At 35.7% G+C, this 63,030-nt stretch overlaps 2 protein-coding genes across 3 annotated transcripts in view; both read left to right on the forward strand.

Annotated features, from left to right (window-relative positions):
• LOC149771346 (cadherin-99C-like) overlaps positions 1-3,348 on the forward strand; it is a 23,288-nt gene extending 19,940 nt beyond the window's left edge. For both annotated transcript variants that reach the window (XM_089948567.1, XM_089948566.1), the window contains one exon: positions 1-3,348. This exon is cut by the window's left edge and continues 2,096 nt beyond it. The gene's annotated coding sequence lies outside the window, so the exon portion shown is untranslated.
• A 3,344-nt stretch (positions 3,349-6,692) lies between these two features.
• LOC149771347 (uncharacterized) lies at positions 6,693-60,460 on the forward strand. The gene is made up of 9 exons (XM_089948562.1): positions 6,693-6,838; positions 8,699-8,997; positions 13,805-13,837; positions 17,783-17,912; positions 21,904-22,477; positions 28,304-28,462; positions 33,715-34,147; positions 41,927-42,061; positions 45,037-60,460. Exons 5-9 carry the CDS (start codon positions 21,956-21,958, stop codon positions 50,265-50,267), a joined length of 6,480 nt encoding a protein of 2,159 aa, XP_089804688.1. The 5' UTR covers positions 6,693-6,838; positions 8,699-8,997; positions 13,805-13,837; positions 17,783-17,912; positions 21,904-21,955; the 3' UTR covers positions 50,268-60,460.
• Positions 60,461-63,030: the final 2,570 nt, after the last annotated feature.

Below are 63,030 nucleotides of genomic sequence, written 5' to 3' on the forward strand. Positions count from 1 at the left end.
CGGGAGGTCGCGAGTTCGAACCTCGACCGAGTAATACCAAAAACTTATAAAAATGATACTAACAGCTGCCTCACTAGGCGCTCAGCAATAAGAGATTAGTGTTAGGACTGGTCGGCCTGGTGTCAGGATAATGTGACTGGGTGGGACATCATGCTACAAGTCTGCGGCATGATGTCCCAGTGCTAGACATCACTATATACTGCCACACTGCAGACATAGTAGCGATATGACTGAAAAATTGTTAAAGCTACGTTAAAAATCTAAATCTCTCTCTCTTTCTTTATCTCTCCCTCTCTCTCGCACACACACACACACACACACACACACACACACACAGAGGTTAATTCCTTAAATATGACAGTCAGGTGAGTTGCTTAGCCTTTGAATCCAGGGAGTATGTGTTCGCGTATATGCGCCCCCAAATTGCGAACAATCTAGACTCATATTTACTATTGTATATTGCATAAATAGATCCGGATTTACTGAGTTCTTTGTGCTTCGGATTTCAAGCGAACAACTTAAAGCAAAACTGGTTTCCTGTCGTTCTTGTAGATGGGTCGGTGACAAGGCTGTACTCAGACTCAGCGTTCATCTGCGGGAGCATTTTACTGTGACAGGTTTGGGTTTACACTGTTCGCAATCCGGTGCGATTTTTGTACACGGATAACGTCTGGTGCAATTTATACAAGGATATATACGATATTCCTTTGCCAGATATAATAATAATAATAATAATAATAAATAGAATATTGATTTACTATACTGAACTTAATAGCGATAATGGAGTTACAATTTTCCAGATTGCCGATTTTCTGCTCATTCATACCACCTGCCATATATTAACAAATCAACGAGCGGAAATGTCAAGTCGAAACCATTAGTACAAAAGGCAGGCTGATCTGAAAAGTCATAGACTAGCAAAGTCAGGACCACGCCTAGCGATAATATTCCAAAATTCTTGGTTATGGGAATAACTACACGTAATAGTATCTATTTTTCTTTTCTAAATTATATACAGTTATGGACCAAGACATATGTGCCTGACGTGTGCCATCTTAGCTAGCCAAGGTTCTAATGTGATAACTCTATCTACACCCTGGCGTATCGAGCAGATGTTTCTGAGCTTCGGATCTGTGAATTTCATTGGATGAGACGGCAAGCCACCTCTTGCAATCAAAATTAAGTTTTTCTTCGAACGCTGTTCCTACACGATCGAGACAAGGGGAGCACACAACTTGAATGGACTGATAAATAAACACTGTTCCACTGCTGGTCCGTGTTTGCACAAATACATGTCACTCAAATAGATCTGTAATGGCTTTCATCTGATACATAGTCATAATTCGATGTTAAACTTACAAAGTAGGCCATATTCTTTTCAGGTTAATTACCTCCATCATTTTCGGCCGATGAACAATGCACTACGCTAGTGGTTAGTTGGCATTATATATTAAGGGGACAACTCATGAAATTCAATAGATGTCGAATGGACAAAGCACGAATATATATGTTTTATCTGCCAAGGTGTAGATAGGTTGTTGATAGGGTTATCACATCGGAACCTTGGCTAGCGAAGATGAATTTGTATATTACAATGTTACTGTGCTGTACAGCGAACGTGAGGATAAATCCTATGATAGCGCATTCAATAACTCTTTTGTCACCCTGATTAGAATAAAGAGAATGAGTAGATCAAAGAGGATCACTGTGATTAAATACCTTTTGATTGATCCAAACAAGGAGTGAAAGTGACCTCATCAAAAGCGTGACCAATACATGTGTCAGCTAAAGGAATACTTTCCTGATCAACACCATTCTCAAGAGCTTTCTTTGCCATAGTAGCTGCACTAGCTGGGTATAAATCAGGGAATTCCTTTGCAATAGGATCGAATTTCTGATCCAAACAAGGCTTGTCAGTTACAAGTGGATTGACCACAACCTTGTCTCCAGCTAGGTAGTTGCCTCATAATAAATGAATGCCTTCAACGAGTAAAACATACACAGTTCCGACTGTCACGGGTCCTGAGACTAAGTCTGATGAGAAATTTACACACTGGAGAGGAACATTAACAACGCCGCAGTCTACTTCCTGAATAAGAACAATTTCATTAGAAGAAGACTTCTCAGAATAAAGGCAAAGTACCTGACACTAAAAGACTCCGAGAAGCTCATGTGTCCCATAAATTTTAATAGGGATGGGATTGGCCGATTCAACCAAGAGTGATATAGAACCCTTCGACACGAATGGTTCATAATTCTCCATAATAAAATCTGACTGGGGTTTAATAAACCCAACAAATGTATTGCTTTCAATACATGACTGTGGACTTGACCTCTTAGAAATAAGAGCATTTGGAATAGGTCTGTCTTAATTCTGATGCTTATTTTTTTTCAATTTGTAGCAATCAGAAATAAGGTGTCCTTTCTTCCTGCAATAGGTACACGTAGGAAGAGACAACGATCTTGGATTTTTAAAAGCTGTGCCAACTTAGTTTTAGAAGGGCTTGTATTAGGCTGAAATACTTTTCTGCCAGAAGACTGTTAAGTGAAAGACTTGCCTACAAAATAAACTTTATGAGCTTAGGAATACTAGCCAGCAGCACGAGCAGCAGTTTCTATAGTTTCGACGTTATGCTCATCAAGATAAATACTAATGTGACTGTAGACACATTTCTTGAACTCGTCAACTAATATGAATTGTCTGAGACTTTCGTAATCTTTATTAACCTTTCTAGAAGAGTACCACCTATCAAATTGTCGTGCTTTTTCCCATGCAAATTTGACATAGGTCTGATCAGTTGATTTTCTAGAATTCCTAAAACTTTGTCGATAAGCCTCAGGGACTAACTCATAACCCTTCAAGATATAGTCCTTAACTACATCATAGTTAGCAATCTGCTCTAGTGACAGTGAAATGTAAATATCACTAGTTTTTCCAGTAAATACACGTTGTAGTAATTGAGTCCAGTGGTCACATGGTCATTTAAAATTTTCCGCTATTCCTTCAAAAACGAGGAAATTACTTGTCTACTTCTTTTGTTCTAAAGGGGACACTAACCTAATATTCTTTGTATCATCAAAACTTGAATTTGTACCTAAAGTGGGAATGTGCTTTTCACTTGCCAGCTCTATTTCTTTTATTCTAATTTGATATTCCCTCTCTTTCTTCTCTCTTTGCAGCTGTATGTCTTTCTCTTTTTCTTCCTTATCTAATTGCATTTGTTTTTCATCTTTATCATTCTGAAACTGCATTCGTTTATCCCTTTCCTGTAACCTAATTTGTTCTTTTTGTAACTGCATTTGTATTTTTTTCTCCTCTTTCTCCGATTATAAATGCATTTGCTCTTTCATTAGTAGCATTTGTTCTTTCTCTGTCTCTAATTTAATTTGTACTTTCTCCAACTGCTGTGTTCTTTCTCTTTCTCCAATTGCAACTGTATTTGTTTTTCTTCTTTATCTTTCCGAATTTCCAGCTTCCTTAACTCTATAATTCCATCTTGTATTCTAATTTTAATTCGTTTACTTTTATGTCAGTCTGATACCAAATCACTCATATCCAAAACACTCTTTTCAACCAAATACTGGACCAACCTATTTTTTATTTCTTCTTCGTTAAAAAAAACTTTTGCCTCAGAAAGATCATTTTTTTCTGGAAAAAGGTCTGTTTGTCCCTAGGTAGGATTTGAAAAAAAGATTTCCATTTTTGATGACATTGTAAAAAAGCTTGCTGATTTCACAAAAGAGTTCAAAATTGTAAAATAATACTTGGAATTTTAAAAATGTCAAAAACTAGAAGAAAACAAATTATATTAAAAAAAAAACAACAACAAAGTTTTCTGAAATATTTCAGTCAAAATTCATATATCCCAAGGACAAGCGCCCAATTTTCTTTGTTACGTGTTAAGCTCTTTTAAACAGTAACAAGTAAAACGTGAAGACAACAAGCTTTGTAAAATTTAACAAATAATTTATTTCCCTAGAAAAACAAGATAAAAATGAGAAAAGGAACTTACAGTTTTACGAATCAAATCCCCCCAAAATAATCCAAGAATTAAAACATATAACTCCTTGTAATAAAATGTTCAAATGAAACGGAGTTCGAATCCAGATGAAATCCAAAATGGAGGGCGATGACGTATGACGTGGTCAGTTTCGTACTGATGTGTCAACAGTTCTTAGTTGAATCACAGAATATAATATTCCAGTGTTTGAATTCTGTAAACTTAGATAACTGTCCCTGTCCAAGAATTAATTTAAGCACAAGTATTTGTACCGAAAAATAATCTCTTAGAATCCAAATAATTTTGAAGAAATATTTTAAAAAAATCAGCTCAAACTGGTCACAAAACACACCTTGACGTCTCAAGTGTTAAGGCAAGAATAATCTTTCTTTTTCTTCTCAATACATCAATAATAAATCTAGCTACGGCGCAAAACAGATGCCCAATTGTGTGTCAGTCCACTTTGAAACCCTAATTGATACGTTATTTGTAACGCATTCCAAGTATGGCCTCCAATTCACCTTATGAATCTTTACTGTAAGAAAGATTACAACACAAAAAAAAAAAAAACTTAGAAAAACTTTGTTTACTTCAACTTACTATGCTTTCTAAATCAAGGTCAGGAACTAGGTCAGCTTTAGTTTCAAAATTTATATTATTAGTATTGACGAAAAACTTAACTGAATTTCAAGAAAATGAATTTCTGGAAAATGTCACATCCAGTAAATAAAATTACATTACCATAGCATGTAATGGAATCATTTTTATATAAAAAAAACTAACAAACAAACAATTATATTAAATCAAATATACATAACAGGTGATTACAGGGTCGAGCAAGGATGTTGAATGAGTGGTTACTCTGGTATGTTCGTGTATCAATTTAAAAAGAAATGTCAAGTATAATAACTCCCATGGGGATAGCCCTTTTAGATAACCAGGAAGGATTGGATTTGGTTTGGATTTTTTTTTAAAACGTAGCTTTAACAATTTTTCAGTCGTATCGCTACGATGTCTGCAGTGTGGCAGTTTATAGTCATGTCTAGCACTGGGGCATCATGCTGCAGACATGTAGCATGATGTCCCACCCAGTCACATTATTCTGACACCAGGTCGACCAGTCCTAACACTAACCTCTTAATGCTGAGAGCCAAGCGAGGTAGCTGTTAGTACCATTTTTGTAAGTCTTTGGTATGACTCGGCCGGGGATAGAACCCACGACCTCCCGCATCCGAGGCGGACGCTCTAACCACTAGGCCACCGGAGCGGTAACCAGGAAGGAGTATGTTTTCAGAATAATGAAGGTTCGTGCAGTGCAAATATTGAAGGAATCCCCCAAAAAATATCTATCTAACTGAGAGCTATACACAGTTGCTAGTAAATAGCGGCTATTGTTTTCATAAATTTTAATGCGAATTACTTAATTAGTGTATAAAGGTACTTCTGTCATATGCTTGAATACTTGATTTTCTGCTATATAAACCGTAACTCCACAGTTTTGTTCCTCAGTTTCCTGGACACTGTTGCATGTATGCAAATTTTACCAAACTGTATATAACTCATATCAGGCCTACCTTGGAATATGCCAGTGTAGTGTGGGACGGGTACACGGTAATCGATTCAGAAAAATGGGAAAAACTACAGCAAGACGCGGCAAGAATAGTTACATGACTTCCAAAATACACTAGATAACAATCTTTCTATTTGAAAAAGGGTGGGAAAATCTGCAGTCCAGAAAAGTAAGATCCCCCCCCCCCTACACTCTACAACATTAAAAACAGCCGAACTCTAGACTATATCGTTGAATTATTCCCTCCCCGTGTCCGAACAAAAAATTATAACCTTCGACGTTCAAATAATATAGTCATTTGCAGTTTCAGTCTAAATTGTACCAACTCATCTTTGTGGAACAATCTCGAACAGGATACTCAATGCAGTATGTCTTACAGTGCTTTGAAAAAGTGATTTTATGTATATAAAAAATGTATCTAGCACAATGCCAAGTTTTATTAACCGAACACTGGATATTATCTATACTAAATTACTACACATTATAAGCTGATCTTTACTGTGTTCAACTTGCTGACACTCTTTTTTGTTCATGCGTTGAGAATGAAACCACCGTGCACTTTTTCATGTTCTGTCCCAAATAGAGTAGACAATGAGCTGAGTTGATGAGAAATTTACTTTCAATGTTTTGGGGAAAGGGCGATGCGAATGAAAAATATAGAATTTTGCATCATGTATGCAAATATATGACCACTACTGGACGATTTGAATAACTTAGATCGTGATTACTGTCATTGTGCCTCTCTCTCTCTGTCTCTCTCTCTCTCTCCAACCAATTATTTTTACTGCAAAACTGCAACTCTCGCTGGCACGTGCTTGCACATTTGGTATAGGCACAAGGCAGTAACAGTTACTGTTCTTGCAGTTACTGGTGACAGATTACAGTAAGATATGAAAATGGGATCAAAACACAATTTGTTTCGTGAAAAATTAAATGTTTGTACAGAGTGATTATATAAATCTAATGTTTTATTTATACTAAAATTGTCACAATGTTTTAAAATAATTTTTGTAATATTTTCGCGGTTTAACATAGACTGATCTTCTGTCGCATTTAAAGATATGGGTGGTAGCTATCTACATGTCTGGAACTAGACTTCAAGTTATAAAGGTAATCTATTTTTAGCAATCCTTTCGGTTTTCACAATGATCTATGTTTAGGCACTTAACTGTCTCAAATAAAATCCGTCTCCATTTGTAGTTTGAAACGTGCAAATTTATATGAATATGTTCTGTATGTACAAACCAGCCGAATTTGAAGCTTTCAAGTAAGTCACGAGTTTTATTTTATGTTTATTTTAACACTGCTTTAGCTACGTCCTTACTGAAAAGGGAGACTCAGAATCCAGCACTCCTTGGCTTTGAAGCACCCTTTGCGCAATACATTTATTTTATTCTGATACCTGTCATTAATTTTGGTTATGTCTGCAAAGTGTAGATTAAAATGACAACTATATATTCACGAATAATATCTTAGTATCTATGCACAAGGTATTTTGAAAAATGCATTTTTTTTAAGGAATAATATCTCTTTGGGATTTACTGGGGTCTCGTTATTACACACACACGGGTCTCACTAAACACCCCAAGACCTTTCAAGAACACATTAAGACTTTACAAAATACCTAATTTAAATTCCAAAAACAAACAAACAAACAAAAAGTGGAATATATAAAATTATTATATTCCGTCAAGCTCACTAACTTCATACAGTTCTTGAATTTCGTTATATTTAGAACATAATGTAAATAATTAAATATCGAATAAGTCAACGATTAGCAAAAAAACTCTTACTAATTTCGATATTTCATACTGACTCCAAAATTGATTGTAGTAAATGTTTGACTTTAAATACTGATATATCCTGTTCTGTAGTTTTAAAGATATTTTATTTCTAAATTAATTATTACAGAGCATGAAGCTAGTAGCGAAATCTTCTTTACAATAAATCAATGCTACAAGTACAGATACATATAAATTCTTAATAATATTTAACTTTCCAGAATACAGTGTATATTTTATGATTAGTAGTATATAATAAAAAGAATAAAAAATGTTTTAAATGCTTCGACATAGAATTATGTATGGCTGTATTTAAGAAACAATCACAATCTTTATTAGAATGATACAAACGCTGAAAAGTTTATGTATTAGGGCTTGCGTGTGTTGTGGTTTCCAGTTAATGGAGAGTTATATAACATAATTGATGGACTCTGTATTGTCAGTAGTCAAATTCATGCGTTCAGTATTTGTGTGGCTAGGTAAGAAAAAATATTTATATAGTCTTGGTTTCAAGTTATTTGTAAAGTATGATGCAAATGTTGGATGTTATTCATTGATGATTGTTTCCAGATATTCCAGTCAACTTCAAAATATATTGTAGTATTTGCATCTGTGATGACACCAGTACCAAATATTTGAGCCATTATTGTATCACGTTCACCCGTTTCCACCCGACTTTTATTCTGAAGGTAGTGCCTGATATTACCCTTCAGATGTTTAGTGCAAAGATAGCGTGTAGCCGAGGGGAATACAGGCTCCAATGGCTTGGTTATACTCTTCTCATCATCACTTCCAAATTTCATCATTTCAGACACTCTTACTTCCAAGGACTCATCATCTATATCTAGCTCTGTAGCAATTATGCTCCAGAAAGCTATCGTAAGTTCTGTAAAAAGCATCTGTGTGCAAAAGGACAGTACCAATAAAAATCGCATGTTTGTTTGTACTGTTTCGGACAACTCTCATGCGTTGTACTATCATTTTACTCGTCATTAACTCTTTATGCAATTTGTTTTGTAAATATAATGCGAAGAAAGCATGATTTGCTAGAGAACTAAATAATCAATAAATTCGCATTACTGTTTGACAGTGTTGATAATGGCCTGATTTATGACAAGTTAAAATTATATATTCTTTATTGAAACATTGGAAAGTTATTTTGGTAAAAATAAATGTAAATGCGATAGCTCATATCTTTCATTCTGATTTCAGCTAGAAACTTACTATTTCATGTAAATTTAAAATGATGAAAATCTACCTTCTATATTCTCTTAATATGCTTGCAAAACATTAATAACTTCTTTAAAAAATGCGTGTTTCATAGTTTTTCTTCTTCTTTAAATCAGTCTGTAATTTGGCATGGTCCCAATCAGCCATCATCTAAATCAGCCTGATACCTAGAGCGGCAGAATTGAGGAGGGGAGGAATACAGAAATGTCACTTTTGATACTAACAGCGACGGTACTAATACAGACTAATACCCTGCATTACTTAAGACATCCTTAGATAAAGAGACAAATGCCCTTTCCGTCAATGTAGACTATCACCTTTTAAAAACCCTTTTAAATAATTGCGATCTGTATCATGTGATTTTGTAATCAACATATTTGCCGAAAAGAAGACAAGGCTAATTCAGTTGTAAGAGGTGAGTTTATTTAATATATATATATATATATATATATATATATATATATATATATATATATATATATATATATATATATATATATATTGTTGTAAGAGTTTTACTCAACTTAGATTTGAAAACAATAAAAATGGATGACAAAGAAATACGATGTACACAATTGTTACTGTACACACATATAATATAATATATCAAAACATTACATAGTGAGGGAGGTGCAAATAAAAACAACTTTATTTTTGCATATATGTCATGAAGTACTACGTGTTACTAATTGTCTCGGTGCTTTGTCCGAAAACAATATGGTGGCAGCCGGGCACAGTGACATCATGGTCTATTTTTAGCACAAGGTAGATTTCAGTACAAGTGCCATTTCCGATAACCTACTCAAAATAAATCTTTTGCATCAGATTTTCTTCATTTACAAAAACAACAAATATTTCATCATTAAATGGCAGTGTATTGTACTTCCCTCATTTAGTATGCAATAACCTATTTATATACATATTTTCATTTCAAGTTGTGCATCTAAATTTTTGAAAGAGACGTTCAAATCACATAACTAATGATTGTTACAAACAGGAAGGGGAGTGATTTATATATTAGTTCATGTAGCAGAAGATCAGTACAATATCCATGCTTTATTCCATCCATGCTTTATTCCCATGCTTTATTCCATCCATGCTTTATTCCCATGCTTTATTCCATCCATGCTTTATTCCCATGCTTTATTCCATCCATGCTTTATTCCATCCATGCTTTATTCCCATGCTTTATTCCCTTGCTTTATTCCATCCATGCTTTATTCCCATGCTTTATTCCATCCATGCTTTATTCCCATGCTTTATTCCATCCATGCTTTATTCCATCCATGCTTTATTCCCATGCTTTATTCCATCCATGCTTTATTCCCATGCTTTATTCCATCCATGCTTTATTCCATCCATGCTTTATTCCCATGCTTTATTCCATCCATGCTTTATTCCCATGCTTTATTCCATCCATGCTTTAGCATCATCTGTATTGATGCTCTTCAGGTGAATTGATTTCAAGCGCAAAAGCACTTGAAGGAATAAAGCACGGATATTTTTCTGATCTTCTGTTACATTAATTAATTATTATCCAACACATGGATGGACTAGTTTTTTTCAAATGTGTGTGTGTGTGTGAATGTGTTGAAACCAATAATGCTCATTTATATCTACTTTGTTTCTGTTTCAGTTAATTTTTGTGCGCAAAATTTGTATCATTTGAAGGGTGGCTTTGGTCATTATGGACAGCAGTTTTTGTACTGCTGATTCCATCAATACATGTATATGATTATATTTCCTGACACAATGTAATTGTATATATCTTTTAATTAAGGAAATGTATTATCCATGTAGCATATTTATAATCAACCATTACCGCTCTATTCAACACCACAACTCTAATGAACAGAATGCATTCCTGTATGTTCTAAACTGTCATTCAAAATTATGATTTGGTTGTACATCAGACACTGAAACAAAAATAAATTGTCTCTCCTATTTTCTTAACTTTGTTAGCGATTAACACATCAGAATCAGAAATGGGTAATACAATCACTAATGCATAATACAGGTACAACCCCCCCACCAAAAAAAAACAAACAAAAAAAACAAAAACAAAAACAAAACAACAAACAAACAAAAACAAACATTGATACATTTGTTTTTTAAGATATAGAATATATATGCAACATTTTTCAATTTTACACGTATAACATCACATCAATTAAGCAGAATGTAATAATTTTCTAAGCAAAGTATACGAAATATTCACTTTCTTACAAACATCCCTCTCTATTTATATATTAAACCATTAATCACATATAAGAATACTTAATTGAAATTATTCAATGGTGTGTGTGTGTGTGGGGGGGCAGTTCCCTTGGAATTTTCATGTCAAAATGTTCAGGATACATGTATTGGTGATGAAATGCCAGCAATTTGTGTATTATACTGTTCTAGAAAAATTCATCAGATTTGATTATATGAATTTATACAGTCGACAGGCTGTAACTAAATATTGGAATGCACATTTATATTCAGATGAACAAATTTAGCGCTTGGTACATGGTTTTCAGTAAGAACAATAACACGAAAAAGATAACTGAATGCCACTAATGCTGGTTCGCTTTGTCCGAATGGCTATTTTTAGAAACTGATATCACTGCGTGTGACGTTTTACAGATGTAAAAAGTTCAAGCGCATTAGGACGATCAACCAAAACTATCCGCCATTAATAGTATCAATGCCCATGTATGTGTTTGCTTTTTTTCGCTTCTTGGTACGTTTTTAATTGCTTTGGTGTGAATATATGTTACTATTGGGGGTGTTCTTGATGTGCCATGGAATGTTTAGTGAGACCACACAGAAACACACATACACACCACGTGAGTCTGACGTGTTATTGATAATACGTCAGACTCCTGTGCGCACGCGCACACACACACACACACAGACATAATCCCATATTGCCTACCATATCATGCCAGGAGCTGACAAAAAGTTCAATCTACAAATAAGATGTTGGGAAATTGTCTAACATTCGAAGATCAGCAATTTTCTGATCAACTAAAGAAATTTGCAAGCATGTCAAAAGCTCCGACCATTTTTAAAAGATAATACCTTTCACAAAAGGTCTTAAAATAAATAATCATATTCATACATTTATACAAGTGAATAAAAAGGTGATGAAACATTTAACTCTTTTCTTTTTCTATTTGCTAATGCAAATAGAAAAATGATAGGTATATTTTTCTAAGAATTGTCACATGTTAACCTTTTCACTCTTATATATTGGTTTATATTGGTTTTTGTCTATCTGGTTATCTGCTTATAGATTTTTGATATTTTCTGCATGTTTTTGGACAATATAACTTTTGTAAAAAAAATAATACATGTATTTAAATGCCTAACAATTTTAAAATGTTACTAAGTGACTATGATTTTTTCTTTTACGAATATGGAACACAATCTAAAATGATCTGTGCTTGCTGGTTAACAGAGACAAAGTTTGCTTCATTTGATCTTCAAAAAATATTTAATGAGATCATGAACTTCCATGAACTAAAATAACTTCAAATCCTCTGTGTGAGTCATGAAAAAGTTATTGGTATTTCATTTAAATTTTCAGTAGTATGGAGTATATTGAAGGATGCACAGTTTACTAATTCTGAAACATAACACTTCTTTTAAGCTCAAACTTTATTTCTTTGTTAAGTAATATAAAAAATTCCCAGTATGGGAATTTAGATACATGTACGATAGTGAATGGAAAATAAATTTAGATTTCATTTGATTTGTTATATCATGTACTCTGGTCTGTTTGTCCCATCTATAACTAATCAATGCAAGAGTTTTCAGGCCAAAAAACTGTTAAACTTTTCAAATAAAATGCCAGAACCTAGCTTGTTATCTATGTGATACTTGGTTTTACTCTGTATTAATGAAGTAGACATAGTTCCATTGACTTGTGAAAAAAAATACACAAATATGCAGTGATATTTTACAAAAATCCAAAAATATTATTATATCTTAAAATACCACCACTAGCATCATAGTTAATATATCTCAAGTTAATGTAAATTCCCATGCTGACATTCTAGGATATGTGATTACAGGATTCTTGCTAATTTCGAAATTAAATCATGCCAAAAATCAGTGGAATGTGAGAAAATCATGCATTATATTTGAAGCCCAACCCTTTATTTCATGTAAAATTCCTTCAGTATTCAGAAAGGAGAGGGGTTGTTGTTGTTCTAGGGTTTAACGCCATTTTTCAGCACAAGATAGGCTATACATGGCAGCCAGTATAACTGGTGGAGGAAGAATCCTGGAAAACCCAGGGAATAACCACTGACCTACGAGAAGCTACTGGCATTCTTTCCCATGTACCCGAAAAGAGAGTGAAGAATTTTTCCTGAAATTATCAGGTCTAGGATAGACCCAGATCTTAATCTTGAAGGTTTTATGAATTACAGGCCAGTGTTGAAACTATGTATGTATGTATGTATGTATGTATGTATGTATGTATGTATGTATGTATGTATGTATGTATGTATGTATGTATGTATGTATGTATGTATGTATGTCTGTATGTGTGTCAGTGAGTGAGTGTGCATATGTATGTATGTATGTATGTCTCTATGTATGTATGTATGGATGTGTGTGTGTGTCAGTGAGTGAGTGTGTGTGTGTATGTGTGTGTATAAGTATGTATGTATGTATGTATGTATGCATGCATGTATATATATATATATACGTATTCAGTTTCCTTTTTGATCCTCAGATGCTTATCCATAGTTTCTACAGGATCCTCAGCTAAAAATTCCTCAAATATTATTTCATTGTCATTTTTATAATCAGTAGATTAATAGATATTAACCCATACACAATAAAACACAATATCAAAGAACAAAAAGAACTAATGATTTAAAGCTGTAATATATTTAGATATATTTGCTTATCTGTAGTTTTGTTTAGATCCTCAGGCAAAAATTCCTAAACTTTTGTTTCATTGTGATTGTGATAATCCATATGATATAACCGTATCTCATTTTTTATCTGATGTCATACACCTTGAGAGATTTCCTATCATTGTGCTTTACCTTCCGTAGTATTTTCAGTCCATTCTACCACAGACAAAAACAAAAGCTGAAAAAATCCAGTGATATTGATTATGAAAATGATGATATTACTAATACTACTACTTCAAATAATGCTAATAATATTAAAATATGGAATTTTGAAAAGGGTATATACTTTTTTCTTATTTATTTCAGGTAACTAGCCAGCCTCGATTTGGATTGTGGTGGGTATGTGACTTTTTGATTCTAATTGAGGATCATAATCTTTCACTTTTTGATTTTGGTGAATATTTGCAAATATCTGAATATCATTTTAATGTAGTGACCTTTGCAGCATTATTTTGAAAATGAAGACATTTTCTGAATCACTACTGTGGGACAGGTTATTACCATTTATTTTGTGAATGTAAACCAGTCTATTACATTTAATTTGTGAATGTAAACCAGTCTGTTACATTTATGTCATTTTGTAATTTTCATATTTCCAAATTACTTGTCTGCGGAAAAGTCTACAAACCCATAATTCAGGTAAAACAGTGAAATCCATATTTTCAATATGGATTTGTACTAGAATGAAATATTGTTTTTGCATAAAATGAACTGAAAATACAGTTAAAGCTGTTCTTGTTAGCTGATTACTCCTATGAATATAACATACTTTTTTACTATAAATTTTTCATTCCATCAACCAACTTTAGATATGCTGTTGTTTAAAATAAACATGCCCAGTAACAATTTTGCTAATTTGTATTTTTATTTTACAAATATAAATTTATCATTTTACCCTAGCCCATTGTTGTATCATGTTTCTCATACTAATGTGCATGTTTTAATTAGTTAATGTATGTTTTGTCATTGCCCTTGTCTTAAATAATGGACTGATCAACCATTTACTTTGCAAGGTTGGGGAGTAGGACTGGGATTTTGTTCCTGACCAGGATTTATTTCTTCTTTTATCACAAGATACTTTTTCCCACCTAATATGATAAATACAAATACTTATTTTATCTACAAATCTTTGTACATATCAGAACAAAAATAGTTTCTTCAAGCTAAAATCTCATGCCACCCCCACCCCACCCCCATAATTTAAATGTTTAGGGCCTGAGACCCACCTGCATATTTGTTATTGATTGCTGCCAAGTGCTTGGTCTTGATTGCTGCCAAGTGCTTGGTCTTGATTCCTGCCAAGTGTTTCTATAAATAACCTGTTGGATCTCAGGACAGACTCAGTTTGAGATGCCTTGATATAGTAGCTATTTTTAAGTTCATTGGGAAATATAAGAAGGCAACAAGGATTATTGACGTACTTCAGAATTATTACACAGCAGTCGTTTTAGGAAAGAGAACCTAAGTTGACAGTTTGCTTAAAATATTTATAATGTTATTGCTATATCTAACCGTGTGCATAAAGGGAGGTAATTCTGTGTTAATTTTCAAATATTTTATTTTGTTTATGCTTTAGTTCAGCATATTGACATGTAGCATTTAGCAAATCTGAGTCTTGATAAAATTATTTTAAAAATTCAAAAGACGCAAAGCAGAATGAAACTTACAGATGCTCTTTTCTTGAAATAAACTTTATTAAATGTGGATGTTTGCTAGAATTATCTTAACAGTACACTTTATTTATTTTTGTTTTGGAAAATGAAAATGTTTCATGGAGGTTTTTTTTTATATTTCATTTGCTCACAAAATGCAGCTAACATGTAAAAAATCTGGCAAGAATCTTTGTTTGACAAGCTTAACAATCATCACAGTATTCAAATATTACAACCATCACCAGTTTAAAGAATGTTAAATTAAACAATCTTATAAATCTTTTTAAAAGAATATTATTGTATGTATGTTTTGTTCCAATTTTATGGCATATAGAAAGTAAACTTAGATATCAAATGCATATAAACAATCTGCAGTTCATTCATGTGATTAACCACTTCAGTCATCTTTCTGCTAATGATCAAAACAGATATTAATGGTAAATGTGTCATGGAGGGAAAACCTGAGTTCTTTAATGTTGCTAATTTAGTTCAAATTTTGAAGAAAATGATCAACAAACTTTTGACACAAGATCATGTTTTACACTTTATGTCATGCTTGATAAGTTCAGCATAATATTTGCTGTTAAATATACACATATCGAATTACTGTGTACCTACGATATATCCAAGGGTAGAAAAATCTCAGAAGAATTTTAGATGGTCTTACAATTGGACTCATTACGATTAGTTTGTCACAGGCTGAGGTATATATCATGTTATATTTGGAATCAATCAACCATAGCTTGACATAATTGTTCTCATAATCAGAGACATATTTTTGTAAACTGTTAGATGGAATACATGCAGTGTCAATTCCGGTCATGACTGTGTCCATATTACACACTAAATCATTAGATGGAATGCATGGAATGTCAATTCCGGTGATGACTGTGTCCATATTAAACACTAAATCATTAGATGGAATACATGCAGTGTCAATTCCAATGATGACTGTGTCCATATTAAACACTAAATCGTTAGAGGGAATACATATTGTGACAATTCCCTAAGTGATGACTGTGTCTATATTACATACTAAATTGTTAGATGGAATATGCAGAGTGTTAATTCCAGTGATGACTGTGTCCATATTACACACTAAATCATTCGATGAAATACACAGATTGTCAATTCCAGTGATGACTTAGTCACTGTGTCCATATTACACACTAAATCGTTAGATGAATACACATTGTCTCAATTCCAATGATGACTGTATTGCACACTATTTTCATTTTACTAACACTGGCAACAAATGAACCTTTAAAAAACAAATGACATTTATCTTGTTTTTCACATTTGTGTGGCTGAATACTATTGGGAAACAACAGATCACACAGAATTTTCTAATTTTTTTTGTCAAATCTTTTTTAACACAGTCAGTGACAAGTTTGTTATTGTCGCAATGGCTCATATAGTTAACCTACAGATTAAACTTGTTGTGTCTTGCAATCATTCCACGTGTTATATGTTTTGAAAATGTGAAGGAGATGAAAAGAATTATCAACATGTTTGGGACAATCACTGTGAAGTCGCATCTTGAATCTATCATTGATTAACTCACCTGGCCATTAGGCCAAATGAATTCAAGGCATGGTCCTTCCATCTGTCAACAACTACTTATTATCAATCTGAAGTCAATATTTCTGATTTCATTTCAGACAAACTTCGGTTTATATCATCAAAATTTAGAGACAAGCTGAATAATGGTAGAGATCTGTGCATATTAAATTGGATTTTGCTTTTGATTGGTCAATATTGGTCAATGTTGTTACCTCTCTGGAGGCCATATTTCTGACATGATTTTGATCAAGCCTGTCATGAAGGTCTCTAATGAGTTCATTAGTAAGATCTGGATAATTTTGATAATGGGTGAGATAAGTGGCATATTAATGTTTTCTAAGGGTTTCATTTTCATGTTTTCCACTGGGTCCAGATAAGTGGTATTTTCATGTTTTCCATTGGACCCAGATTAGTGGCATTCTAATGGCTTCATTTTCATGTTTTCCACTGGATCCAGATAAGTGGCATTCTAATGTTTTCAACTGGGTCCAGATAAGTGGCATTTTCTTGTTTTCCATTGGGTCCAGATAAGTGGTATTCTAATGTTTTCCATTGGGTCCAGATAAGTGAGATTCTGATGGTTTCATTTTCATGTTTTCCATTTGGTCCAAGTAAGTGGCATTTTCATGTTTTCCATTGGGTCCAGATAAGTGGCATTTTCATGTCTTCTAATGGCTCCATACAAGTGTCATTTTAATATATTATGTAATTGATGCTGATTATTAGTTCCTTCAATGATGTTGAAATGAATCAATCACAACAGGTCATAGAAGTTGTTTATAAAACATGTACAATAGCTCAGTCACATGGCTTGAAACTCCATAAAGGAACCTTAAGACCTAAATTGAGATTAAATTGGTTATCTGATAGAGTAATCAGCAGGTGGTACAAAACCTTGTGGAGGCAGTAGTGAACATTAATGAAACCAATCGTTTCATGCATCAATGTTCTATAGACAAATCTATAAAGAAAGAAGAAACATTTTCCTTCAAGTTTTAGGATATTGCCCCAATTGAAATATTAGTAATTTTGTAGTCTGCATAACTGATTTGTTTATTTATTTGTTAAGGTTTGGTGAGACACTAAGAACACCTTGTTGTCGGACCAGCTTGACAGAGAAGGATGAAAATGCTTAGATGGAATGGGGCTTTCTATAGACTTATTCCCTGTATATTTGCTGTACAGACAGATAATGACAGGTATGAAGTTTTGCAATCTTGTATGAGGATTACTGCCTTGTGATTACAAAGAGAATCCATCAATTTGTACATGCATCCATTTCAAATGTTTTAGCACTGTGTCTTTATTATGTGCAGAAATTAATATTTGTGTTGCTTTTGGCTTAATTGACTGCCATCACATTGACAAAGAAATATCTTTTTATATGTTGTAATATATAATGTCATATAATGGAAATGAAAGAAATTTGACAGTTCAGTTTTGGTGATGAAGTTAATTATATTATAATATAGGTTATCCTAGTGTCTTGCCTACAACTGCTTCAAGATACAGGTCTCCATTGTTATAGCAGCATTAATTATTGCACAGTTCTGGATAGAATACGGTCATGATATATCTTACAATATGTAAATTAAGTTGAGTTTAATAATTATGATATGTCCCTATATTTGGCCTGCATTGTCCATCCACATTGACGTTTTCAGCTTGTGGACAACCATAGGGTCAGTTTTATCCACCTTAGAAATACTAATCTTAAGGAAATACTGTGTTAAAATGATGTTTTGGTCTTGTCTTGAGCACGAATGTTGTTTCATAACAATCATATGGACCAAAATATTTTCGACCTCGTGTCTAGAACAACATTGTCATTTTGAACAGACTTGGAATAATTCTCAGGACTCTATCAAACTTTTGTCAAGGGTGGCTACTGTGAAAGTAATGTTGCTTCCTCAGCAACCTCGTTGAAAGTTTATTTTGGTTGAAAGTTTATTTTGGTCTTCTTCTAAAAATGGTGGAGATAAATTCCATCCAGTTTGTTTCTTAATACAGGCATTATTAAAACTGTGGCAGAGGTGACTCCACTATCAATGGCCTGGCTCATTTGCAACCAGGTGGAAACTTGGTAGGAGTGCTGCTTGGGACATACTTTATCACAAATTGGCCCATGATAAATTTTTCATCACTGGTGTTGCTTCTTTAGTAACTATGTAGAAGACCTCTTTTTGATTTCTGCTCAGGAACAATTTAGTTAGTTTTAATGAAACTTGTTAGAAGTGTTTGAGTACATGATGCGGAAAAATTGTAGTTGGTTGTTTGGCTGGCATAGCAACAGTATGCAAAATCTCTTTTCAACTTAAATGTCCAATCTTGGCGATTCTCTTTCCCCCAATGGTGCAAGTGCCAAACTGTTTTCAACTTATAGTCAAGAAAATAAGTTAATCCAGTTATAATAAAACTTGGTAGAAATGTTCCTAAGGAATCACAAATATGTCTGCGATCACTTTCTCCTTAATGGAGTGGTTTTTTGCACCTGAGCATTTGTGAGGACATACTTTGAAAAACCTTGTCTTTTCATTTCTTCTCTAATAATGTTGTGACTTCCAAACCCACCATATGATAAAGATATGTTTCACTTCTCCAGAAAAGATGAGATATTTTTATCAGACTTGAATATTTCTTCAAAAGGATGCTATTAAAATTTGGGTTGGATGGCTTCCCTAACAACAGCAATCTTTCTAACAGCTAGAAGGAATGTCTTATTTTACTTTTTTATAAGAGCTGAGCCAATTTTGAGTAAAGTTTGATAAGAGCATTTTTTAAGAAATGCCATCAATAACTTTGTCAGACGTCTATTACAGAGAAATGGTTTGTCTTGCATAGCTGACATACATAAAATCTATCTTAACTTCTTCCTCAGAACAACAAACCCAGTTTGGTCAAACTTAGTACAGTATGACTGTTTTGAAGGACATGCTTTTTGAAAGTTGTATGAAGGAGGATTCGCTGGCAGTGTTGTGGCTTATTTTGCAATCTAGCCGAAAACATGCACATGATATGCATGCCAGTGTATCTTCTAGTCCAGCTGATGTGAATTTCTTCTTCAAATACAGTACCATGACCAGTCCTTTCTTTTATAGTGACAGATTGGGTGGGTGGGTGTGGATCTCACTGACAGTGAACAATCTATGTCTTCAAGCCAATAAATATTTTATTTTTAAATTGCGTGTGTCAAGGCAGCAGTAATACTACTACTACTAATCCTACTACTACTAGAGCAAAGTCCTGAAAGTCCATGTGCCATACAAAACCAAATATTTACACATAAGCTAGTGACTTAGGGGTCATAGTGCAAATTATCACACACAGTACCTTGTACACTTTGCATACAGCATTTGTAGTTTATTATTTTCGACATGTAATCATGTTAGGACAGGTCTGATTTAAAGGTCAAACTATAGGAAGTAAATAGATTTGTCTTTCTTATCAAGAGAATGTCAACAAATGCTTGTCTTTCAACTTTCGAACCACAGTATTCTTCCAAATGAAACAAGTCAAATAGCCGGTCACAGAATCATTCTATCTGAGAATAATGACAGCCACATGAATGCAAATCAGCACCAGCATATCTCTATTATCAGAAATGTACAATTTGTACTATTTCAGCATCCAGTAATCACCCCTTCTAAACTGTTAGACAAATATAAAAACCCTGAATGTTGTTACTTCAGCCATATCCAATATTGCTTTTATAGCAAATGTTCATGTAGGAATCAACACACTTTTCAGCTTAAGCATTGGAAATATTCTGCATAAAATCCATGTATATAATCATGTCTCAACTACATATATTCCATCTGACATGGCCGAGTGAACTATGTGACATTACATAGGAATATCCATTAGTTCTCCATTGTTGAAAAATGATGTCTGTGTCAGATGTTCTTCTCAGTGGAAGTGCACTTGCTCTTTGATTTGTAATTTGTAAAAAAAATACTTTTAAATGTTGTTGGTTATTAAATTATGCATTATTGCATTGACTTGTCCCATGGACTCGTTTTATGCACACAAAAGTTGCAAGTGCAGCTTATGAGCCAGAATAAAAAGATCTATTGTAGATCATTTGTTCTTTTTCTATCTATACCTTTTCCTTTCAAAATTACAACTTTGTGATAAACAGAATCTCAAATGTGTGATGATTAAATACTGAATTTGTGAAATTTGCTGAATTTTGGTGAGCAAAAGCCGGAAATTATTCATCTTGTTTCATAAATGCAATAGTAAGTCATTGCTCTATTATATCAGTCACATATACCACACAGTATAATGTCTGTCACACGTGCTGTACAGTATGATGCATATTTATGCTGTTATATCTCACACATATTGTACAGTATGATGAATATTTGTGCTGTTATATCTCACACATATTGTACAGTATGACCCATCTTTATAGTGAGTCAGTACTGAAAAAAATGAGACACTTTTCACATGGTTTCTGTAGGGGCAACATTAATTGCAAAAGTTTCAAAAAAATTCTATCAGGCAGTACGACAGAAGGACAGACAAATATAGAATATCACAATATCACTAATGGTTTTTGAAAATGCACAGGGATGGTACAATTAATAATGATAAACCTAATTGTTAGCTAAGCAAGATAATTCCTTTGGTTTTCTTAGTTTCTGACTGGATTGAATCGCAAAACCATTTTGAACATGTACATATTTGGCTCGCATCTTGTCAAATTTCAGTGTTTTAAATCCCCTCTTAATTATAATAACATAGTAACAAATCTATAACATGAATGCGTACATTAATTAGGTCAACATAATATGCAATAAGTAATTATGACAGCATACATTCATACAGTAATTATCAGATTATGCCAACATACATACAAACAGTAATTATGCCAACATACATGCATACAGTAATTATGCCAGCATATCTGCACACAGTAATTTGCCAACATAATGTGCATACAGTAATTATGCCAACTTACATGCATACAGTAATTATGCCAACATACATGCATGCCACAACCTTGCCAACAGATATGCATGTATTAATTATACAAACATCTGAACATGATGACAAACTGACCTGTATAATGTTGTTGTTGTCGGGTTTAATGCCATTTTTCAGCACATGATAGGCTATACATGGCGGCCACTATTAATGCCTGTATAATGTAAAAATATGTCTCATGCTTTCTGTTGTTCTTTCCAGATAGAGATGATAGATAAGAAGAATCCTAAACTCAGCTAACATAGATGTTGAGATGCCTCCCACAGGTGCTAAAACTAAGGTCAAGGACCCTGAGTATTGTAATTGGCTCAAGGTTGGCCTGGCTTTGTACTATCTAAAGGTTGGACTCTGTTCCTTTATACAGGATGAGGTGGATGCAATGCACCAGTTCCTCATACAAAAACTGTATAAGGGTTCAGCTGTGCCAGCACCACTCTGTTCCACCTGTAATGCCAAGGATGTGAAGCAGAACAGACATTCATACACCTGGAATTTTCGATCTCCATGTCCACAAAGACTATGTGACACCTGGTTGACAGAACTGCTTGCTTTGCACACCAATCCCACATCCAATAAACTATACTGTGAAAACTGCGATGTGACTGCCTGGCCACGTGCATCCTGGGAATGTGTAAAGCTGTATATGCCTCGGGGTCAGACAGTCACCAACACTGGTCCAGCCCAAAGTGATTCCCAGGCCTTGCTGACTCTGATGGCCAACTGTAAATACTTCCACAGTAAACTGTCTCAAGGAAGCATCCAGCTGACACACACGGTATGGTCATTTGCCTGGCACATTCATTTTCCATTATTCATTATATTGTTTCATATATTTGCCAACAGTTACACTTATAGCTATCCCCTTCCAGTCACTGCCATGACTGAATGTGTGAAAGTGCTTTCATGGAACTTAGTGCACATGCATCTATGGTTGTCTGTCACTTAAAATATTGAGTCATCTGTGCCTAAGAAGTCACCACCACCAAACCCTGAGACTGAGGTTGTGAACATTTCTCTGTACCATCACCAACTGAGACTTATCAGTCCACCCAATCAAAAAATGACATTAACAAAACTTAAGAAGTAATATCTGAATTGGTTTTCATGAAACATGGTATATAAGCTAGCCACCAGTTGAGGAAAGTGTTGATTTTTTATTGAATCTTTTTGCAATCTTGGGTAAAATTGTGTGTGAGAGAACCCAACAACCATGCTTTGATACAAATCGATTTTTGTGTCCCTGCCATTTTTCACTACAGATCTGAAATGCATCCTACAATTTGCAATTATTCACCTTTTTGTGTAAAGTTTGATATGTCTTTTTTCGATCACAGGCAAAAAAGTATAAAATTTGGACACAAACTCTGGTTCCAAGAAATAGTAATTTTCAGCCGAAAAGATTGGGTTTCAAAAATTTGTTTGAAAATCTTATAGGGGGACCCTTAATTCTAAATGTCTGGTCCAATTCTTGCTTTATTCAAATTGTTGATGGAAAAGTTTTGGCATGAAACAATTGATTGCCAATCTCATCGGCCACTACCTGCTTTTTGAGAATGTTTTGATGCCAGCAAATCAGTTATCATCTGATGTTAAATCTGCATTATGTAGCACATACCTGCTATTCATGTTGATAAAATAAGGAGTGTGTTCATCTGTAAACGTTTATATTCATTAATGTTTTGGAAGTCACAGACTTGCACCACCGTATTGGTACATACTAAAGTTGATTCCTGATTGTATGCTGTTAGTAACGGGGCACAGAGACAACATGTCTGTCCAGAATAGGCATGGCACTGGAAAGGATGGGCAGCATGGGGTAATTAAAGCACACATGTAAGTGTTTCTTTTTCCCAAAATTGGAAGTTACTTTTGTTGACTAGGTGACGCCAAAATTATGTCTGATCATCCACATATTTAATATGGTTTCTACCATTAATTTGAAGCTGTTTCAACTCTTAAATATTGAGACTTCCTCTCATCCGCACAGAGCACTAAAGTTAGATGAATGAGGGGAACTCTTACTTACATGTTATTTAAAAACTTAATTTTAACCCTGAGGGAAAAATAGTGCGAGGGGGTCAGCAATGAAAAACAGTCAAGTAACCAGAACCACACATTTTTTTCTTGGCCTAGCTAAAACGGCAATAACTCCAAAAACAGAGAGCTTTTTTGGTACTCATATCTTCAAGTGATCACACTGATAATTATCAAATTTAATGACAGTCCATTAAAAACTGCAGTTACTAGTGCCATTCATGATTGCTTGCTATACATACTCCCCTGTCTCTGGCAGCTTATATGGAAGCATTGGCATAGTACATTTTTTACTATCCAAACTTTTGAACTATTATTGATGCATGATCCACACTTGTATACATGAAGAGAAAAATCTACATGTTTATCTGAACAAAATAAAATATCTTGTATGAAGCATCAGGCATGTTGTAATACTAGTACCGATATCTAATATTAAGTATCTAGTATGTTGTATTACTAGTACAGGTATCTGTGGTAGTATAAAGTATCTAGCATTTTGTATTCCTAGAACAGATATCTAGTATAAAGTGTCTAGTATATTGTATTACTAGTACAGATATCTAGAATAAAGTATCTAGTATGTTGTGTTGCTAGTACAGATGTCTAGTATAAAGTATCTAGAATGTTGTATCTAGTAGTGCTTCGGGTAGATGGGACTCATAAACCTTGGATGGTAGCTCATCTAGGAGAAGGAAAACTTCAATTCTAAACCTCTGCTGCCTTGTGGCTATACCCACTCATCGGAAAGGCTAAGGAAGTAGACCCCGACAGAAAATCCGAAGATGGAGTCCCTAAGGCGGTCTGACATTGACTTCAATGTCATTCCGGCAACTCCTGCAACACCGTTGGTGCCAAGCTGTATCGGCATTCGTCATTCCCTTGGGCCCACCAGCTGCGTGGAGAGGGGGAATCTGCTGCATGGGCAACAGCTGATTCTCCATACCAGCCTGCCCAGTCTTCATAGCTCCACTGGAGAGGACACTCCAGCATCGTTGTACAGCATTGGCACAACATGAGAAGTAGCAGTTTACTGGTTCTAAGTCAAAGCTCGATTGGCGTAGAGCTTGGCGCCAGGGGTTACTTCTGATGGTGGGAGAGATCACCAGGTCTCTCTGGACAGCTACCGCCCGCCTCAACCTGGGCAGCCCCCAGTCAGTAAGGTGCTGCCCGCCATGGCCTGCCTGCTTCACTGGGTGTGTGGAGCTTAGAGAACCATCTCGACAAGTGGGCCACAAAACTCCACGCCAAGAAAGACTAAAAGTAGAAATAAGAAGACTCCAACTCTTTGTTTTGCAACCTGGAACACCAGGACCATGTGTCCTGGATTGACCGCTGACCTACAGCAGATCGACGATGCACGGAAGACCGCCTTCATTGACAGAGAACTCTCCCGACTGAACATCGACATTGCCTGCCTCCAGGAGACCTGACTGGCTGACAGCGGCACCATCAGGGAAGCCAATTACACGTTCTTTTGGCAGTGGAAGCCCTCGGATGAACCTAGGCAGCATGGTGTAGGCTTTGCCATAAAGAACACGCTAATTGCCTTCATTGAACCTCCGTCATCAGGTACTGAGAGAATCCTTGCCCTCCAGCTGTCAACATCCTTAGGCCTGGTCAACATCTTCAGCGTGTATGCCCCAACCCTCTACTCCACCCACAAGGAGAAAGACAAGTTTTATGAGGCTCTGGATCAGGTAATATCCAGTATCCCCAACAATGAAGGCCTTTACTTACTAGGAGACTTCAATGCTAGAGTGGGAGTGGGAGCTGACCATGAGGCCTGGTCCACCTATCTTGGCTTTTACAGAAGGAGCAAGATCAACAACAATGGTCAGCGACTGCCCATGTGTGACCAACACTTTCTTCAAATGCAAGGAGATCCACCAGGTGTCATGGAGACACCCACGTTCATGCCACTGGCACCAGCTAGACCTTGTCATCACCAGGCGTGCAGAACTGGCCAGTGTCCTCCTCACCCGCAGCTACCACTGTGCCGACTATGACACAGACCATTCCCTCGTGGCCAGCAACGTATGAATATTACCCAAGAAGCTGCACCATGCCAAGAAGAAGGGTCACCCATGCGTCAACACCTGCTGTGCAAGCAACCCAGAGAAAACACAGCAGTTCATCAGCACACTGCAGGAAGCCCTCACCAAAGTGGCACCTGATGACACTATTGACTCCAAGTGGTCCCATATCCGTGACTCTGTGTACAATACAGCCATCACAGCTTACGGGAAGAGGGAGTGAAAGAATGTTGACTGGTATGAGGCAAACTGGGAAGAGGTGTTGGAGCCCATGACTGAGACAAAGAGGAAAGCCCTCCTGGCATACAAGGCTGCACCTAGCCCCAGAACACTACAAGCCCTCAGGAATGCAAGGAATAATGCCCAAAAGACCGCCTACTGGCTGAACCTTTGCATCAGTATACAGACAGCTATCAACACCATGGATGTAAGAGGAATGTACGAAGGTATCAAGAAGGCGACAGCCACCCCCCCCGCTACAAGACCGCCCCCCTCAAGTCCAAGATGGGCAAAGTCATCACAGACCAGGGGAAACAACTGCATCGATGGGTTGAGCACTATCTCGAGCTATATGCAACCCAAAACAATGTCACTGAAACTGCCCTGGACGCCATTCCAGACCTGCCTGTCATGGAGGAGCTAGACACACAGCCCACCCTGGAAGAGCTTGGCATTCCTCCTGAAGTCCTCAAGAGTGGAAAACCAGCACTGCTCCAGTCTCTACACATACTCTTCTGTCTCTGCTGGGAACAGGGATACATCCCACAGGACATGCGTGACGCCAACATCGTCACTTTGTACAAAAACAAAGGAGACCGTAGCGACTGCAACAACTACTGGGGCATCTCCCTCCTCAGCATTGTCAGAATAGCTTTCGTCCGTGTTGCCTTGGTGTGCTTGCAGATCCTAGCCTTCCGCGTCTACCCAGAGTCCCAGTGTGGACTTTGAGCCAGGTCAACTGTAGACATGATCTTCTCACTATGTCAGCTGCAGGAGAAGTGTCATGAGCAGCAAATGCCCCTCTACATTGCCTTTATAGACCTGATGAAGGCGTTTGACCTGGTTAGTTGGAGTGGACTCTTCAGACTCCCGCAGAAGATCAGCTGCCCCCACATCTGCTTGCTGTCCTCATGTCATTCCACGAGAACATGCACAGCACAGTATGCTTCAATGGCGCAACATAGGAAGCCTTCCCAGTCATCAGCGGAGTAAAACAAGGCTGTGTCCTTGCGCCGACGCTCTTTGCCATCTTCTTCTCCATGCTTCTCCAGTACGCATTCAAGGATTGCAGCGAGGGAGTGTATATCCATACCATGGATGATGGCAAGCTGTTCAACATCACCCGTCTCCGTGCTAAGACTAAAGTCACAGAGGTACTAATCCATGAATTGCTCTTTGCCGACGATGCAGCCTTGACATCACACATGGAAGATGGACTTCAGCAGCTGATATGCTGCCTCTCCCACACTTGTAAGGAATTTGGACTGACCATCAGTTTGAAGAAAACGAACATCATGGCGACGGATGCAGACTCCCTTCCCTCTGTGACCATCGATGGGTGCAACTTGGAAGTTGTCGAGAACTTCACATACCTCAGGTCCAACATCTCCAGCTCACTCTCCATTGATTCTGAGGTGTTGCCAAGGCAGCAGCAGTGATGGCCAGACTTAACCAGAGGGTCTGGAACAACCCCAACCTCACCGAGAAGACCAAACTGCGTGTCTACCAAGCCTGCGTGCTCAGCTCACTTCTCTACAGCAGCGAAACATGGACCACCTATGCAAGACACGAGAGGAATCTCAGCAGCTTCCACCTGAGATGTCTGTGGCGCATTCTGCACATCCATGTCAAGAGAATGGACCCAGGCCGTATTCCCAAAGACCAGTCATATGGGGAGTTAGCAGAAGGTGCACGACCAATTGGACGACCACATCTGCACTACAAAGATGTTTGCAAGAAGGATATGAAGATGGCAAACATCAATATCAACGACTGGGAGAGCTGTACAAACAACCGTTCTAGCTGGCGTCTAGCTGTCAGGCAGGGAGTTCAAAATGCAGAGGAAGACAGAAAGATAAAACAAGCTGAAAAGAGAGCTAGAAAGAAGGATAAACAAAAGCTTACTTTGGAGCTACGCCATCGTATCCCGTAGATGGACAGATGCCAAGAGTATGTTGTATTACTAGTACAGATATCTAGCATAAAGTATCTGGTATGTCATATTACTAGTACAGGTATCTAGCATAAAGTATCTAGCATGTGGTATTGCTAGTACAGATATTTAGTATAAAGTATGTAGTACATGTATGTTAAATTGCTAGTAGAGATAAATTGCCTGGTATGGTGTATTACTAGCACAGACTTTGTCCCTGGGTAACAAGAAACAATTCACTATTGAATACCTGAATGTACATATACATATGGTGTCATCAACATAATACGCCTTAATAATTTAGGAATATAATCAAATAATAAATAAATATTAGTACTGTGTTGCCAGTTATCATTTTAAGTTTTCAATTCATTTTCAGGTGTCCACCATAAGGAACAGGGTGATGCATTCTGGAGACATGAGGTTATCAGATAATGACAGGAAAGGTTTCATACAGGACATCATTAATTTGTTAGAGGACCCCAATCATCTGAAATCACTAGAGGAATGTAAACAGGCTGTGGCTGAGATCAACAAGGTACAGAACACAATGTATTTCTATGCATTCATCACTCTGTTTGTCTATCCATCTGACTGTCTCCACATGTCTCAAGGTAAACAGGCCGTGGCTGAGATAAGCAAGGTGCAGAACACAATGTATTTCTATGCATTCATCACTCTGTTTGTCTATCCATCTGACTGTCACCACATGTCTCAAAGTAACCAGGCTGTGGCTGAGATAAACAAGGTACAGAACATGATGTATTTTTATGCATTCATCACTCTGTTTGTCTATCCATCTGACTGTCACCACATGTCTCAAGGTAAACAGGCTGTGGCTGAGATAAATAAGGTAGAAAATGTGCTTCTGTCATGACTAGATGCTTCTTATTCCCATGATTTAGTAGGGGATATTGTGATACCCTCCATTCATCCCTCTGTCTGTTCATCCATCTGACAGTCATCACTTGTCTCAAGGTAAATAACATGTTTCTGTGTGTACTGATTTTTGTTCCTGTGCTTTAGTAGGGGATATTGTGATACCCTCTATCCATCCACCCATCCATCTTACTTCACATATCCCACTGTAAACAGGCTGTGGATGAGATAAACAAGGTACAGAACATGATTCTGTTTGTACGAATTCTTATTTTCATGTTTTGGTGGGGGATACCTTCCATTTGTCTGTCTATCTATCTGCATGACCATCACCACATATCCCAAAGTAATCAAGCTATCAAATAATATCACAGGCGAGCCATCTATTTACCATCATTCAGGCAGTGGTTCTCAAAATAGAGGATCCCTATGCAAGGAACTACAAGTTGTGTCTGAAGGCATCCATCTACCACTGAAATGCATTCTTAGCTAGTCAAGAGCATGTTGCTGTTGCCTTGTCCATTAGTGGTGTTACGTATATTAAATTTTTATTGTTTGTAGGGTTCTCACATTGATTATATTTTATGTATATGTATTTTGTAATTTACCTTTTTTGTTTAAATTATTAACTAGAATGACAAAGTGCTCATTAATACATCTTGGATGAAATCATTATTTTGGTATTATATTATTGTGATACATCAAGACTGATAACACATCACCACATTCCAGGCTATCTGAACATTAGCACCTTTAAGACTACAAGCACATCAACACATTTAATATTGGAATTTATTCAGATCACCACTGGAATTCATTTGGGATGTGGTACTTTTGGACTTTTGAACTTTTAGGTCCATTTTGGATGTAATTCACAAAGTTCTTTAAAGTTTCACTTTTTATTCAAGGAAAATAACTTATATGTTGAATTTTACAAAACTGGTTGCAATCGGTCTTTTCTCTTACTTTTGACTGTCCAGGTACTGACATTCTAGCTTATCCACATACTGCCAGGCTAGTCATTGTGGTTGTCTGCTGGGTATTAGGATCATAAAATAGCCCACTTGATACAGTGGTTATCAGTGGGTTTTTTTGCTAATGAATCATGTCAGAACACACTTTGGTGTTAGAATGTAGCTCCACTTGTGAATGGATGGTATTGTGGCACATTAAATTTGAGCTCTCTGCACCTCACAAAATACAATGTGGATCCCTAATGCATATACTCTTTTTGATGTGCTGTTGAATTGTATCAATGGCTTGGAAAACCAGTTGCTTGACCTCATTGATAACCATCACTTCCTGCCAAAGATGTCCTGTGCACAAGTTGACATGATGTCATTGATAACCATTACTTCCTGCCAAGGATGTCCTGTGCACAAGTTGACATGATGTCATTGATAACCATTACTCCCTGCCAAAGATGTCCTGTGCACAAGTTGACATGATGTCATTGATAACCATTACTCCCTGCCAAAGATGTCTTGTGCAAACGTTGACATGTTGTCATTGATAACCATTACTCCCTGCCAAAGATGTCCTGTGCAAACGTTGACATGTTGTCATTGATAACCATTACTCCCTGCCAAAGATGTCTTGTGCACAAGTTGACATGATGTCCATGATGTCACTGATAATCATTACTCCCTGCCAAAAATGTCCTGTGCACAAGTTGACATGATGTCATTGATAACCATTACTCCCTGCCAAAAATGTCCTGTGCACAAGTTGACATGATGTCATTGATAACCATTACTCCCTGCCAAAAATGTCATGTGCACAAGTTGACATGATGTCATTGATAACCATTACTCCCTGCCAAAAATGTCCTGTGCACAAGTTGACATGATGTCATTGATAACCATTACTCCCTGCCAAAAATGTCATGTGCACAAGTTGTCATGATGTTATTGATAACCATTACTCCCTGCCAAAAATGTCATGTGCACAAGTTGACATGAATGCCAAGGCATTTACTTTGAGCCTCTGCTTTTCAGGTATCTTGGCATGGTATTCTTTTACAACCATGTGGTATCTTCTTGGTTACTCTGTAAAGGCTGGCATTGTCAGAGATTCAAACCCCTGCCTGGAAATTAGAATTAACCAGTGGGCTAGAGGCAGAACCTTGTGCCTTAGAGCTAGAACTAGCCATATAGCAAGAACTGAAGGCTCAGCCTTTGTGCTTGGGAGCTGGAAATGGCCATTATGCCAGAGGTACAGCCTGGCTGATTAATGCTGACTGCCAGAATTTCATTTGGATTATCTGTCTTCTCCAGAGCAGTAGTATCCTTTGATGAGGCTTATCAACAAACACTGCACTACTTTAATTATAATGTTTGTCGCAAGAAAGCAACATTCACAATTATTATAAAGCTTATCATCAATTATCCAACCATCTAATTGTGTTGTTCAGATGCCTACAGTTTGCAGAATACCTCATTAAGCACTACTGTCTCTTTGCTTTGGTTTCTTTTAATTTAAATCCATTGCCATGGTGTTACCACCACAGCACAAGCGCCAACACTGACCCGCCATTTCCAATATGGTGAGATCGCATATCCTTTCCTGTTACAATTAGCATGCATTAAACACTACACACCCAGCTCTCATTTATCCAGTCTCAGTCATGTGTATTTGTTTTTACCACCAAACTCCATGTCAAAGCAAAGCATTATGCCCATCTGGAAATATTTCTTTCAATTAAAAACAAGTGCTGCCTCCCATGCCAGCCAGCTAATTATCTAGACTGCTTGACATAAAATCTTCCAGTTTGAGCTGGCCTCATAAGGGACATTGTTGGCTGTGTAATGAGTGCTTTATGATCAACCCATTAGTTTTTTTGGGGGGACAACTAAAAAAATCTTTAAACCCTGGCTTGGTACCAGCCTCTACCCAACGGGGCTAGTCCAAAACATCAGGTATAGTTTGGGACAAGTCTGTGTGATGGGGGTTGGGTAAAAACCCTGCTAATTACAGCAGTTCTAGGCTCCCCAGAAAGATTTGTTTAAAATATAGTTTTCAGCTATAGTGTATTTGTCCAATACATTTTCACTTATTGGTAACAAAATTATACTGATATCATATGATGCACCAAAAATGAGTCACTGTGACCTACTTTATAGGATGTGTAAAAAAATAATCAGTAAAAAATCATGTACATCCTGTTTAAGCCATATGTAATATACTTTTCAGCCTACTGATATCAAATGTGTGCTGCATGTGGAACTGATGAACAAATGTTAACAGGGCACAGGAGCAAAACATCCCAAGCACCAGAAATGTGTCTTTAACTCGAATTTTAAAGAATAAGGGTAAAAAATGCAATCAGATTTATTATCAAGGTTTTGAATCTGCATACATTTGGCCTAGGGACAATGACATAGTAACGTTTTACTCAGCCCAGTCAAATTCTACCCAGTCAGGATGAGTGGACAAGCGGTTTTCCTGAGCCCTGGTTATGTACTAAAACTGAATCATTCTGTACTTTCTGTTGAATTTAAGAAAGATGTCTTAAAAACTCTCTATCCTTTCTAATCACAATAAATTACCCTTTCACCCTATTGATATCAAACATGGATGCATAAAAGTATTGGTATAAATTTTCATCGTTTTGCCAAAAATGGCACTTTGTAATGTACTTACATAAAAATTCATGGATTGTGGACAGGCTCTTATTGTTTCCCCAAAATGGTCATTGTTCTTTGAGTCTGTAAAGTTTATATCAAACAAAAAATAAATGTAAGTGAGAAAGAGTTAATTCAAAGCATATTTAAAATGAATATTCTGTCAGTGCTTTAGTTCCAAAACTCTTTCACCAATGCCACAAAACTTAAACTGATCATCTTAAAATCAATGCACTTGATATACCAAACTATGTGACTGTTAACTGTTTTTCTGTGACTCACTGAACAGTTGAAGTACAGTCCTTAAAATGGTGTCTATGTTTTGTTGTCAACTTCCACACCTTTTCACCTGTTGCCAGAAAACATGCAATACTGTGCAAACAAGGTGCACCTTGAATTTGGAATTGTTTGTACCTAATTACAGTACTACCACAGTATGAGGAACAATCGGTAGGGATGCTTTCATTGTCAGACACCCAGGTTTGGTGAACTTAATTTTTGTACATTCATCACCCCTGAGTACACTCACAGCTAAAAACAGCCTAGAGCACTCCCCTTTATCGATCACTGCCATCTAACCTCTATCCACATGGATTGGAGTCTCAAGCTTGGTCAATGTGGGCATGTGAGAGAATTTCCAGTAGCTTCTTTTGGTTTGATGGTTCTAACCAGGTTTTTTATGGGTTCTTCCTGCACTAATTATACTGGCCACCATGTACATGTATAGCCTGTCTTTTGTTGAGAAATCGTGTTAAACCCAAAACAACAATAACAGCTAAAAATAGATTAGTGAATTTCTGAAGCAAGTATGAAATATCTGATTGGATCCAACTTATATTATGCAGAAGTTTCTTATTTTCCCCATGATGAATTTATAATGTGATAAGGAAAAGGAGTAAGCCAGTCAAACTTCAGATATATTGTTCTTAGGCTAAGTAATGCTGTCATCTTTGTACATCTCAAGACAGCTGTGTTTTCATATTTCACTATTAATGAGCGAATGGTTTACTTTGAAGGACTAACTGGGGTTTTGCTTGCAGTGTTCTCTGCATTATGTTAGTGTACTCAGGGCTGATGAATTGATTAATAGGGACTTAAGACTTTCTGTGTTTCTGAGGATGTGATGCTTTTTCTTTAATAAAATAAGCTTTCCTCAAAGAAGCATTTTAATTGCATTGTTTTGTTTTGGTTTTTGTCCTTTTTTCAACTGTATTTTTTTATAAAAAATAATATGGTTCAAAAGTAGATTGTCTATTCCCAGCTACACATGATGCAAACTCTTTTTCAGATAAATATTGATTCCTTGTATGTTTTCTTCAATATTGACTTGGAGATGAAGGCTTTGAGTGAATGTGTAAATGATTGTAGACAAGAGCTGGGAGTACATAAGGTAGAAACTGAGAAAACAGTCGATTCTTTGAAAGAAGAACTAAAGGCTCTGAAGGAAATGAAAGACAAAGTCAGGGATATGGATACAAAATGTCAGAGAATAGGTGCAAGATTTAAGAAGATGACAAGGACTGTGACATCAGATCTGAAATATGTGAAAGGACAGGTCAGAACACAAAGTGCTAGTTGTTCAGTGGTGAAGAAAGCTGTTGACTCACTTAAGAGAAAAGCCGTCACTGATCGAAGTCAGCAAAACAAAAAATTGAGAAAACTTGATCAGGAAATGCAGCTAATAAAGGGAAGCAACTTTCAAGCATCAAGAGCTACAACAGGTAATGTATCAGAAGAGAATATGGAATTGGGTGTGAAATGTACATGCTAGTGGCAATATGAAATGTGTCATAGCTGATTTTATCATTGTGAATAAAAATCAGTATTGATTTTAAACCACTTGATTGTCTGTCACATGGTTCTTCCAAGAATTTCAAATGTTCCAGAACAGGACTCCCAACCTATAAAATATATAGGCTATATGGAAAGTGTCACTCAGCTGATTTTAAAACACTTGTCTTTCTTTGATTGGATATCTGCCCTTGGACATATCCCATAAGGCGTCAACTTAGAAAGTCTAAGACTTTTCAGTTTGTAGAGTGCAGTTTACATCTGAAATAATAATTTACATCAAGTTTGTATTTTTGGGTTTGCCCATTGTTGGCTGTATGTTTATTTTGTTTTCCTTTTTGATGGATACCAAAACTTACCAGGCAATGTATAATCAGGATCAAGCTAATATGCTGTTAACGTACATACATACATACATGCATACATACATACATACATACATTATTTTAGTGAAGAAATTGAAGTATCCTGGATAACCTATAAGAGACAAATATAGGAAAATATTTCTTTCCACTGTGAATTATTACATTGTTCGGAAAGCAGAATAGGTGCAAGGTGAACATGTATGCATTGGCAACAAGTACTTTGGAGAGAATGTAGGCATACCTCAGTGCTACTTTCATGTACTGGAACTAAAAAAAAAAGCAACATTTATTTGGTGTGTATCATGAAAGCATCAAGCTACCTCACGTAGATAGCTGGTCAAAATGGATGCTTCCACTTGCTTCAGAAATAATCTAACTAGTCCAAAGTATACTAACTTGACAGTTATTAAAACATTGAAAATGAAGTTTGCCAGTGTAGACAATACTAAATGCTTAATGTACAATAAAATAATTATAAAATATTTGAAAAAAAGTTAATAGCAGCTTTTGTTTTCCAAATTATGTTTGAAGTTGTGGAATAAAAAAGATTAAGCAGAGCTAGCAGTTGTGTGAAGATGCACATTTGAAGTAAGGCCAAACTGTATACTCTATAAACCAAATCAAATCCGTCAATCAAACAGTAATATAAAGGGAATTAAATATAGACATTGGTGGGACTGATTTCCTCTTTTTCATATTATCTGTGAATGTTTTTACAAAATGGTGCATCTCAATGGGGAGAGGTGTACACCCTTCTTATTCTGTATTATGCTCGACTAGAGAAGGTGACACGCTTCTGAAGTCCAGCATTTTTTCCAGGATCATTTATACCAACAGGGTGAGTTTTGACTCCTCATTGATCTTTCCGTATTAAACAAGTTTCTTCAGCAAAAGCATTTCAAGATGGAAACATCCAGCTGGTCAGGAATGCCATAAAAGGAAAAACTAGATAGTTTTCTAGTTTTACCGTATTCTTTGTCTCAACAAAGAAGGAGAAACAAATGGCAGTAATGTCTCTTTAAATCCACTCAAAGGTTCATGCTATATTCTGGTATCTACCATTTTGTGGTGGAATATTTTATTTAAAGAGCGATCTCTCACTGTGTTTTCTCATATCACTATCATACTAACTGATTATTGATTAAAATGTATTTTTAAAAAAAAAAGGAAGTCAAAGGTATACATGCGAGGGGCATTGTCCTATGATGTTAAAGAGACCTTGATACAGGTTCAGTTGAGTGGTTGTGTTTTTCAAACTCTGTTGAACACCATTTCAACTGGTTGAAGATTAATGTTACCAGATGGATGCCAAGGTTGGTTAATGAAGGAGGGGTGCATTTTCATTTATACATTTTGATGAAATGAATATGTCTAATCACATTCACTTGAATGAGTAAAATATTTCTTTGACAATACTTACCCAATCATAATGTCTTAGATGTACATGTACAACCACTACCTTGCAAATCCTACCCTTCCAAGCTAATTGTTAGCTTTGAAAAGGTAGCAGTTGTCTGTGCACATAGGTGAGAGTCAGACAAGAGTTACCTCCCTTGAAAAATGGAATTTGTCCCTAATCAGATTTATACTAGAGTTACTACTGGAACAGAATACATGTTCTGCCAGTATTGTGTAAATGTGAGGAGGCTGGAAAGTTGTTTTCCTATTATGATCAGGTAAGTTAATTATCAGAGAAACATATTTTACTCCAGTAACTGGGTTCTTCTTCAATTTTTTTTCCCACATCTTAATACTTAGGTAAGTATTATCAAACAAACATTTTAACTAGAAACGGGTTTCTTCTTCAAATACTTTACCACATCTTAATACTTAGGAGAATAAGAAATTGATGATATAAGCATATATTCCAAGTTTGATTAAAATTGTATCGGAGATATAACCCCAGAATTGAAACCGTGTTTATGATGAATGAATCTTACTCATCATCAAATATGTTTGAGATTTTGATCATGTATGTTTGATTGAGATCAGATTAGAAATATGAACTCCAGAGTTTTAACTTGCAATTATTGGCAGATGGACACATGACATACGACAGACACTGGATGATGCAAAGTGGATGCAGTATCACACTATAAGCTCACATGGTCTTAGCAGCTAGATAAGCCAAAGCCACTAGATAGAATGTAACTATATAAAATTATTATATATAAAATCAAGTTTTTAAAATTAAAATATTGTGATCTGTAATGTACTTATTGATAAAAGAAGGTGTATGGGAATTTACTAGTAATGCAATGGAATCTGAAACAGAAGCAACTAAAATTGTCTCAGATGTACACCAATTCATGTAATACGACTGTAAGTATGAGGGTTTCTTTAAATATTTGCATGTATATATTGAATTTACTAATAATCCAATGCAATGTATCAGTAACCTGAAATGTGAACAACTAAATTTGTATCTGATACACATCAAAAAATGTATCGAAGTTTTAGAATTTCTTGACATAATTATTGTGTGGAAGAAATAGATTGTGCTTTAATGAAAAGATCATTTGTTGTAAAAACCAAATTCGTAAATTTATTTGCAGAGAATATTGCTTGCAATTATGCCACATTTGAAATTCTTTAATAGTTTGAAGAAATTTGTATGTTTAGTTAAATAGTGTTTGACAGTTGATAGCATTTATATACTGAATTGATGGAAGCATTTATTGTTATATATATATATATATATATATATATATATATATATATATATATATATATATATATATTGAAATGCTTTAAGATATTTCATATACTCAGCAACATTGCACATACTTTTTCTTAAATGTAACTTTTGTATGTATAGCTTTTAATACAAATACAAGCAAAGCCAAGCAATGTGCTTTCCTCCTGACACAGTTCCAAATTGATACTAGGAGCAAAGAAATCCTTGATCTTAAAGAAATCCCAAGAAAAGAAAACATTATGCTTTCCTACTGACACAGTTCCAAATTGATGCTAAGAGCAAAGAAATCCTTGATCTTAAAGAAATCCCAAGAAAAGAAAACAATGTGCTTTCCTACTGACACAGTTCCAAACTGATACTAAGAGCAAAGAAATCTTTGATCTTAAAGAAATCCCAAGAAAAGAAATCAATATGCTTTCCTACTGACACAGTTCCAAATTGATACTAAGAGCAAAGAAATCCTTGATCTTAAAGAAATCCCAAGAAATGAAAACAATATGCTTTCCTACTGACACAGTTCCAAATTGATACTAAGAGCAAAGAAATCCTTGATCTTAAAGAAACCCCAAGAAAAGAAATTAATATGCTTTCCTACTGACACAGTTCCAAATTGATACTAAGAGCAAAGAAATCCTTGATCTTAAAGAAATCCCAAGAAAAGAAAACAATATGCTTTCCTACTGACACAGTTCCAAATTGATACTAAGAGCAAAGAAATCCTTGATCTTAAAGAAATCCCAAGAAAAGAAATCAATATGCTTTCCTACTGACACAGCTCTAAATTGATACTAAGAGCAAAGAAATCCTTGATCTTAAAGAAATCCCAAGAAAAGAAAACAATATGCTTTCCTACTGACACAGTTCCAAATTGATACTAAGAGCAAAGAAATCCTTGATCTTAAAGAAATCCCAAGAAAAGAAATCAATATGCTTTCCTACTGACACAGCTCTAAATTGATACTAAGAGCAAAGAAATCCTTGATCTTAAAGAAATCCCAAGAAAAGAAATCAGTATGCTTTCCTACTGACACAGTTCCAAATTGATACTAAGAGCAAAGAAATCCTTGATCTTAAAGAAATCCCAAGAAAAGAAATCAATATGCTTTCCTACTGACACAGTTCCAAATTGATACTAAGAGCAAAGAAATCCTTGATCTTAAAGAAATCCCAAGAAAAGAAATCAATATCCTTTCCTACTGACACAGTTCTAAATTGATACTAAGAACAAAGAAATCCTTGATCTTAAAGAAATCCCAAGAAAAGAAATCAATATGCTTTCCTACTGACACAGTTCCAAATTGATACTAAGAGCAAAGAAATCCTTGATCTTAAAGAAATCCCAAGAAAAGAAAACAATATGCTTTCCTCCTGACACAGTTCCAAATTGATACTAAGAGCAAAGAAATCCTTGATCTTAAAGAAATCCCAAGAAAAGAAAACAATATGCTTTCCTACTGACACAGTTCCAAATTGATACTAAGAGCAAAGAAATCCTTGATCTTAAAGAAATCCCAAGAAAAGAAATCAATATGCTTTCCTACTGACACAGCTCTAAATTGATACTAAGAGCAAAGAAATCCTTGATCTTAAAGAAATCCCAAGAAAAGAAATCAGTATGCTTTCCTACTGACACAGTTCCAAATTGATACTAAGAGCAAAGAAATCCTTGATCTTAAAGAAATCCCAAAGAAAAGAAATCAATATGCTTTCCTACTGACACAGTTCCAAATTGATACTAAGAGCAAAGAAATCCTTGATCTTAAAGAAATCCCAAGAAAAGAAAACAATATGGTTTCCTACTGACACAGTTCCAAATTGATACTAAGAGCAAAGAAATCCTTGATCTTAAAGAAACCCCAAGAAAAGAAATCAATATGCTTTCCTACTGACACAGTTCCAAATTGATACTAAGAGCAAAGAAATCCTTGATCTTAAAGAAATCCCAAGAAATGAAAACAATATGCTTTCCTAATGACACAGTTCCAAATTGATACTAAGAGCAAAGAAATCCTTGATCTTAAAGAAACCCCAAGAAAAGAAATTAATATGCTTTCCTACTGACACAGTTCCAAATTGATACTAAGAGCAAAGAAATCCTTGATCTTAAAGAAACCCCAAGAAATGAAAACAATATGCTTTCCTACTGACACAGTTCCAAATTGATACTAAGAGCAAAGAAATCCTTGATCTTAAAGAAATCCCAAGAAAAGAAATCAATATGCTTTCCTACTGACACAGTTCCAAATTGATACTAAGAGCAAAGAAATCCTTGATCTTAAAGAAATCCCAAGAAAAGAAATCAATATGCTTTCCTACTGACACAGTTCCAAATTGATACTAAGAGCAAAGAAATCCTTGATCTTAAAGAAATCCCAAGAAAAGAAAACAATATGGTTTCCTACTGACACAGTTCCAAATTGATACTAAGAGCAAAGAAATCCTTGATCTTAAAGAAACCCCAAGAAAAGAAATCAATATGCTTTCCTACTGACACAGTTCCAAATTGATACTAAGAGCAAAGAAATCCTTGATCTTAAAGAAATCCCAAGAAATGAAAACAATATGCTTTCCTACTGACACAGTTCCAAATTGATACTAAGAGCAAAGAAATCCTTGATCTTAAAGAAACCCCAAGAAAAGAAATTAATATGCTTTCCTACTGACACAGTTCCAAATTGATACTAAGAGCAAAGAAATCCTTGATCTTAAAGAAACCCCAAGAAATGAAAACAATATGCTTTCCTACTGACACAGTTCCAAATTGATACTAAGAGCAAAGAAATCCTTGATCTTAAAGAAATCCCAAGAAAAGAAATCAATATGCTTTCCTACTGACACAGTTCCAAATTGATACTAAGAGCAAAGAAATCCTTAATCTTAAAGAAATCCCAAGAAAAGACATCAATATGCTTTCCTACTGACACAGTTCCAAATTGATACTAAGAGCAAAGAAATCCTTGATCTTAAAGAAATCCCAAGAAAAGAAAACAATATGGTTTCCTACTGACACAGTTCCAAATTGATACTAAGAGCAAAGAAATCCTTGATCTTAAAGAAACCCCAAGAAAAGAAATCAATATGCTTTCCTACTGACACAGTTCCAAATTGATACTAAGAGCAAAGAAATCCTTGATCTTAAAGAAATCCCAAGAAATGAAAACAATATGCTTTCCTACTGACACAGTTCCAAATTGATACTAAGAGCAAAGAAATCCTTGATCTTAAAGAAACCCCAAGAAAAGAAATTAATATGCTTTCCTACTGACACAGTTCCAAATTGATACTAAGAGCAAAGAAATCCTTGATCTTAAAGAAATCCCAAGAAAAGAAAACAATATGCTTTCCTACTGACACAGTTCTTTATTGAATCCTAAGAGCAAAGATCTTAAAGAAATCCCAAGAAATCTGGTAGTCAAACTGACAGATCAGATGTTGGGAATTAAACTCACAACTATTCTGGTCTGAAGCCCTGTGTTGTAACCACTGAGCTACTTGAGTGGGGATCTCTGGTTTTCAATTGATGGCTTCAGAAGGAGAGGCCTCATGGAGTAAGGATAGAACCAGAAAGCATGATTACATTGATTAACTCTTATAGATTAACTCAGGGCCCTGAGTTGCCGAGTGGTCTAAAGCAATCTCCGTTATGGATCGGTGCCATCTCACCTCTGCGCCGGTTCGAGTCTTAGATTCAGCCAGTGTGGGTATGTGAGAACGCTTGCCGGTAGCTTCTCTTGGGTCGGAGTTTTTTCCAGGGTTATTCCTCCACCATTAATACTGGTCGCCATGCATAGCCTATCGTGTGCTGGGAAATGACGTTAAACCCCACAACAACAACAACAACAACATAGACTAACTTCCTTTATAAGGGACGATGCCGATTGTATGAGCAACTTTTCTGTTTTGTTTTGAGTAACGTGTTCATGTATATATTGAGTGTATAAGAAGATAAAACATTTAATAGTGTAGCAGTCATGTGTCATCCAAACTTTTTTTTCCTCTTCACAGTTTTATCACTAATTCTTGGTTGAATTTGCATTCACAAGCTGTCATGTGTCAGCTACCCAGAAGTGTGATGTCAGGCCTACATGAACCATGTGTTTATAAATTGATTATACCATGATAAGAAAACTACCCAGACTTGTGATATCAGGCCTACATGGACCATGTGTTTATAAATTGATTATACCATGATAAGAAAACCATGCAGAATATCAAGTCCTTTCACTTTTGTCTCAATATGTCTGATACACATCAATAAATATATCTAAGTATGAGAATTTCTTGACATATTTATTATGTGGAAGATATAGATTTTGCTTTAATGAGAAAATTTATTGTAAAAACTAAATTTGAAAATTGATTTACAGAGAATTATTGCTTGCAATTATGCCACACTTGACATTCTTTAATATTGTGAAGAAATTTGTATATGTTTAGTTTAGTAGTGTTTGACAGTTGATAGCATTTATATATTAAATTGCCTGAAGCATTTATTGTTTATATATATATATATATATATATATATATATATATATATATATATATATATATATATATATATATATATATATTGAAATGCTTTAAGGTATTTCATATACTCAGCAACATTACCCATACTTTTTTAAATGTAACTTTTATATGTATAGCTTTTAATACAAATACAAGCAAAGCCAAGCAATGTGCTTTCTTCCTGACACAGTTCCAAATTTATACTAAGAGCAAAGAAACCCTTGATCTTAAGGAAATCCCAAGAAATCTGGTGGTCAAACCAGGCAGATCAGGTATTGGGAATTAAACTCACAAATATTCTGGTCAGAAGCCCTGTGTTTTAACCACTGAGCTACTTAAGTGGGGATCTCTGGTTTTCAATTGATGACTCCAGAGCAGAGGCCTCATGGAGTAAGGATAGAACCAGAAACCATGAGTACATCGATTAACTCCTCTTATAGATTAACTCCCCTTATAGATTAACTCCCCTTATAAGGGCCAATGTCAATTGCATGAGTAACATTTCTGTTTTGTTCTGAGTAACGTGTTCATGTATATACTGAGTGTGAAAGAACATTTAATAGTGTAGCAAAATCAGGCCTACATGAACCATGTGTTTATAAATTGACTATATCAAGATAAGTAAACCATGCAGGCTTGTGAAATCAGGTCCATGCAAGCCTTGTGTTTATACATTTACTCTGCTCTTATAGGTAAACTATCCAGGCTTGTTATATCAGGCCTACATGAACCATGTGTTTATACATTTACTACCCAGGCTTGTGATATCAGACCCATTCAGGTATCGTATTTATACATTTACTGTCAGATGTCCACTACCCAGTCTGGTGATATCAGGCCCATGCAGGCCTCATTTTGATACATTTACTATACTGTGATATCTCAGCTACCCAAGCTTGTGATATCAGGTTCACTCAGGCCTTGTGTTTATGCATTGCTATACTGTCATATGTCAACTCTCCAGCCTTGTGATATCAAGCCTACATGGGTCTTGTGTTTATACATTTACAATGCTGTGATATTTGAACTATGCAGGCTGGAGATATCATGCCTACTCAGGCATTGTGTTTCTAGTGTCATTTACTTTACTGTAATTTGTCAACTGCCCAGTCTTGTGATGTCAGGCCTACTCAAGCCTTGTGTTTATACATTTAATAAACTGTCATATGTCAATTACCCAGGTTTGTGATTTCAGGCCCATAGAGGCAGTGTGTTTATATATTTACTCTCCTGTTCTCTGTCAATTCTCTAGTCTTGTGTTGTTAGCTCCAATCAGGTCCTGTTCTTATACATTTACTCTCATATGTCAACTATCCAGTAATGTGATATCAGGCCAACTTGGGTCTTATGTTAATACATTTACTGTGAACTATGCAGGCCTCGGATATCAGGCCCACTGTGCTTATATGTTTACTCTATTGTCATATGTGAACTACCCAGGTTTGTGATATCAGGCCCAAACAGGCATTGTGTTTGTACATTTACTATAATGTGATATGTCAACTACCCAGGCTTGCGATATCAGGCCCACATGAACCATGTGTTTATAAATTGATTATACCATGACAAGCAAACTACCCAGGCTTGTGATATCAGGCCTACATGAACCATGTGTTTATAAAATGACTATACCATGATAAGTAAAGCATGCAAGCCTTGTGTTTATACATTTACTCTGCTCTCATAGGTAAACTACCCAGGCTTGTGATATGAGATCCACTCAGGTATCGTATTTATACATTTACTGTCACATGTTCACTACCCAGTTTGGTGATATCAGGCCCACACATGCCTCATTTTGATACATTTTCTATACTGTGATATCTGAGCTATGCAAGCTTGTGATATCAGGTTCACTCAGGCCTTGTGTTTATGCATTGCTATACTGACATATGTAAACTATCCAGCCTTGTGATATCAAGCCTACTTGAGTCTGGTGTTTATACATTTACAATACTGTGATATTTGAACTATGCAGGCTTGAGATATCATGCCCACTCAGGCCTTGTGTTTCTAGTGTCATTTACGTTACTGTCATTTGTCAACTGCCCGGTCTTGTGATGTCAGGCCTACTCAGGCTTTGTGTTCATGCGTTTACTAAACTGTCATGTCAGTTACCCAGGTTTGTGATTTCAGGCCCATAGAGGCATTGTGTTTATATATTTACTCTCCTATTCTCTGACAAGTCCCTAGTCTTGTGTTATCAGCTCCAATCAGGTCTTGTTCTTATACATTTACTATCATATGTCAACTATCCAATAATGTGATATCAGGCCTACTTGGGTCTTATGTTGATACATTTACTGCGAACTATGCAGGCCTTAGATATCAGGTCCACTCATGGTCTGTACTTATATGTTTACTCTATTGTCATATGTGAACTACCCAGGTTTGTGATATCAGGCCCAAACAGGGATTGTATTTGTACATTTACTATACTGTGATATGTCAACTACCCAGGCTGGTGATATCAGGCCTACATGGATGTTATGTTCATACATTTATTCTGCTGTCATATGTCAGCTACCCAGGCTTGTAATATCTGGTCCACTCAAGCCTTGTGTTTATACATTTATTATACTGTGAAATGTCAAGTACCCAGCTTGCAATGTCAGGCTCACACAGGCCTTGTGTTTATACATCTACTATACAGTGATATCTCAACTACCCAGGCTTATGATATCAGGCCCACATAGGCCTTGTGTTTATACATTTACTATAATGTGATTGACATTGAAGTTGTGGTGATTGTGAAGAAGATCTAATAAAACACCTAACAGTATTGCAATAATTAGATCAAATAATCTTTTCAATGCATGGTGAGTACTGAAAAAAGAATCATAGTTATTTTCTTCTTTTTTTCCTCCCTGCATCCCCTAATTCAGTAAGTAGCATGCTTTTCCTCTGCAGTCCCACAATTCATTAGATAGAACACATTTCTTCTGCACTCCCATAATTTCGTAGATAGCATATGTTTCCTTTGAAGAACCATAATTCAGTAAATACATTTCCCTTCACACCATTATTTTAGTTGATAGCATACTTTCCTTTTCACTTTCTTTGTTCAGTAGATGGTATACCTTTTCCCAAATGTTTCCGTAATTCAGCAGGTAGCATACTTTTGTTTTACTTGAGAGAAGTGGTGATGATAATGAAAATGTTGACAGTTATCATTATTATTGTTCTTGTTGTTCATCTTGACAATATTCTTGTCTGGTCGCTGATAACTTGTGCTATTAAACCCAACAATCAATATTTTCTTCAGATGTTCGAGATATACAACTGTCCTTGATGAAGGCCTATGAAAGTGTCCAGATCATTTCAATTAACCCGGTATTTGACACCGCTGTAAACTGGAAAGACCTTGAAGAATTCTACACAGACATAGTCATAGAAGAAGAGACAGAAGAGTTTGCCCAACAGACAGAGATTGATAAGAAAGTCACAAGTTTTAGACAGATTTTTGAAAAAGGTGGCAAGAAAGTAAAACGTATTATTCTTAAAGCTCCTGCTGGTCAAGGAAAATCTACTTTTTGTCGGAAACTTGTGCATACTTGGTGTTCTGTTCAAAAGAAACGGTTAAATTGTCACATTGATGATGGAATTTCTGACAGGTCTGAAACAAGTGGTCTTAAAGATGAAGATGAGATGCTCAGGTTTGATGTTTTATTGTATATTTGTCTTAGAGACATCTCAGATGAGAAAACATTGATAGATGTGGTGTACACACAATTCCCACTTCATGAATCACAAGGTCTGTCTCACAGATCTCGTATTGAAGAATTAATTGGCCAAGGAGAGGACAACAAGGTTTTACTTGTCATGGATGGCCTAGATGAAATGGACAAGTCATTATCCTACATTGAAAACATTATGCAAAAGAAGTTGTATCCACACCTTACAGTTCTGGCCACAACTCGACCTTGGAAGATTGGTCAGTTAAGTCTAATCAGATCTGCTCATATTGACTTGTTGCTGGATCTTCAGGGGTTCAGCTATGACAACAGTATGTTGTTTGCCAAGAGGATCTTTGATAAGTACTACAGGGATGAGTCTGCCATAAAACAGTTTAAAATGGATATTAGGTCAAATGATTTGATTAGAAGTCTTATCCATGTACCACTTCTCTTGCTGTTCATTGTCCATGTTTGGTATGAGAGGAAATCCTTCCCACAAACGATTAGTGAACTGTACCTGGAAATGTTAAATGTGATGGTCAGTAGGTACATGGAGGGTAAAGTGAAGAAAGAAAAAAACAAGGAAAGACAAGATGATAAGAAATATCATTTGCTAAATACATGGCCATTAGAAAACACAGCTTTCATTGTAACTCCTAAGTTAAGAAATCTATCGCTTGTTCAGCACTTTGGTGAAGGTTTTTTGGCTGCTTTGTGTGAAGTTACAAATCACTTCCTTATCACACATGCAGAAGAATCTTCCCTAGTTTTTGATGAAAAAGCTCTTGTGGAATTACTAGGAAAAGATGGATTTTCAAAGCTGCAGACAGCTCTACACTTGGGTATCCTCTCAAGCTCAGAATCACCAGGAATATTTAAGAAGAAAACATGTCTGACCTTTCTTCACAAAACTATACAGGAGTTTCTTGCTGCCATTAATCTATGTTGTAGAGAGGACAGATGTAACATCTTTCTTGATTCACTAAATACACTTGATGATGTGTTTCAAAATGAACAGATCATAAAGTTTGTGGCTGGCATTTCCATGAGTCACTGTCAAAAGATATTTGAGAAGATATATGACATATGTGATAAAGAAATTGACACAGAAGATGACACAGAAAATGATATACATGATATAGATCATCTAAGCAGATTTTATCGGGATTGTATTAGGGAAACCTGCAGAGAGCCAGTTGATCTGAAATTGTACTGTATGTATACAAACAATGGCAAGGACTGGAATGAATTACAGTCCACTTTGCAGAGCTCCGAAAATGTCAGAACTCATCTCAAAAGGATGTATCTGAACTATTTTGATGTTACATTGGATTTTTCAGAGTTGAGCTGTCTGAAATATCTCAGACTTCAATATGTGATCATGAAGCGTAAACACTTGCTATCAAAATATCCTCAGCTTGAGTTTCTGAAACTGATGGGTTGTACCTTAGATGATGTTGTATTGGATTTATCAGAGTCAAAATGTCTGGAATATCTCAGTCTTAAAGATGTGACCATGAAGGGTAAACTGTTGCAATCAAAGAGTACTCATCTCAAGTGTCTGAAACTGTATGATTGTACCTTAGATGATACTACATTGGATTTGTCAGAGTCAAACTGCCTAGAATATCTCACTCTTGAATTTGTGAAACTAAAGGGTAACCTTTTGCTATCAAAGTGCACTCAGCTCAAGCACCTGTCTCTGGATCATTGTACCATAGATGATGCTACATTGGATTTGTCAGAGTCAAACTGCCTAGAACAGATCACTCTTACATACATGTCCATGAAGGGTATGCTGTTGATATCAAAGTGTAGACAACTCAGATGTCTGAAACTGAAGAAGTGTAGTTTGGATGATGCTACATTGGATTTGTCAGAGTCAAACTGCCTAGAACAGATCACTCTTACATACGTGTCCATGAAGGGTATGCTGTTGATATCAAAGTGTAGACAACTCAGATGTCTGAAACTGAAGAAGTGTAGTTTGGATGATGCTACATTGGATTTGTCAGAGTTGATCTGTCTAGAATATCTCAGACTTGAATTTATGACCCCAAAGGGTAAACTACTGCTATCAAAGTGCACTCAACTCAAGTACCTGACTCTGGATCATTATATCTTAGATGATGCTACATTGGATTTGTCAGAGTTGAGTTGTCTGGAACTTGTCATTATTGTAGGTATGACCATGATTGTTAAACTGCCACTATCAAAGTGTACCCCACTCAAGCACCTGACTCTGGATCAATGTACCTTAAATGATGCTACATTGGATTTGTCAGAGTCAAACTGCCTAGAACAGATCACTCTTAGATACGTGTCCATGAAGGGTATGCTGTTGATATCAAAGTGTAGACAACTCAAATGTCTGAAACTGGAGAAGTGTAGTTTGGATGATTATACTTTGGATTTATTAGAGTCCAGCAATCTAGTACATCTTGTTGTTGAAGATGTGACCCTAAAGGGTAAGGTTTTGCTATCAGAGTGTACTCAGCTCAAGCACCTGACTCTGGTTCATTGTACCTTAGATGATGCTACATTGGATTTGTCTGAGTCAAACTGCCTAGAAAAGGTCACTCTTAGAGATGTGTCCATGAAGGGTATGCTCTTGATTTCAAAGTGTACTCATCTCATTATACTGAAACTGCAAAACTGTCTCTTTGATGCTGTTGCATTGGATTTGTCAGAGTGTATCTGTCTGGAATGGTTTTTGTGTAACAAAGTGACCATGACAGGTAAGAGTAGACTTGCACTATCAAAGTGTACTCAGCTAAAGTGTGTACAACTGATTTCATGTGTCTTAGTTGATGCTACATTGGATTTGTCAAAGTCAAAGTGTCTAAAATGGCTTTTGTGTAACAAAGTGAGAATGGCAGAGAAGAGTAGACTTATGCTGTCAAAGTGTACTCAGCTAAAGTGTGTAAAACTGATTTCATGTATCTTAGTTGATGCTACAGTGGACTTGTCAGAATCTACCTGTCTGGAACGGTTTATGTATAAGAATGCGACCATAACCAATATGAATAGATTATCAAAGTGTACTCATTTTAAGGAAATGATGTTGGCAAAATGTAGCCTGGGTGAATTTAAACTGGATTTGTCAAGGTCAATGTGTCTAATCAAACAAATACACAATGATGAATCCCACTGTAACCAGATGCAGTGCCTAACAACGAATAACACTGATCAGGGTGATGCACTGCTCAGCCTGGACAATGTGAATCATCATATCGAATTTACCCTGACCATGAACAAAGAATGGAAGATATTTCATAATGGGCAGTATAAAAATACTTACGGATTATCAATGAAGAATGTGGATCTATCTGATGCACAACTCAGCTTTGACATTGTGGACTACCTTGATGAGCTCACCCTTGATAATGTTACCATGAGCAAAGAGTGCAAGGAGGTGTTTTTTAGCAACCTGTCCCAGTGTAAACTATATAGATTATCAATAAAGAATGTGGATCTGTGTGATGCACTACTCAAACTTGATTATGTGAATTACCTTCAAGAACTCAACCTTGATAATGTAACCATGAGCAGAGAGTGCAAGGAGGTGTTTTTTAGCAGCCTGTCCCAGTGTAAACAACCACACCGATTGTCAATAAAGAATATGGATCTGTGTGATGCACTACTCAGCCTTGAGATAGTGAATGAGTGTTTTGAACTTGCATTTGATAATGTAACCATGAGAAAAGAGAGCAAGGAGATGTTATTTAATAGCCTTTGCAGAGGTCGATGGTTGAAAACTTTATCAGTTACAAATATGGATTTAGATGTTTCACTACTTGGCTTCCATAGTTTGCATAAGCTTGAATTTGATAATGTTACTTTAGATATTGATAGTAAGATTTCGCTATTTGTCATGTTGTGTCAGTTTGAATGGCTTAAGGACTTGGCACTGAAGAATCTGGACCTTAATGATGGATGGCATGAGTTGCACAACATGAAGCAACTGACTAATCTTACCATTGATAATGTAAAAATGGGCAATATCAGTAAAGTGTTGATGTGTACAAGCCTGTCTCAGTGTATACAGTTATGTGCATTACTACTGAGGAATTTGGATCTGGATGAAGGACTGCTCAGCTTGAATAACCTGGGAAAACTGTGTAGTCTCACAATTGATGATGTGACCATGTGTAAAGATGGATATATGAAGCTGTGTGATGGCATTTCTACCTGTAAAACTCTGATGTATTTATCATTGAAAAATCTGGATCTGGGTGATGGACTACTCAGCTTGAACAACCTTGAGATAGTGAAGAGTGTCACCATTGATAATGTGACCATGTGTAAAGATGGATATGTGATACTGTGTAACAGCATGTCTGTTTGTAAAAAACTATGTAAATTATCATTGAAGAATCTGGATCTGGCTGATGGACTTCTCAACTTGAACAAACTTCACATACTGCATCATCTCACCATTGATAACGTGACCATGTGTAAAAATGGATATGTGATACTGTGTAACAGCATGTCCACCTGTATACAACTTAAACACTTACAAATGAAGAATCTGGACCTGAGTGATGCAAAACCCAACTTGAACGACCTGGAGGAATTTGAACTGGTTAACATAACCATGTCCTTAGAGTGTGTGGATTACATAAAGTCGTTGGCGCGACATTGGAATTTTCTTCATCATAACTCTTCTGAACACACAACAAAACTGATCATAGAGAAAAATGTTGATACTTGTGAGAAATGCGTTGTGAACTATACAAACAAAAGAGGTCTTGATGATGATATTGATGAATATTATTACGATGATTACTGTGATCTTTAATTTGTTAACTATTGTGATTATTGCTATGATGAGGATTATTTTCTTTCACTAAACACAAGCATATTATGTACTGCAAGAAAGCATCACAATTTACATTTTATTTACCTGATTTTGTTGCATCAGGAACTTACTGCTGTGTTTAAGCCAAGACAAGAACCATGTAACAGTAGATTGCGTAAATTCTGACCATGCCTTTTAAGCAAAGACAAACACAAAAATTACTGATACAGATATATTTGTGTATACTCTTTGTAATTTGTGTATACTATGTGTATTTTGTTTATACTGTGTGTAATTTGTTGTTGTTGTAGGGTTTAACACCAGTTTTAAGCACACGATAGGCTATATGTGGCAGCCAGTATTAATGGTGGAGGAAGAACCCAGGAAATCCCCCCGGAAAGAACCACTGACCCGTGAGAAGCTACTGGCAAGCTTTCTCACTTAACCCATTGGCTGAATCCAAGACTTGAACCAACGCAGACAGAGTTAAAATGTCAGTGATCTGTAATGGAGAGCGCTTTAGACCACTCGGCCACTCTGGGCCCCATGTGTTATTTGTATATTCAGTATGTAATTTCTGTATGCTGTATGTATACAATGTATAGTTTGTGTATACTGTGTATAATTTGTTTATGCTGTTTGTAATTTGTAAATTTTATATACTGTGTAGTTTTTCATGTACATTTTGTACTTGAAAAGTTTGAAACTCTGTAGATATTGCTATTATTTTTGCTAAAATCTGTGAGTTTTATAGCCCTTAATTGACTTCTACATAGTGCCATTAAGTTTGAATAATTGATTAGTTAGCAAATTTCTTTATAATAATGAACTAATAATAATTCTTGCTGTTTGTGAACGTCTGCAAAGTAAAGCATGTTAGTTAAAGTTTCTGTTTATGTTGAGTATAATTCTGATGAATCCTGCCTTGGTATTCTTGTGATGCATCCACATTCATCAGTGTTGGTGACAGTGAGTCTTTCAAAGACTGTGAATGTGGATATCATCTCTCTCTCTATGTATATATATATATGAAAGCCTGGGCAATCTGGATAGTCAGGCTTCGGACATATTATTCTTTTGTCTGCTGCTTTTCATAGTAGATGGGGAATATTAATCTGGATCTGTCTTTCCATCTGTCTGACATTCATGTTTTGCATAATTTTTTTTTTTATTTCATCCAGATGTGGCATATTTTGATATAGATGAGACCATTGGTGAGTTAGATTGTCAGAATTCTGCATCATAATGTTTAGTAGAGGTATAGACCCTAATTTTCAGGAGTAGCCACTTTTGTTTTTGTAATTATTTTTGACACCAAAACAGAATAACTCCTATAATTATTTTTGACACCAAACAGAGTAACTCCTATAATTATTTTTCACACCAGAGTAACTCCTGTAAATAGTTTTAGACAACAAACAGAACAACTCCTGTAATTAGTTTTAGACAACAAACAGAATAACTCCAATAATTAGTTTTAGACAACAAATGGGAAATGCTGCTTAATATTGATGAGACCTTGGCCGAGTTTGATTGTCATTTTTCTGCACCATTGTTTAGTGTAGTTATTACTTATGACTTTTACACCAACCCACTTTCATTTTTACACAATAACTCTATAATTATCCCATCGACGTTTAGGAGTTTTGTGTTGCTGAGTTGTCTTAAGTTCTGGCCTTTCTAGATCACTAAGTCTCACTTACATCTCCATCAGTCAATGTGGATATGTGCAAATGCTTGACAGTAGCTTCTGATGGGTTGGTGTTTCTTCTTGGGTTCCTCCTCTCCTTACATAATGACTGCCGTACATAGCCTATGATGTTCTGAGAAATGGTTTTAAACCCTAAAAAACCAAAAACAAATCCATGGATAATGAAATTTGGGAGGGGGGGATATAGCATTCGGCCAATCTGTTTATTATGTCCTTAAAATATTGGAACCTATCTTATTACACTCATCATACTTTTTGTTTTGGATATATCACAGTAATAGTAACTTAGACATGTGGAATGTAAGTCACTGTGATCTGGTTTTCATGCATGAAAAGCTTTTTTACTCTTGGCTATTTGTTTTTTGCTCCCTCAGTATCTTGAACACTCCATCACCAACACTTATGAAGATTGGTATGTGAATGTATCACAACAAGAGTATGGTAGCTCAGCTATTACAAAAATAAGCCCTTGTGACTTAATTTTCATGCCTATGCGATATTTGTATTTAAGTCATTCATTCATTACACCAAACTAGATCACCATGACCTAATTTTCATGCTGGAGCAACTTGTATAGTTTTAGTAAAATGGAAGGTAAATCATGTACCTTAAACTATATCAGTGATCTAATTTTCATGCTTGAGTGATACTTTTATATGCAGCTATTTATTTGTTACATCTTCTATATCTTTTATTTTATTACAGTTAGACTTTATTAAGTTATGTTGAACCTAAAGCTAATGCGTCTCAATGTGTAGTATGTTTGCATGATTGTTAACTATTCCAGTGGCTGTTGAGTCATTAACTTACTCTAACAACCAGTGGGTGATGTGTTCAAATCCTGTCCAGCATGAATCAGCTGTCATGGTACATATGTTTGCAAAGCCTCTCCAAAACTGTCTGTATTTTGTGTGAAATTTGATATAATGAGACACTGAAAAACTTTCTCAGAATTGTTTTAATCATTAATGGAGTTGTCACCAATGATTGTCAGACACACCAACTTTGATTTCTAGCAAATAACTCCCTTCAATAGTTTTGCGTCTCAACCAATTTTTGGATGCAATTTTAAGTGTCTTGATGGGACAACCTGGCTTAGTATAATTGTTCACTTTCAGCATCAATATTTAGCAGAGTTATTACCCCTGATTGTCAGTCCCATACATGTACTTATCATTTCTACACCATAACTAATTAATTATATTTGTGTTCCAACCATATTTTGCATGCAGAATGATCTACAGGACACTTTGGTTAACTCTAATTGTTATAATTTAGCATATTTAATGGAGTTTCAGCCCTTGATTGCCACACCCACCCATAATACTAGTTCTACCAAATACATGTAAATCCCTTTGTATCTTTCACATTTCATTTAAATTTTATATGCTGCTGGATACTGATGAGATCTCTAAAGTTTAATTTTCAGTACTCCATCATGCTTTCTATCTGAGTTATATCAATCTGATGTGATTATGCACACATTTATTTCAGTACAACTCATTTATTTATGATTTAATATCAACCAAATTCATTAGAACGATTGAAACTGATAGGGCATTGGATGATGTTGATATCAACATTTTGCATCATTATCGAGGCTCATTTTAGTTTCTTCACATTAACTGAATTTTAATTAAATTTCAAACAAATTTACTGGGCAAGTTCATGTTAGAGTGACTTTGAGTGTTGACACTAGATCTTCATTCAATTAACAGAAAGATATGATGCCAGCAAACACTTTATTACAAAGTGAAACTTTAAGTGACTAAATGTATTGCGAATTAATTGCCAAATAATTATAAATGTCCTATCACAAGTAAAATGTATAGAATGTTCCAGATAATTACATTAGTCTTGAATGTCCTGATGTACCACACAGATGTAATCCAGAATGTCTTTCAATGAATTCTCAATAATTCCAAAATAATGTGTTCATCCAAAGTTAAGGAGCATATAGTAATTCCAATGAATAACTTAAATAATTCCTCTCCACAAGATTGGAACACAACTGCAAAATCTGATAATAAATGTGTTCCATGGACTGATCTAGGATAGGAATGAATTATTTATTTATCAAGTCTTTATTTATTTACATTTTCACATAACCTAGATGTGAGTCATCCTAATTTAAAACTCTTAATCAAATTGGAAACAAGTCTATTTCTAGAATATTCCAAACTTGAAAAGCTGTGTTAGGAGCTTATTTACAACTTACAATCATGGACAAAGTTTAGCTATGTAAACATCTTGTTTACAAATGACCATTGTTTTAAAGTACAATCTACAATCATGAACAAATGTTAAACACATTGTATAAATCTACATAACAGTGTAGTGATGCTTAGGTACAAGTTCAGCTTGCAACGTGAAATTATTTTGTAATGGCATTATAGCCTCTGAATGTTGTCTAACCAACATTCCATTCCTGACATACAACTGTATGTTGATATACATTGACTTAGTTTTGTTTTCCAGCAATCTGCTTCATCACTTGGCAGACTTGTGGTCACTGCCTCTGTTCCCACTCTGTAAAACCCTTAATTATAATTAAATTTCAAGTATACTGCATATGCAGTTCTATATTGAAAAAAAAATCATCAGAATTTCTTTATCAGCTTTCTGTACCATCACATACATGTATTGTGGTTGCCTGAATATTTTTGTTTTGTTTTACTGATAATTATTGATCTAGGATCCATTGTTAATTCTGTGTTATAAGTATTGCCTTGTTTACCTTGATTCATATATCCTCAGTTTCATCCTGCCCATTCCTCTATAAATTATATTGGTCTAGTTTCAAAGCAAGTGGGGGACATGAATTCTTGGAATTCATATAATTATGCTCATTGTCAGATATGTGCCAGGTCATTATGCTTATTGTCAGATATGTGCCAGGTCATTATGCTTATGGTCAAATATGTGCCAGGTCATTATGCTTATTGTCAGATATGTGCCTAGTCATTATGTTTATTGTCAGATATGTGCCTGGTGAATATATTTATTGTCAGATATGTGCCTGGTCATTATGCTTATTGTCAGATATGTGCCAGGTCATTATGCTTATTGTCAGATATGTGCCTGGTCAATATATTTATTGTCAGATATGTGCCTGGTCATTATGCTGGTAATTATGTCTGATTGGTATGAACATAATTTATTTTTAATTGGTTTCAATATTTATTACATTTAATGTCATAAAATTATCACGAATAAGTATTGTTTTGCAGTTTATAAATGTTATATATGTCATAAGGTTGTGCTCAGAACCATAAGGCAGACAGTATTATGCATAATGTTTCAATCAATCAGTACCTCCATCCGTTATCAATTTCATTTCATCAAAATACTTCAGACTCTCCCCCATCCTTAGTTACAAAACTTTGTAGATTGACTACATTTTGCATGTGGAAAAATTATTGTTTTAAGGGTCAAAAGATAAAGGTCGTGGTCACTGGATTGAAAGGGAAATGCCTACCTCACAACAACTGATGTTCTCCATCATCTACAGTTACCAAACTTTGAGGATGGTATGCACTTTGATTGTGGAAGAATACTGTTGATTTGGTGGGTCAAAGGCCATGGTGAATGCAACGGAAAGTATAAGATCGTTTTCTACACAATACATTGAATATGAAGTTAGCAACCCTTTTTGAGTATTCTTTGCATTTGGTGGATGGAAGATTCCTATTGACTTGAGAGAAAAGGTCAAAGGTTGAGGTCTTTTAGGTTGAAAATCATTTCTACACAAAATCATAATTAGACCCATAACATGCATATAATTACCTTGTGGATCATGCATATAATTACCTTGTGGATCATGCATATAATTACCTGGATCATGCATATAATTACCTTGTGGATCATGCATATAATTACCTTGTGGATCATGCATATAATTACCTGGATCATGCATATAATTACCTTGTGGATCATGCATATAATTACCTTGTGGATCATGCATATAATTACCTGGATCATGCATATAATTACCTTGTGGATCATGCATATAATTACCTTGTGGATCATGCATATAATTACCTTGTGGATCATGCATATAAATACCTTGTGGATCATGCATATAATTACCTTGTGGATCATGCATATAATTACCTTGTGGATGGCTTGTACTTGGAGCAAGGAAAAAAACAATCAGATTTTTGGTCAAACAAGAAAGGGGGAAGTTACAATGGGAAAATGGTTAGTGCATAAAAATTTCAGTCATATACATATAAACAGTAAATAATGCATCATTTATAGTACTCTAGTTTTATAGTGGTTAGAATGCGAAAACATGACTGTAAGCATGTGACTATGAGCATGTCATTTTACTCAGTTGACTCTAAACAACCTTTTATGTGTTGATATGCACTAATAAAACATCAACACCAAAGAAAGCAACACCTGTCTTGTTTTACAGATGTATTTTTTATCAGATGTAAAATATACTAATTTATGTAAATCGTGTAGTTGTTTTGTTTGCCATAATTTGATAATTTTAGATTCTGATTCATCTTTTTTATATTAAAAATAATTGATTGTTAGTATCAACTTTTTATCTTAATATTGATATAGTATTTCTTAAAAATCCCCTTGAAAGAAAATGACTGTTGAATGAAAATAGATTTGATGTTTCATGTCTAGCACATGTATAAGGAATGATTTTAGTAATAAGATGCATATTTGTAACAACAATTCTGAATATTCAATGCTTTTTAGCTCTACCGGTCATTGACATCTATATGTCAACACAAGTTTGTTACAGTATCTTTTCCTGGACCACTTTTAGGATTGAGTTGAAACTTAACAAACACATTCATCCCATTCATATCCTCTCCTAAGCTGCCATCCAGTATGGCCCCCATGTCAGCCATCTTAAAAATCTTGTTATCACAACTCTATTTAGAGGATTGCATTGACACTTTACACACACAGACATACAATCATCCCATTCACGTCCTCATCAGAATTTCTTGGAGGATTGCCTTAAATTTTTACACAGACACACACACATTCATCCAATTGCTTTTTCTCCTGAACTGCCTTCCAGTATGGCCACCATGGCAGCCATCTAAAAGATTTTGTTAACACAACTCTATTTAGAGGATTGCCTTGAAACTTTACATACACACATTCATCCCATAGGATTCCTCTCCTAAACTGTCATCTAGTATGGCCACCATGGCAGCCATCTTAAAAATCTTGTTCTCACACACATTCATCCCATTCATCCTACTTTGTCCTAACTGAAAATGGTGCCAAGTTGACATACTATAATATGTAGCACCACAGGTAATTTAAATCTCATGTCATTGCTGAAGAATATCAGAGATGGTTTCAACACTCAACAAACAAAGGGAAGACATAGTCTAATCTTGAATTTCTGGAAATCCTTTTTGCCCAGTAGGGCATCAGTCCCTTCTGCCTATTATAGAATACACATCTAGTGTTTCAGTGCACTGGATAGGAGTTTTAAAAAACATGGTTCATGTTACTAAATACCTTCTTGCAGTGTATACTTGATCCTAAATGAAAATTTTACTGCTGAGACAGCAAGTTGCTTCCCCCCAGCATTGTCCATCTTGATAATCTTTATATCATTACTTCTCCTGAATGAATGTCATCATAGGGTTTTCACTGAAAGACTTTCAATGATGTCTGGTTTGGACATAAATGAAGGGAGTGGCAATCTGACCTCGAATATGGCCACCACAATGTCAGTCTGTAAAATCGTACATGTAGTAACATTACCTCTCCTTGAGAGCTGTCATACTGACATTGTGCTTTCACCAGAAGACTTCTTATGATGTTGGTATTAAATGGGAATGGTCTGCGTCTGGTATGCAATATGGCCACCAGAGAAGCCATCTTGAAAATCTTGTTATTTTTACTCCACCAAAATGAAATGTACCATCATAATGAAGTTTTTGCCAGAAGACTTAAATAATATTTTGTTGGTCCTAAATTAGAATAGTGCTGATCTGACATCCAATATGTCAATATAACCATCCATTCAAGGGGAGCAGCAACAGGAAGATTCCTGTGGCATCCATATTAAATATAAGCATAGGACCAACTATGTCTCAGAAGAAGCCTTTTAGTGAAAACCCCATGTTGATATAATCATCCATTCAGATGGAGTAGACGTAACTCTATTTTCATGATGATTTTGTTGTTGTTGTTGTTGTAGGATTTAATACCATTTTTCATTTTTCATTTTTCCCCAGCCGAGTCATACCAGAGACTTAAAAAATGGTACTAACAGCTGCCTCGCTTGGCGTTCAGCATTAAGAGGTTAGTGTTAGGACTGGGCGGCCTGGTGTCAGGATAATGTGACTGGGTGGGACATCATACTACATGTCTGCGGCATGATGCCCGAGTGCTAGACATCACTATAAACTGCCACATTGCAGACATCATAGCGATATGACTGAAAAATTGTTAAAGCTACGTTAAAAATCAAAATCACATCACATCACATCACACACCATTTTTCAGCACAAGATAGGATATACATAGCAGCTAGTATAAATGGTGGATGAAGAACCCGGGAAAACCCCAGAAAGAACCACAAACCCACGAGAAGATACTGGGAAGATTTCTCACATACCCACACTGGCTGAATCCAAGACTTGAACCCACGCAGACAGAGGTGAGATGGCAGTGATCTGTAACGGTGAGCACTTAAGACCACTCGGCCACTCAGGGTTTCGTTGAATGGCTGGTAGTACTGACATGGGGTTTTCACCAAGAGACTTCTGTTGAAGTATATTAGAGATGATTTTAACATCCAGTATTTAAAGAGAAGAATTATATCATCTTTAGGACTTTGTCTGGTTTGATTCATGAATGGTTAAGTCATCTTTCATAAGTATATGCATAAAAATAAGAATAGTATTACTTATAACAAATTTTCATTATCAGTTATTTTAGCCAATTAACAATATAATTACTGTGAACAGTAGTACTACACCAATTGATCATATGTACAGACCACTGCAAAACCATTACCCAATTATGGAATTTATTTATAGGTTCTTAAAATTTAAAGCTATCAACTGTTTTAGAAGATGGTTTATTTTTTAAACTCTGGATACTGTCATTACAAAGGGAGGTAATATTGTATGCCAAAGTTATAAAAAAATAGTTTTCTGATATTGTTTGTAAACAATATCAAGCAAACTGAAAACATCACAATTGTGGATAATTTCATTTATGAGCCAGATTTCATTAGCATATTTCAAGGAAACATGCTAACACCTGATTAAGCTTGCTGTAACCACTGAATGGTCTGTATTTCTGTAAAATTGCATTATAGACCGTTAATTGAAATTTGACTGTTAAGATATATTTGCATGATAATGTACCTCAATGAGCTTTTAAGTTACTGTACTACCTTTCTGAAGAGATTTGTTTTACTTTTGTAGTCTGTGTTATCAATAATTTGCATAATTCTGACTCTGAATGACACGTGTAATCTTGAAATATTTTGAACATGAAATCAAAGCAACAGCAGAAAGTCTATACATAAAATAAGATTAGACTCAGTTGGACTTTAAGATCTTTTAATTTTGAATTCAAAATCAGGATGCAGAATTACAACTTTGTACACATACTCCAATTATTACATCTGTTCTGGGTGAGATTCAAGATTGAACTTGAATTTCATGCTCATAACATTTCCAGAATACAGGGCTGTTATTTTTAACTTGTATGATAGTCCCACAGTATGGTGGATTTATTCTTTAGATATGATGGAGGCATATAGTCCCACAGTATGGTGGATTGATTCTTTAGATATGATGAAGGCATATAGCCCCACAGTATGGTGGATTGATTCTTTAGATATGATGAAGGCATATAGCCCCACAGTATGGTGGATTTATTCTTTAGAAATGATGGAGACATATAGCCCCACTGTATGATGGATTGATTCTTTTGATATGATGGAGGCATATAGCTATGGTGGACTGAATCTTTAGATATGATGGAGGCATATAATCCCACAGCATGGTGGATTGATTCTTTAGATATGATGGAGGCATATAGTCCCACTGTATGGTGGATTTATTCTTTAGATATGATGGAGACATATAGCTCCACAGTATGGTGGATTGATTCTTTAGATATGATGGAGGCATATAGTTCCACAGTATGGTGGATTGATTCTTTTGATATGATGGAGACATATAGCCCCACAGTAAGATGGATTGATTCTTTAGATATGATGGAGACAGCTCATATAACTTTGAAATGATTAGGAATGACATTTGTTCTTACTAAAGAGCTTGAATTGTTTCTGATTGGTCACCATTTGAATCATGTTAAGCATTGTTCTCATTGGTATGATTGTAAAATTATTGTTTGAATATCTGTGCTTATTTTTGGCATCATGGTGGATATTGTTTATATTAATATGAGTATACATTTACTGTTTAAATAGCTTTCCTTTTTTTTGCATTACATAAACACATTTACTCAGTGCCTGTATTTGTGCATGTACTTCACCTGCCCTCACCCTCAGGAGACCATGTTTATATCACCATCCTGCATACTCCTGCCATCTTTCTCTGTCTGTCTGTCTGTCTTTCTCTCTCTCTCTCTCTGTCTCTCTCTCTCTCTTTCTCTCAGCATCCTTAACTATGACAATACTGCATTTTTGGCAGAACCTTGTGGTTTTGGCTCTTTATACACGGCAAATAGCCCATTATTTCCACTACAATAGAGCTCCAGCTGAGTTGTCATCCTTCCCATCTCTCACTGGCATCAATAAGCAAGACCTGCCTATTCTCACTGACTGTGTTTGCTTCTGGTACCACTTCAGAGCCCTTACAGACATGGCATATATCTGACCGGTTCTGCTAAAATTACTTGAAAGCAGAATTACTTACTGGGTCCTACTGACATCTATGAGGCAAAATAAGAGATGAGGCTTTGCAACAAAGGACTGATTCCCCTTATGTTGGAGTCAAGTCTTAGCAATGGAAGAAGAAGCCTTCATAAGTGAAATCATTCCATGATGATGGAACTCTGCAGATCAGATAAACAAACATGGCATGTTTCTCACTTTTTCTGCCTGTAGGTAAAATTACTTGAACTAAAAATTCATAAGCAAGTCCTGGACAGGTTCAAATAATGCTTTATTCAGAGTTTAGAATGCATGGTACATTCCATTTCAGATTCAGAGACAAGGCCTTTACATATAATAGTGGTCTTTGTTTTGAGCTATACTCTCCCTTTCATGATGATGAATTTATTTGTGATCATGGAACTGTTACAAGCCTTTAATAGTGATGGGAGTTAACTTCTCTGCAAGTAGCTTAAGGAGAAAGTTAATGGAGTGATATATTTCTGCTGTTATGTATATTTAATTTACAATGTTAGTTATTTTGTTATTTTTTATTTCACTGCATCCTATTGTAATGTAACATTGCAAAGGATTACGAGTTAGTTCCTGAGGCTTATTGACAAAAATTCAGGAACTATAAAAAAGAAACTGGAGAAACTCATATCAAATTTGCAAGCAATAAAGTTAATTGATAGATGGTACTTAGCCAAGAAAGTTGATCAGGATTATGAAAATCTCAGGCAACTCACATTATTTGAGGAGTTCTAGAATTGCATCCATAGTGACATTAAGACTTATCTTGATGAGCATAAGGTTGAAACCTTGGAAATGCTGCTCATGCTGCTGATGAGTATTCCTTAGCCCAAAAAATTTCTTGTTTCAGTAAGTCTTCCACACAGCTGTCTTCTGGCTAAAAGAAACATGTACATTCATAGTTGCATAAAAATGACCAATAATATTCTGGAATTTCTGATGCTGATGTTAATATATCCTTTATGCTTGATTTTTCCCACCTATGTAGACTATTCAGGGCCAGATGGTACTCTGATTCCCATGTGTTCTTCAATACTATGGAACTAAGAAGTAGAGGATTGTAGTCAATTCAGCTGTACCTAAAACCTTCCAGTTGAAGAAAAATCACAGACTACACTGGCTTTTGGATCTGAGACTGGAGATAATCAGCTTAATATATTTGCTTTCCACCATACCGCAAACAGATCAACAAATGATCAACACCATTACATGCAGATTAATTTGGCTATGAAGAGATGAACGGACCATTTGGTTAGAATAACTTGTTTCCATCAGGATAGTGGGTCCTCATGGACAGCATGTGTGCCCTGGAAGAGGTGGCTGTAGATTTGTTGATGATTACACTTCCTGAAAAGAATTCCAATCAGGAAGTAAAAGAGCTGTGGATTTGGTTCCGCCCTGCATTTCAGTGTTGTTTACCACAGTCGATTTGTTGAATAGGATGAGGTTGATCTCCAGATAACGTCTCCTGCCATGACTTAAATACTTTCACTACTTCATCCCAGAAGACTGATATTTAATGTATGCTCCTGTTCTCCTGATAAGGCCAAAATCTCAACGACTTCTCAAAACGAGTGCACGAGCTAGGATCTGTGCAGATTGTAAATTTCTGGAGGCAGAATTTGCAAGAAGTACCCTCCTTGAACCAGATGTTGAAGCCCCCCCCCCCCTTTCTGGTTTTGAATCTTTTTTTTATATCTAGAAACAGATTTCTTGATGAAATGGTCAAAACTTTGGTCACAACAAGGACAAGAGAATCATCCGACGTAGTCTATAAATGGGTGACGTGTATAATACGATCCAGTGCCTAAGTTATGGAGACCAAATATGAAACAAAATTCCAGGGTTGAGATGACACAATAGTAGACAATAATAAAATGAATTTCATGCATATTCTTGTGGGAGAATGACACGGTTCACTTATAAATGCCATACCCAAGTGAGAAAATGCTGGGATAGGACGATATTGGGTTCATCCATGTTGATTTGTTTGTCGCCTGAAAAGTTCTCCACTAAAGTAATTTAATAAATAAACTAGGTTAACGTCTGCTTCTTGATAATCATATATTGTGCCCTATACTTGTTACAACTGGTAGTGGATATTGATCTATTCGGGACTGTGGAGTTTTTTAAATTCTTACAATGGCGAGTATATATTGATCCATTTGGGA

Source organism: Sinohyriopsis cumingii, unplaced genomic scaffold (assembly GCF_028554795.1).
Source record: "Sinohyriopsis cumingii isolate HCF-2022 unplaced genomic scaffold, ASM2855479v2 utg001938l, whole genome shotgun sequence".
NCBI lineage: Eukaryota > Metazoa > Mollusca > Bivalvia > Unionida > Unionidae > Sinohyriopsis > Sinohyriopsis cumingii.

Coding starts and splice junctions, on each gene's coding strand:
- LOC149771347 (XM_089948562.1), top strand. CDS start 21,956: ATGCCTCCCACAGGTGCTAAAACTAAGGTCAAGGACCCTGAGTATTGT. Junction 22,478..28,303: donor GCATCCAGCTGACACACACG/GTATGGTCATTT, acceptor ATTCATTTTCAG/GTGTCCACCATAAGGAACAG. Junction 28,463..33,714: donor CTGTGGCTGAGATCAACAAG/GTACAGAACACA, acceptor ACTCTTTTTCAG/ATAAATATTGATTCCTTGTA.